General features: G+C 34.5%; 3 protein-coding genes across 4 annotated transcripts in view; 2 read left to right on the forward strand and 1 right to left on the reverse strand.

Moving 5' to 3' along the window:
• Window positions 1–1,633, forward strand: part of LOC113229636 (nucleolar protein 16) — a 2,493-nt gene extending 860 nt beyond the window's left edge. The window contains exons 3-4 of the mRNA XM_026463306.1: window positions 136–411; window positions 1,617–1,633. Of these exons, the coding sequence (XP_026319091.1) occupies window positions 136–385 (250 nt within the window). The 3' untranslated portion in view covers window positions 386–411; window positions 1,617–1,633. The remainder of the gene's footprint in view (window positions 1–135; window positions 412–1,616) is intronic.
• A 2,056-nt stretch (window positions 1,634–3,689) lies between these two features.
• On the reverse strand, window positions 3,690–9,061 carry LOC113229654 (protein DPCD). The gene is made up of 3 exons (XM_026463325.1): window positions 8,400–9,061; window positions 4,431–4,667; window positions 3,690–4,162 (listed from the first exon to the last, which is right to left on the reverse strand). Exons 1-3 carry the CDS (start codon window positions 8,775–8,777, stop codon window positions 4,058–4,060), a joined length of 720 nt encoding a protein of 239 aa, XP_026319110.1. The 5' UTR covers window positions 8,778–9,061; the 3' UTR covers window positions 3,690–4,057.
• Window positions 9,062–16,540: 7,479 nt separating this feature from the next.
• Window positions 16,541–47,192, forward strand: LOC113229522. Of its 2 annotated transcripts, none has more exons than XM_026463148.1 (6): window positions 16,541–16,891; window positions 33,048–33,289; window positions 35,942–36,030; window positions 41,107–41,312; window positions 42,784–42,926; window positions 44,547–47,192. In XM_026463148.1, the coding sequence occupies exons 1-6, from the start codon at window positions 16,821–16,823 to the stop codon at window positions 44,720–44,722; spliced, it is 927 nt and encodes a 308-aa protein (XP_026318933.1). In that variant the 5' UTR covers window positions 16,541–16,820; the 3' UTR covers window positions 44,723–47,192. The 2 variants fall into 2 exon arrangements, with proteins under 2 accessions (XP_026318933.1, XP_026318934.1); XM_026463149.1 differs by lacking the exon at window positions 16,541–16,891 and adding an exon at window positions 32,855–32,974.
• Window positions 47,193–72,089: the final 24,897 nt, after the last annotated feature.

Consider the following 72,089-nt stretch of genomic DNA (forward strand, 5'->3'; position numbering starts at 1 on the left):
GTATCTGCACTAAACCAAATTTTACAGGAGAGGGATTTAACATTATTACTGTGCTATTTTAATGGCTACTACATAATGACTTTTATGCTATATACAGCAAGATGTGTGACAATGTATATCAACGTTATTTTCCAGGTTACCAAAAGGTCAAGTTGAGTTCATAACCTATCTCCTAGATAAATACGGTAATGACTACAAAGCTATGGCTCGGGATAAAAAGAACTATTACCAAGAAACATGGAAACAGTTGCGAGCTAAAGTAAAGACGTTTATGGGCATTCCAAAACAGTATGGAGAATATTTGACAGCAAGAGGATTATTAGATAAGGAATTAGATGAAGAAGAAATCAAGAAAGCGGCTAAAGCACTTGTTGATGATGATTAGGTTTAGGAATTAGCACTATATTTTAGGTTATATATGATTTTATTAATATTTTTGAAATTAAATTTTTATTTACTTAATGATAAGTACTGTTTTTGTTTTAAGAGAGTTTTATTTTTATTATTTTATTTATTAGTTTAAAATATTTATTTTTAATTGTTTACTTAATGTTCGTCAAAGACCTCCTATGTATAACATAATTCAATTTCCAAGTTGATAGTAAAATCATGGTTCCTTAGGGCTCCTTGTATACTAACACAATAAATTGGTATTGAATTGTAGGAGAAATTTTATAATTATATTGTAAGTACCTCACTGGTTGTACATAATCATCAACATATGTATTATATAGCCTGACTTCACCCACTGCAAATTTTTATGTGCTACTAAAAAGCCAACGAACTCTTCTATGGCGGCCATATTTGAATATAGCGAACAACCAATTTTGACCACAAATTATAATCCGGCTTCTAGACCTACTAGACCTTCTAGACCGGCTTCTAGAAATACTTCTAGAGACTTCCCCATGCCAATTTTCAGCTGAATCAGAGCAAGTCTATTAACTTTGAATCCAAATTATGATTAAGAACACCTACACACCCCTGCATGCCAATTTTCAGCCGGAACGAAGCAAGGTTTTCTCTGAACGCCATTTTGAATTCGCCATCTTCATTTTTTTGACACGGGCAATTGACCACTATTATCCTCTATGACATTCCTTCCAGCACCTCCTACCTATCTCTAATAGTTTCCGTAATAGGAGGCTTTGAAATTTGTATGGCGGCCATCTTGTTTATTTGGATTTCGAACATTTTTTACTTCCAGCGGAAATTGACCAGAGTGTAGCTCATAAAAATGCACAAATATTCCCTGCATATATTATAGTATTTGCGGGCCGTTAATCGCTCTTTCATATTTTCCACATTCAGGTCTTCTCATATTTGATTCTTTGCTTTGGAACCTATCCGCGTAGGTACAACGGTATAAATATTTTTTTCACTTCTCATGCTCTTCTGTCCGTCTTTATGCTGGGTGTAGGCTGCATAAAATAGGATTTTATGCTCTAGTGCATAAAATAAAAAAAAATCATATCAAATATGTCTAATTGTTGTAATTTTACATTCAATTTTAATTAAATTATCGTTTATTTGTAATATTGTCAGTTCGTTCTTAAGAAAGAACTTATTTAGAGGCGGATCTATGATTATTATTAAACGCAACTTAAAATTTACAGAGCGTAAGGATATCACGGATCTTTCTACTGAACTAGGAGGTCAAAAAACAAAATACTGCAAAATTTAAAAATTTGTCATGAGAGTATCTCAAGAATGGTCTAGGGCTTAGAGGATGGAAAAAAAATAAAAGAAAGGAGCTGCCCTAACTACAGAACCAACGTGCATATAACCAAAATTTGAAAGTTACAAAATATGGCGGATTTCTTTAGTGTTGTACCATAATCTATCGATAACTCATTATCGACATGCAAATATATGGCTTGAATGTTGAAACTGTTTTTTTTTGTCTCTTTAGTTTACTGTAACCAAAGTATGCCTAAACAAACACAAGTCTAGTAATTTAATCTCGAGTGGTATATTATTATAAATGTCAACACACATTTTAAAAAGTTTAAAATAAATTTATTTTCAAGATTACAACTGGTAACTTATTTAGTGAAAGTCACCAAACTGCTGTGCAGTTTGTTGGCGACATGCGCATTCTTACTTAATTATACCTACTTTACTGGTATATAACATTACATAGTATTAATTGTACTTACTAAATGAAATATAAAAATTGTACTTTAAGAGGTACGCCTTTAACCTACATTTTAGTACATATTTACATAACGTCTTTTAACTAACTGTCAAGTACAAGTCTATTCAGGTTCCTGCGGATTCTAGTATTCACGTTACTGGCTTTCTTAAACAAATCAATCTATCAAGCAATTTTAACTGGTAACTTATTTAGTAATAGTTACCAAACTGTTGTGCAGTATGTTGGTGACATGCGCACTCTTACTTTTTTTAACGTACACACTCAACATTGCCCTACCTATACCTACTTAAAAGAAATGAACAAACATACACCCAAAAAACATAGCCCACTTTCTGACGCAGTCGGGTAAAAAATACTAAAATTATTCATGACGGAATAAAATAATTTTATTTGAATAATTTCGGAGTGACAAATTTTCAATATTTTTTTCCAAACACAATCCTGTGAACACTATTGGCCGAGCGCCTTTGATCTATGAAAACGTTTACTTTACACGTTGGCGCTCGCCCTCACTCGGCCAGGTAGGTGAGTGACACTGAACGATGGCAACGCAAGGCAAATAGGCTGTCTATACGTTGGTATTGGCCTGGCAACGTTGGACTAACATGTCATTGTATTGCAGGCTTTAAAAAATAGTAATTTTTAATAGTTAGAGTTGTCATTGGGAACAATCAGAAACGAGTGGATAATTTTGTTTTCAGGAACTGAGAATAACTAGCAAATGAGTCTTGTTTAATCTAAATTGAACATAACATTATTTACCCATAAACCTAATGATGGAATAGCATTGTCATGTAATCTAGTTACATTCAAAGTTGTTAAAATTTGACTCTTCAGAATGAAGCGAACAAATGAAGATGGTCTTTGATCCAACGCTTATATTCGGCAGTCCTATGATTTCCAACCATTCTTTCTTCCTCTTTTCGTTTGTAGGAAAACTTGAAATAATAAAAATAATAATAATAATAATAAAACAATAAAATCGTAGTGATTTCTTTTAATAACAGAATGTCGATAATATGTATGCTTGTAAGATCAACACTATCTCAAAATAATCGTTAACAACAATCATCAAAAATACAAACAAACATGCAATCCAAAGTAAGAAAAGCAAAATTTGAAAAAAGATTTATAAATAAACTACTTAAATAAGTCTAATTACATGAAATATTGGGGCTATTGTGTGATTCCTAGACAAAAAAATAACACATGCCTGTGCAATGTAACATTCGATTGATTTGCACTTTTTCTAAAGTCTACATCCCTTAATGCTGCAGCGTCGCATTTTTATTAATACCTAATTATTCCCAATGTCAATATTTTTGTCCAATTTAATTATAATACATGCGAATAATTCAATAGTACATTTGGAAAAACACTTGTTTTGACATTTGATGTACTCCCCTTTGAAATGGACACGGTTGGCATTTAAAATGACGTTACGTATTTTCGATCCCTGTGTTTGACACAGACCAATGTAATGCTATCTCTTTTGGCTTAAGACGGCACGTAATAGTTAAACATAGACGGTGTTGGGCAAAATTTAATTGTTCTTGCAACTAAAGATTGCCAATTAATTAAATTTTTATTGAATTGATTTTCAAATATTTTTTGTAAAATTACTCCGACCGGATCGAAGGAATTTTTTCTGAGTGGAGTGAGTGTCTGTTGGAGCACCCTGTATATATTTTATAAAACGAGTCGCTAGTTTGTTATGTAAAATTGGTCTTTGTTTGTTGGGAGAAAATATAATTTGTATTTGATGTTTATGAACTGAGCAAAAATGTTACATTATACAAGCAAAAAACATATCAAGGATTTTGGAATCTTTAATTAATATAGAATAAACAAAATGTGATATAATAGAAACATTGCAGTTGCACTTATAAAACACAATTTTCATTGTGCTTTACAATCATTGGGAATGTCCTTCACTGGTTTTACATCCTTCAGCTGTTCATACCAGTGCTTTTCCATTTCTAGCAGCTGTTGAGGTTTTTTATACTGAAAAAAAAAATTAACAATTTAGAAGTATGTTACTAGAAGATTAAGGAAAATATGGAAATTAAACATTCAATGTAGGTCTTCATAAAGTTTTTTTTTCTAACCATACACTCTATCTACCAATTAAAAATAAATTGCATTGTAAAATTAACCCAAAATGAGTACAAAGCTCATGCATCAACAATTCGACTAAGGAACTAGGCACTTATTGTGACTGAATGTGTTAACAAATACAAAAGAAAATTAATGTATGTAGATATGGACTTACTGTAATAATCAAAGTGTTATACTTATGAATACACTGTATATCAGCTTGTTCTATTGGTAAATTGAGTCTTGTCAACTCTGGTACTTGTAGCTTCTTAAAATACTTCTTATTGGTAGTACGGATTACAATACATTTTTCGTCATTATTGGCACTTATAGAGTAGGTTTCTATAGGGTATGGCAGGTTTCTAATCCGCCATTCTAGATTTATTCTTGTATTGCGTCTAACAAGTTGAGGCTGGAAAAAAATTATATAATCTTTGTATCTATTTCAGTAAAGTACTATCACTATACTGTAGCCAAATTCGACATAGAACAAATCGTACCCCTCATAGAAGAATGGCAAAGCGGAATTATGTCAAACATATTTATTGCTCCATAAGATACAAAAAAATATAACCCACATCCTCTCCAATTGGAGATTAGATACAGAAACATATAACCTACATCGTCTCCAAAGGAGGTTATATTTTTGTGTATCAATAATGAACCTATAAATATGGAGCAATAAACATGTTTGACATTTTCCACTTATGCTATTCTTCCATGAGGGGGCAATATGTTTACAAACAAAAACATATGATTTTGTTTTCACCTCTGACTGTTTTACGATTAACTGCTTCTGTGGCCGAATGGTTACCATGCTGGTCTGTCATGCAGAAGTCCCAGATTGTATTCCCAGGCCGGGGCTAGGAGAAATATTGGTACGGCCTACATTAATTTCTCTTGTGAGTTTGTGTGTAATTTGTGGTTGTTTGTGTGTGTCCATGGCACCCGCAACACAAAGTTTTCCTAGGGACTATGTTGAATGTGTGCGTTATTAATATATTTCTAATTACCACAATTTTAATATCTATCCTCAAAATTCAATAACGCCTTTACTAATACTAATCTTAATGTCATGTCTGTGTTAAATTTTGTTCAATAGAAATACCAGTTATTAATTATTTGTAAAATTGTGCCATCCATAATTTTGAAGGGAGATAATAGTAGTACATTATAGAAATTATAGTAACCCTATTTTTCCCAGGTATGATCTCCACAACAGCATTCCGTCGAAGAAACTCATCCAAAAATAAATACCTTGCTGCTACCGAAACGTTGACATTATTGAACAATATTAACTGACAACATTAATCGAAACTGACACTGGCCCAAGCCTAGTGGCCGCCATTAGGGAAATAGAATAGAATAGAACCCTAGTTTTAGAGTTATCTATTTGCTGCTTTTTGTCACAATTCTGTTTTGATACTTCAGTGTTTTTGTTTTACGTAGTAGTATTGGCAAGTCAAAGCAGAATGGTTTTTCAAATGTATTGGCTAAACCTCTTATTTCCTTCTACAATAATGTAATTTAGTTCAGTAAGAGAAACAGTATTTAAAAACTTTAATTTACAGATTGTTTTATTAAATAAACAACATTATAATATGCCTCAGACTGAACTATCAAGGAATGTACAACTGGTGCCTTCACTTAAGTATCTACTATATACAGGATGATTTTTTAATCATCGTCCAAATTTTTTCCAGCCGCTAGGTATCATTCAAAGACTCCATTTTGGAAAAAAAATTGATAGGTCCATTTTCAAAATGAAAATATTTATTCCGAAGTAATACTCGACATAAATTGGTTACCAATTTACGCTATTATTATTTACTACGACTATGCGTCTATGAATGAATGCCATACGCTAACCGCGCGGATTCTCCAATCATACGCCGCCAAAGCAAAATGCCGCTACCGCCGCCGCCCGCGCCGAACGCTATTGGCGGCTGTCACTTCATTCGTCACACGTCCGTGTAGCGCTTCGTACGTGTGTGCAACGCTAACTCGCTATTGAAAACGCATTCACGTGTCACTATGTATACAAACCGCGAGTACTTTGAAATGGTCAAGTGCTATTTTATAAGTGATGAAAGCCTAAACGGAGCCCAGAGACTACGAGTCAGAGAGCATTCCTCGCCTTCGCAATTATGGAATAGCAAGTCGTACAGTCCCCAACCGACGTTTGGCGGTTTGGTTCGGTTTGGTTTGGTTCTGCATGTCATACAGAGGCTTTTCGACCATGGCCAGTTTACGACGCCTTCACACGCCCAAGGACGTGGTAGGCCGCGACTGTCCGTGGAAATCGAAGACGAAATCTTCGATTTTTTCGAGAGAGATCCAAGACGAAGTACACGTGATGCGGCTCGACGGTTCAACGTTAGCCAATACGCTGTGTGGAAGCTGCTCAACACCTCTGGATTGCACCCATATCACTTTCAAAAAGTGCAAACGCTAAATGAAGCAGACGCGCTGCCTCGTCGAGTTTTCTGCGAGTGGCTGATCGCACACCCCGATGCGGTCATTTTATGGACTGATGATCCCCTATTCACACGTGTGGGGCTGTACAACCAACATAATGAACATTGGTGGTCGTATCGCAACCCGCACATGATAAAAGACAATTATCACCAAGTGCGTTTTAGTGCAGATGTGTGGGCCGGGATTGTCGGTGATAGAATTCTAGGACCGTATTTTATTGAGGGGCGGCTGACCGGAGGCACCTATCTAAATATGCTACAAAGCATAGTCTCTGATTTGATGGACGACGTACCGCTAGCCCTCATTAACCATCCTGCTTTTTATTATCAGCATGACGGTGCACCGCCACATTACGCTATCGACGTGAGGAATTATTTAAATATGGAATACGGGAATCGCTGGATCGGCCGCGGGGGTCCCGTTTCATGGCCACCCAGGTCACCAGACCTCACACCCTGAAACTTGGAAACTTTTTTTTGTGGGGCGAAATTAAACGCCGCGTGTATGTGGAGGAGGCCCAAAGTCTCGACGAATTGAAACTAAAAATTGAAAGTGCATTTGCACAAGTGAAAAGTGACACTACAGTGCTGAACAAAATACAAGACAATATTCAAAAACATGCAAGAATCTGCTTGGAGAGGAATGGTTTACATTTTGAGCAATTATTAAAATACTGTTAAAGTTGTTATGCTAAGGTAATTTTTATTTGATTTTAATTAAATGTACACAAGTTGATTAAAATTTTTTAAATACGCCTTATTGCAAAAGGCATGGCCTGCTTTTATTTTTATACTTCTGTGTACGATACGAGTGCGGACTACATTTGTCGTAAATCGATGTTTTGTTTAAATTTATTGATATTATTATAAAATGTTTCTAGTTCACTAAAAGAAAACACCACGTGCGTAGATAACAAAAGGCCTATGGGAAGATTCTTTTTTTTTATTACTTGCTAAATACTAATTCATTACAATTCTCTCGTTTTTATTTGTTTGTCTCACAAACAAAAGTAAAGATTATTTTCTTTTGTTCTCTACACATGGTAAAATTTTTAGTGACTTTGAAATTCAATAAGTAAATTCTTCGATGGCCTTCGGTAACACAACGCTTTAAATGGGTAGAAGTTAAGTTCGGGAAACGAACTTTTCTAATTAGGTGTGTTTATCAAGTGCATTATTTTTATCATTATTTTGTAATAATATCATTAAATTTTGTCAAACCTCTAAAACAATTTACTTATAAATAACTTCCGCTCTCGTTTTTCGTGCGTTAATGTAACAAAATTTTGACTTGAATTTGAATTAATTGTCTACATTCTAATATAACATCACAAAAGCCTTTTGTAACTTGACGGTCCTAAGCCCATGAAAGTATGAAGGGAAAATTTGCAACTTATGTATTTTATCAATGATGTGGGGGGTGGCCTAGCGTGCATATAGAGTAGGCTGTCCACACGCGCGCAATTTTTCAAAACAATTTTGCGATGGCATATCTTAATTTTAGTATTGATTTACACTAAAAGGAAAATTTGCGCATGTTATATTTTCACTAAAGATCATAATATGAAAGTTTGGACAATGACTAAAAATTCACCTGTATATAGCACTTAATACAAATTGCGGATACCTAAGTGAAGGCACTGACCCTGCACAAAATAAATGTTTACCTGATCCTGACATTCCATAATATCTGCAGCATCAGTATTCACAGTAGTGGCATTCGGGATTGAGTCCCCAACTTCGACCTCCCATTTCTCATCGACTCCAAACTTCCCTTTAAGCTTCCAAGCCCTTCGTAGTAAAACTTGGGTGTCTGTGTTATACTCCTCGACCATTTCCCGTTCATCTTGAAATTTGTAGTGAATCTTTTTAATTTTATCTTCCTTTAAACATGATTTTTCTGCCGCTTGGAGAGATTGATACCAAATCGTATTTTTATACATCGCTGTTGCTCTAGGAATACTCGCTAAAATACCATTAAATTTCTTTCCTAAGACTTCGAGATCGTCACTGTCAAAAACTTCGATCAAACATTTTCTTTTCATGGTTTTGCAAAAAGAGTATATTAATAACACTACGTTGTTTTGTTTCTATGGAAACGATTATCACCTTCAATTATACATTAAAAATGCAACAGCATGGTTTCTGAAGTATGTGTTGATTAAATCTCTTAATTATTATGCGATACTGCGTACAAAAAACAAAATCTTATTGTGATTTGACTGTGTTTTTGCAGTATTTTTGACATTTTTGAGGTTATTGTTATGACATCTATTAAAATTTTTCGTCACTCGTTCGGGATAAAACAAACCCATCAGAATGACGTTCAGAAAGACATAATAGTGGGTGAATATACAAAGACATTGTACGTTGTTCCAATCATTGACTTACAATTATATGGACGTCGGGTCCGCGCTAAAAAGTGTCCGAACTTATAGGGCGTTAAAATCGTATACAGAGCGTCATTCATGCTTTAGTCTTCGTTTGTTCGACTGACAGCGAAGCAAGCAAAATTAGACTGTACTGCGATGGCATTACAATTTAAATTCAACGTTTTAGCTTCTCATATTCCTTTACATGTCACTACGTTTAAATAGGTTGACTTGGGACATTTTTTTCGTGGTTTTTGTATTAGACCCCTCATCCATTTATTTGTAAGTCAATGGTTCCAATGAAATAAAGATTTAAAATAGACTATTAACTCAACTTAATTCTACTTGTTCAAGTGTTGCAACAACTAATTTCATGTTTTCACGAGAATTAAAAAAAATATCTGTAAAAAAACTACTTAAGAATTCATTAACGCTGAGAATTAATTACTGCAGCCTATTCTACTCTGTACAGTTTACAAAATTGTGATATTAAAAAGAAAATTACCTGTACAATGCCAAATAGTATTTAGTAACTAAATATTTTACTAATTTTTCATAAAATTTCAACGAAAAATTTAAATTTTGGCAATTAAGGTCTACATCTACATGGCGTTTAACTTTTGACTTAGTAAAAAAATCATTACCAGAACGTGAAATTTGCAACTTTCATGTGAGCGACAAACGCCTTTGGTCTTGCTGCAAATCATCGTAAACGCTTCTGTGAACTATAGTGTGTCGCTGAGATTCTTCGAGATAGATCTCACGACCACGTTGACTTTCTCACCGAAAATTGGAATCGAAGTCATCTCTACTCAATGCTCAAGTCAGGATTTGAGTAGACTTGAATATGATTTCAAGCACTGGAAATACGAACCTAATAGCAAGGACTTGAGTATGATTTCTAGTGCTTTGAATCATACTCAAGTCCTGACTTGAGCATTGAGTAGAGTTCTAGAATACAACCCTAAATGTAATGTATATATGTGCGTGCGCGTGTTCATGTACGTTTGTGTGTACGTGTATTTATAATGTGTAAATTCTATTACTAGTAATAATATAATAATTAACATTTTCTTTGCTAATAGCTATTTTTTAGTAAATAACCTTGTATTATTAATTAAATCAACAAAACAAAATAAATATTTTGTAAAACCCAAAATTATAATAAAAAAGTGGAAAAATAGCGTACTTAAAAGTTACACATTTTTTAAAGTTATACTCATCCAGTATTATTCAAACACTACTTTTAATAATCTATTTCCTTTTCTATCCATTTTCTTTTTAACCTTACCTATTCCTTTTATGTTACCCTTATTAGTATCGTCATGGTTTTCGTTTTCTTTTTTTGGTTAGCTTAGCTTCTACTTCTTACTACTCTAATGAAAGAATTTATAGCAACATTTCAAAATTACTGTCTCTTTTTTAGTGTTAAGCTGCCTTCCGATCTTTCTTCTATATTTTTTTCCAGCTATTTGATTTTCAGTCATCCTTGATACTTGTATATTATTTTTGGTATAACACCGCGTTTACACTATCGTCGATTGTTTCGACGAATGTTACGTCGAAACAATCAACGGAACATTCATTCGAGTGGTTGAAACGCGTTGACACATTCGTGCGATAGGCGATGCGACGCACGACATGCATGTGTAAACGGTCACTTCGCTATTCGCATCGTGCATCGCATCGCCACTCGTGCGATCGCGTCGTGAGCGGTATTTCGTTCGAGCACGAGTCAAAGGACAGGAGCTTTCTTTTAAAGGTGTGCTTTTTTTGAGAGAAAAGTATACAAACTACAATCAATGATAAATATAAACTCTTGGTATTTCATGGCATGTATCCATATTATTTTCGTAAATATTTATATGTATTTTAATTAAAATGTATACAAAAAAAGGTTATTGTAAATTCTCGGACAACACTCAAACGGGGTAATTATCACGGCCTTGTATATTAAACTGGACCGCGCACTAAGTTAATAAAACGAGCAGAGTGAGAGGCTTCAAAGTAGTCATGTGTCTCTTTCATTATTGTTTCAGCCAGCCATTTGTAATTTGTAAAAGGCTGGACGCCATAGTGCCAGGAAATAAGAAAAAAAATTAAGTTCGCGTCGCCACTCGTGTCTAACTTCGCGACGCTACTCGTGACTAACTTCGCGACAGCGTAGTAGTGCCGTTTACACATGCGTGTCGTGCATCGCATCACTATTCGCAGCGCCTATCGTACGAATTTGAGAACGCGGCATCATCACGTCAAAACAAAAAAGGTAAAAGTACTAAAAAATGTTATTACGAGTAATGCGCGGGTGTTGTATTTTATATAATATTACGAAAACAAGTACATATTTTGTGTTGTGTTCAAAAATATGTAGTAAGTAATCATGTCATGGATTTTTTTTAAGTTTACTTTTATTTCAGAAAACAACCAGTGATAAATATACACTTGGTGTTATAATTATTAATACAAAGAAAAAATTCCTTCGATCCGGCCGGATTCGAACCGGGTCCTTCTATCTTACCGTGCCAGACGCTATACTAACTAAGCCAAGGAACGAACCAGCGGAATTCACGAATTTTTCTATGTGCTTGCGTTGTGTCTTTGTATTTGGTTTTTCAACGACTTTTTAGTCGTAACGCCATCTATGAGAAATCTATGAAAGATTTGTCACCCAGTTAGTATCTATACAGCTACACGTCCTGGCGAGAGATGTCGCTATTCGCTGTATTTTATAAATTTTTATTGAATTGATATTTAATTATTTTTTGTGAAATTACTCCACTAGCTTGTTATAATTATAAATACAAAGATCGAAAACTCAGAAAAAATTCCTTCGATCCGGCCGGATTCGAACCGACGTCTTCTAGCTTACCGTGTCAGACGCTATACCAACTAAGCCACGGAACGAACCAGCGGACCTTACGAATTTTTCTATGTGCTTGCGTCGTGTCTTTGTATTTGGTTTTTCAACGACTTTTTAGTCGTAGCGCCATCTATGAGAAATTTATGAAAGATTTGTCACCAGTTAATACCTTTACAGCTACCAGTCCTGGCGAGAGATGTCGCTATTCGCTGTATTTTAAATTTTTATTAAATTGATATTCAATTATTTTTTTGTGAATTTACTCCACTAGTTTGTTATAATTATAAATACAAAGATCGAACACTCAGAAAAAATTGATTCGATCCGGCCGGATTCGAACCGGCGTCTTCTAGCTTACCGTGTCAGACGCTATACCAACTAATCCACGGAACGAACCAGCGGACCTCACGAATTTTTGTATGTGCTTGCGTCGTGTCTTTGTATTTGGTTTTTCAACGACTTTTTTAGTCGTAGCGTCTTGCAATTTCTAGAACTATATGTATGAAACCGAAGAGCTCATTTCAAACCCAAAACATCCGAACCACAAAATTAAACACAAAGTTCGCGATGCGTGGAACCGTATTTCTAATATTAGGGGTTAAAGTATGAAATTGCCGTTTCGCACTGACAAATTAAAACAATTTTTTTTAAGATTAAATATATTTGTTTAATCAAAGTTTTTGCCCTTGTTGTCTATACATTTCTGCCATGTAATCGGAAGGTCATTTAAACCTTTGCGATAGAAGTCTGGAGACCTGGACTCCACAGCTGTGTGAAGGGATTTTTGTACTGCTTCCTGGGAATTTTATTTCCATACAAAAAAAAATCAAATTGCGGGAAAAAATGGTAGTCGGTCGGGGCGAGGTCCGACGAATATGTAGGATGATGGATAATTTATATCTGCAGGTCTTGTAGTAGTAAAACTGTTTCTCAAGCAGTGTGAGGTGTTGCGTTATCATAGAGCAATAACGGTGAAGCTGTTTTGCTGCGAGTTCCGTCGTCATTATTCAAACGCCATATGTCATATTGTGGGTATGCTAACATTAAACCATGACGTTTCGTGGTAGTTTGATACGGATCGGCTTCCATCATTACCTTCAATTCAACGTTATTTACATTTGTGACTGGTCTTCCTCGTGGTTCATTCTTCAAGTCGTAATTTGCCGTATTGCCGGCGTTTGCCGTATTTGCGTATGCCGTATCCTCTCCAAATACAGCATTGACAGTTTCTGCTACGTTAACTCCATGTGGAAATTCGTATTCGAAAATTAGGTACTCAGATTTTCGCTGTATCCATCTTCACGTTAAAAGCTGAATGTAAAAACAATTGAAAGTCGAACAATCAAATATCATGTTTTTTAAGTTAAGCATGTTTTACTTTTCGTGTGAAAAACGTTTCACTCTGAAATCGGACACCATACAGGTTTAATTTTAATTTAAAGTGGCCAGTAAAATAAATCGGCAATTTCATATTTAAACCCCTATTATTATAAAATTACCAGTCAATTAGTTGAAAGCGAAGAAGAACTCGTTAATTTTTGAATATAATTATGTAAATATTAGATATTCCAAAAACAAGTACCTACTTTGTGTTGTGTTCAAAAATATGTAGTAAGTAATCATGTCATGGATTTTTTTTAAAAGTATACTTTTATTTTAGAGAAAAGTAAGCAACCAGTGATAAATATACATTCAGTGTTTTATATATTTATCCGTATCATTTTCGTACAAATTATTGCAAGGCATTTGCATTTTTTTAAATTAAGTTTGTGATTTTATGATTATTATGTAACTACCTTTAAAACTACGGAATTTATCACTAGTATCAGGTTTCTTACCACGGTATGACTTCTTTTTATTTTCCCGATATTTCAACCCGTGACCATGGAGCGTGCAACCGTTCCGAAATATCGGGAAAATAAAAAGAAGTCATACCGTGGTAAGAAACCTGATAATAGTGATAATCATTTAGTGAATAACCACGAAAGTCTTAAAATCTATACTACGGAATTTATTAGATTTTAGTCAGAATCTACTATTCAAATTGAAACCAATTATAAATAAATAAATAAATAAATAACCCACACACTCAACATAGCCCCGCACTAGGGAAACCCTGTGTCGCGGGTGCCATGGACACACATAGACAACCACAAATTACACCCAAACTCACGAGAGAAATAAATGTAAGCCATACAAACATTTCTCCCGGCCCGGGAATCGAACCTGGGACCTCTGCGTGGCAGTCCGGCATGGTAACCGTTCGGCCATGCAGTTAAAAAAATTTGAGGTGTTGTCCAAGAATTTTCAATAACCTTTTTTTTGTATACAGTTTAATGAAAGTGCATTGTATAAATATTTACGAAAATGATATGGATACATGCCATGAAATACCAAGAGTTTTTATTTTTAAGAGTTTTTATTTTACCATTGATTGTGGTTTGTATACTTTTCTCTCAAATAAAAGTACATCTTTTTTTTAAGCTCGTGCTCGAAAAATCGCTCATGCATGACGCGAATAGCGAGCTAGCCGTTTACATATGTGTGTCGTGTATCGCATCGCCACTCGCACGAATGTGAGAACGCGTTTCAGCCACTCTGTTCTGTGAGTTCTGGAATACGACCCTAGGGGTCGTATTCTAGAACTCGACTCAATGGTCAAGTCAGGATTTGAGTATGGTTTAAAGCACTCGAAATCATACTCAAGTCCCTGCCATTAGAGTCGTATTTCCAGTGCTTGTGTTTCCAGTGCAATCCTGACTTGAACTCTACTCAATGAGTTTTAGAATACGACCCTTATTAGGGGCGTATTCCAGAACTCTACTCAATACTCAAGTCAGGACTTGAGTATTGCAGTGAGCACTGAAAATCATACTCAAGTCCTTGCCATGAGAGTCGTATTTCCTGTGCTTGAAATCATACTCAAGTCTGTTCAAATCTTGACTATTGAGTACAGTTCTGGAATACGACCCTAAATGTTCAAGTCAGGACTTGAGTATGATTTCAAGCACAGAAAATACGACCCTAATGGCAAGGACTTGAGTATGATTTCTAGTGCTATTAATCATACTCAAGTCCTGATTTGAGCATTGAGCAGAGTTCTGGAATACGACCCTATAATTAAAATTTTTGGGTACCAGATTAGGCGATTTTTCGCCATATAAGCTATTCGCGCGTCTCGCGGCAAGACGACTTCCTTTTTTTTTTCCATCCTCTAAGCCGGCGATATTTAGGCTATCTTTGAAATGGGAAAAGGCGATTTTATGTTACTTTATAAAATGTCTGGGGAATTACAAATTTGATTGGGGATTTTGTGGGGAATGGAGTTGTGAAATTACTCATTTGGAGGTTTGAGTCTTTCTATGTGTGGGGAATTGGGGAAATAAGAGAGTTAATTTTCCTTAATGTCCGGCAGCAAGCAGAATTGTAGAATTATTATCCTTGATTTTTAGGGATTTTATGGCTTGGGCGAATATCGGCTACTTAAGACACATAAATTGGCGAATTAACTTCGCAAAAGTCTGGCAACACTGGAGGATTATACGTCATCGTGTGGCATAGTATAGTTTTCTATTGCGTGTTATTTCTATTGTTACTTCAGTTTTCGAGTAATAAAATGGTGTTAGTTATTGCTTTCAATTTCTTTTTTATAACCGTGAGTATATTATGCGTGAGACGTTATTAATATGTACACATAATGTTTAGAGACAATTTTTTTTTTGGTAAAAATTATCATCATATGTTGAGCTGTTTCTGTTATGAATGGCCCTCTTTTTGTTTTACTGAACGTGTTTATTTCGTATTGCCGATGGTGTCTGTAAATATTTGCGATGTACGCCTTTTGGGCACTAGCACAATAAAATTTCAATAATATGTACCTACCAGCCGGCCATATGTACCTTCCAATAATTTTATAAATTTCGTGACGTTTCTCACGTGGAATTAAGTGCCGATGTTTTTGTTAGAGCGTGCGTTTTATGAGTAGAAGCTCTTAATAATACTTATAAATACCAAATAAATAGAGAATTTGAAGTTACAAGAAAAAACTAAGACATATAGGTACACAGTATAATACAGAACAAAAGCTACATTGGTTGACAGATTTCAATATTAAAGATTTCCAAAAAACTAATTCTTCTTTTCAGTAGCCAGGAACACTATCCTTGACAATTTTCAAAAAATCTTTATGTATGCATTGCAGAAAAACCAACAGATTTTTTTGTACCTATTCTTGGGACGAACATTGCCCATTGTCCTAGTTCTTCTTCAATTGTGTTTTTGTATTTGTCACATGATGTAGTCATACAGTCTGTTTGTTTGTTAAACACATTTAGATTGTCTTTTGCATGTTGTTGCCAACTGCGATCTTCAATGCATTAGACCATCTCACTAGTGCTCTTTCTTTCGCTTTTCATTACCTGCCCTATTATATGCTTGTCCTTGGTATAAGACAACATTTAATATACCAAAGAAACTGCAAATATGCCTTAAAATTTACAAAATATTGGAACAATTTGAATGGACTGTGATATGAATTTGTTTTTTTTTTCAGATGGTTTCTTCAAGTATCCTGAAATCCAGTGAATCTCAAGTGTCTTGAACACTCCCCTGTAGCTTATTAATTTAAGTTAACAACATCTGTGTTTAAAAAAAATTCTCATCTCTTATTATTCTTATTATCAATGACAGTTGTCAGTTTGCTAAACTTCAGACAATCTTATCAACTCTGCTCAAGATAAACCTGTGACATTCAGTTACTAACATCCAAACAAATTGGGCGCTTTTATTTCTTTAAAACTCAGTAGTTTACATTATTGAGAGTTGGTTTTTATTTTTTTGTAATATTTCTTGAAAAGATGGCATCAAACGACCCTGAACTCAAAGATACTTTTGGACTTCCTACCTGGATGAAGACCAAACCTGTTAAGTAAGTACCTTCAATTCAATTGTTTTTGTTACAGTACTTAGTTTTATCAGGTAAGTGATGGGAATTTGTTTTATTTATTATTTCCTTAGACTTTTGATCACAAAAACAAAATCGTAAAGATTCAATCTTATTGTAATGTGTAGAAAAGGTTATTGCAATACAGTTTATATTATGTAATATGAAATAAATTGTATGTGTCTTTTACTTGCACCAATACATTTTCAAGTGAACAAAATTTAAAGTATTACAGAGTTGCATTAATGTTTTTCAGAAATGTATGAGGAAGTTTTAATTTTTGTATTTGTTTATTTTAGTTATAAATAAATTTTTCCTGAATATGTTGATAGCATTACCATTGATTCGTAAAACTGTGATATTGTTGAAGAAATCAAAAAGGTGAAAAATTCTACAATAGTCCTCTAAAATGTAAAAAAGTGTTAAAGTGCTATCATTAGATTTCTAAAATGCATTCTTGGCATGGTTTCTTGTACCAGCCGTCACTTCATTTCGCGCAACGCTACTAATACATACAATGTTCTTATATGTGTATTTAAAATAATACAAGAATTCACTACATAACTTCATGTAGGCAAGTTTGTATGTGGGTTATGCATATAAATTTTTTTCAAGTACACGCCAGCACGTCGAGCTACACATTGGCGATCTTGTTCCATTGCAAAGGAGGCGATTATTGAACAAAAAATTGTAGACTGATGTGCCGTTGTCCATACATCAACATTTCTCAAATGGATTCTGCACATTATTGTAATTTTGTTATAACTAAAACTAATGTTTATCCTATTACACCCTATTACATCCTATTGTACCTTAACATAGATATTATATAGTTATAGATAACATACTTTTTATTTAAAATGAGTAAACATTCCATGAATTTGAACCTTAAGGTATAATATAATAATTCATGGAATGTTTACTCATTTTAAATAAAAACTATGTTATCTATACTTCAATAAGACACTTATTAATTTATCTGGTATTGGTATAGTCTGAATATTATGGTATAATGTTTAGGTGTGTCTCAGTTTAGTAATTTTTTCGTGTAGTAAGATTTACGTAGTTCCATTAAGTAGATTTAGCAAGCATTCATCACACATCACATTGTTACTTATTTGTAATTTGGCCATCGTTTATTATTTCAGTTATGAAAACTTAGAAGATTTAAAGTGTGTTGTAATCAAATGTCCTTTATCTATCCACTCTCCGTCTAAGTATAGTGTGTCATCTTAATTATTTGTTCAAGTAACTTCAGGTACTTTCTAAGGGTAAGAGGGTATTTTTACCTCGACATTCCCATTCCCATGCTCAATGTAGTACTACAATTGAAATAATTTATAATTACAAAAGGAACACTCCTTTTCCGACTCCGATAATTAACGCGAGTATTGTAGGTACCAACAAAAATTGTTTTTGTACTTTTGCAGATAAGTATCAGTTTCCAAGCAGATAACTCTGTGACGTCACTTTTACTTTTAATGATTACGACATGTTTTTATATCTTCAAACAAGTCGATTATTTTCTTGATTGATAGTACCTTTTTTAAAACTTTATTCTTTCTTTTCTTTGTACGGTTACTTACGGCTGTTGGTTTTCTTTCTTAGACTTTAATTATTGCAACGGTATGTTATTAATTATTATCATTGTTTTGAGTTGAAAACCGGTGACCCCAAGACACAGTTTTTAAAATTATAATGATGTGCTTAACAAGCGCACCTATCGCTTGATCTCAAATTAAAGGTTTTCTTTATCATACTAACTTTTTATATTACATTTCTTAGTAAGCTATGAGTACCACAGTATCGAAAATAACTTCGGGGATACTACCCAGAAAACACAGACCAGAACCAATTTTTGAAAATTTCTCGAGAATCGAACCCGAAACCTTTTTAATTAAATAGTGACGTACGAAGATAGGGAAGACTTAGAATTTGAATAATTTTGTCTTAAATTTTCTTTATGTGCAAACTGCCAACAGTATGATATTTCATATTTGTAAATGATATCATTCTTCGGTCGCTTCGGTCATCAATTTGTCAATACCAAACAATACTTGGTCTTCCTTGAAGGCATTTATTGCTTATACAGTTTATTTCCCATAGTTTCATCCATTAAGAAGATTCAAAAGAAATTTCATCGCGTTTTGCAATGAAACGTTAAATGTACCTAAAAAATAGTCACATGGTATTTATGGTGGACGATTTCCTTTATATACATACGTTGTCATGTGTGTAATTCGATAACACAGCGTCACGCGCCGCGCGCCGCTTTGAAATGGATATTTCATCTCCGATTTATGTTTATAATAACGATGTATTTATTGTTTATTTCCGTCCGTAGACTACACGTATAGGTTATAATAAATAAAAAATAAATACACGAACCTAAGTACAGTACGCAAGGAACTATATCCGCATTAATTTCGCATGTCAATATATATATTATTTATTTATTTAGTAATAAAATTTATTTTGTAGGTAGGGACCAAAACAGAAAATATGCATACTAGGTTAGAATTTACGAATTACGAAAAAGGTTATCAGTACCGAACATCTTTTACAATGCAATGTAAATCCTATTATACCTACACATGTATGCACAAAAATTAAATGTTTTGTGTTCTTTCGATCCCGCTAAAAAAGAGCATACTAAAAATATGAAATATATAATGATATATGAACAAAATGTACGTAAAGCCACGCATACATTAGTTTCGTTAATTAAGTGGCTAATGGGGCCATCCGTTGTACATTCGCCTGGCAGTCAGAGGGACACATAGTTCCCTGATTGAGTCGTTGCTATATTGTTTAATCATCATCACCAAATATGCTACAAGTTGAATAAAATGAAACTATTATTTATACATAGTAAAGAAAAAACCACGTCAACCATCAGGCACGTAGGCAACAGCGTTAATTATATACAATTCTAATTTATTTTTTCCTATTTGAGTCTAATGATGACTTAATATTCATAACTTATTCGGCATTTTATCTGAATCGTGTTCATAAAATGATATCAGATGACTTTAAGATAATATGCAGCATACATATGTACCTACATCTAAGCCTTTTGATTTACCTATAAATTGACTAATTTAAAAACTCCACTATTTCTGTACGGCATAAGACTTGGTATTGTGTATTTAAAATATTTGAAAATATACACTTGGCTTTAAAATTGTCGGACGCAAGTTTGACGTCATTTGGAGAAGTCAGTCCTCCAAGACTTGTTAAATTATATTCTATACGTGGTTCACCTTCACACTAGAAAGGAAACCTCGTGATATTTGAGATCATTCCCACAAATTAATGAGTCTATTATAACAAAGTTTACACAAATAGTGGATATTTTGAGCGGTAGATATTTTGATTAGTGATTTTTATCCAATTTGGATTTATTGACGCTAGTTTGTCTTCAAGCTATTTATTTTTATCGTCGACTTCTTGATCATCTTCATCGATGTCCTCCGGAAGTTCTTTAAATTTGGGAAACTACAGAGGCCATCTTTCTAAGTACCTCTTCACAATCGAATATATTATTACTCCATTTCGGCCCGAACATTGTAAACATCTCCGAAAATAAATGTTTTGGCTTTTGTCCCTCACAACTGAATCCAACCTCCCAATTGTGTGTGGATTTTACCTTAAAAATACATAGTTTGAATGATATTCAAGACTTTCGTTGGAAAATATCCAATGTTCAATATTTGCCAATATGTCTGGCAAGCACTATAGCCATACGTTTTTCCGCATGAAATTGTATTTTTTAGGTAGTTGTATGTGTTTAAAAATTATGGTCATGCGCTTTTGGTATAGTAATGTACTAATTAAGATAACATGACAGTTTGTAATACACTGTGTCCATATATTGTGACGTAAATGTGCTGAACTGGCGAGTAAATTGTTTAGATTGACGCAATATTGAAATTACAAATTTGTTGACACGGGCTCTATTATAAGCATACAATGTTATTTGTGATTTGGAAATCTTTGGGGGCTTGTTTCTGATGTCATTTCACTATAAGATTACGACGTGGTGTACTCTTGTGTATTTTGTCGGCCTAAGTATTCTCTTCATATACAAGAAGTACATTAATAAGTCTTTTACACGAACAAAGTTGACCTCGGTAGATAGAATATTGCACTCTGAATCTGTTACGTGATTTGTATTTGGGGTGAGACGGTGATTTGTTTGATTGCATTTGTGACTATACCACACAATCAACAAACAATAATAAATAAATGAACAAAACAGCCTTTATAAGCGTTCATTAAATGTTTCCACACTGGTCAAACTTTGCCTATTCATTCTCCAACAAATTCGGTGATCTCAATTACGTCATATGTCGTATTGTTGTAGTACTTCTTACAAGTTAATAGCTAAAGCACGTTCTCATTGGTCTTGCTAAGTTACAGTTGCAGATTGCCAGCGAAATATTGCTCTCGGTGTCGCGCAATTATGGAAAACTACCGCGGCGTGAGCTATTAACAATTAAAACCCGTGTCGTACAACAATAGAACCACTTACTGTGAATTACAATCTATACATGTGTTCACTAGTGACACTTTGAAGTAGGTAATCAGTGTATTCAATACTATGCGTGCGATACTAAACACTAAATGTACACCTTCAAAATATTATGCTGTGTATGTAGACATAGAAACAGTAATACATGCAAAAGTCGACAAAACGTCTTTAATTTTTAACCGACTTCAGTTCGACTGTATTTATTTTTTATTATTCCGACATTTGTGAACCGATTTTGATGATTCTTTTTTTTTTGTTGGAAAGAGGGTACCTCAGTATTAGTATCATTTAAATTTGAAGAAAATATTCCACATCTAAGGGTGGCAAACTAAGGGATGAATCCGGTTTCGCGCACTTTCCGTTAACCGATTTCAATAAAACTTTGCAAATTGATGAAATTCCATTAACTTTTGAGATCGGATTTTTTAAATAAATAGTTATAATTATTTATTATTTTATTAATCTTTTCATACGAGTCAGAGATGGGAAAATGCAAATTTTGTAGTTTTTTATAACTCTTCATTTCAGAGCGCCTGTTAATGTTCTGTTTACCAACGATTTTCAACTGTTCTGCTTTCATTATTTGTCTCCTTTAGCATGAAAATTTTAAAATTTCACGGAATAAGTTATTAGTTATTATACAGTTTTGTTGGACTTTGTTTAGATGAAAAAAATACACCCTTTTTAAATTCTAAAAAAAATTTAATAAAAGTTTTCGTGAATTCGAATTTCATTTATGTTGTGATGTAATTAATTTATTATCGAATTCTTAAGTTTTCGCGACTGTAACACATTGGAAATGAAATTATTTTTTCGGATATAAATCGCGTATATTTGTATTTTCAAATAAATCAAATAAAATAAAGTTTCGAGCCCTTCACAGGTCCCATGGTCAGAGTCAGCTATGATCATGGCACCTGTGAATGACCCGAAATGTTGGTTTATTTGAAAAAACAAATATAAGCGATTTAGATCCGAAAAATTAGTTTCATTTCCAATTATTAACTATCGCCGAAAATGTGGGTAAGTTGCGTCGTCAAGAGACGATTTGACCATCAATCAAGTTTATTTATGAAATCGTAATGAAAGCATTTAGTTTTCCTTACTTGAGAAAGAACCATTACAAATATATACGTGAGGCGCACTATAAGTTTCCGGAATGGATAACAAAAAAATACTGTAAATGGTCTTAAATGAATTTATTGTTTCTCAGAATATTCTGCGTTAGCGTTAATGCACTTTTTCATACGAATGAACGAATTTTGAAAACATTTATCCACTCCTCCGTGACAATCTCTGAAACATATTTTTCATACTCTTCGACAGCCTGTTCAGGTGATGAAAGTCGTTGACCGCGTAATTGGTTCTTAATTTTTGGAAATAAATAAAATTCACAAGGTGCCAGGTCGGGACTGTAAGCGGGATAGCCCATAAGGTCAACGTTGCTCACCTTCAAAAATTAATTTGTCTGTCTGGCCGTGGGAGAACTGGCATTATCGTGGTGCAACGGCGTTTACGGTTATTTTTACGGAGTTTGTCAATAACTTCGGGCAAACAAATGGTCGTGTACCAATCACTATTCACGGTACAATGATTCTTCAAAGCAACATTAGCCACGTGTCCAGTTTTATTAAAAAAAAAAGAAGCAATCATCCGCTTAGAGGAACTACACGCGCGCCACTTTGGTTGGAGTAGGCTCATCTCGAAAGACCCATACGCTCGATTGCTGCTTTGTTTTGGGATCGTAACTATAAATCCATGTTTCGTCACCTGTTACTATGTCCCATACCAAATTTGACGTCCCTTCGTTGAATCAGGTAAGCATGGCATTGCATCAAGTGACGCGATCCGTTTTTTGAGCCTCAGTCAAATTGTGTGGGATCCATCGAGAGCACAGCTTTTTCACACCCAAATGTTTGTGTAGTATTGATTGTATTTGACAAATGCCTATGCATAAAGATACCTGAATCTCATGGTGTGTTACATGCTTGTCTGTTTTGATATGGTTTTGATCATACGGCGCACAGTATCGATGTTTTTGCTGTTCACAGCAGTGGACGGGCGACCATCACGAAATTCGTCACTGAGATTCACACGACCACGTTTGAATTCTGCAAACCAGCTATAAATAGTCGTCTTGCATGATACTTCATTGCCAAAGGCAGTTTGAAGCTGAGCTGTTAAATTACACTTAAATTGGTAGAAAATCATACTACGAAAATGTTCACGAGTAAAATCCATTGTGATGTAGGCAACCAATTTCTAAAATGACGCCACAATGTAAAAACACGTGACAGTCAGAAGAAACAAACTGTATTCTACAGCCAAAGAGTTCAATTTTCAAATGCTGTAATTACTTTTTAAATGTTGTTTATGGAAGTGGCCAGTTCCGGAAACTTATAGTAGCCCTATGTAGCAGTTTTTTCTTATCTTTTATCTATTTTACCAACATGTTCTTTACAACACGCAACATTTGTGTCATGTTTTTAGTAAATAAGGAGTTAGCAAAAGTAAACATGGGTATTTTGCTCGCGACGTAGGCTGTTCAACAACATCATAACATCGGTAATAGGTACGCGTACATAGATTATTATCACTAAGATAAGTCCTCAAAATAATAATATTTTGAATATACAATGACGTATTATACAGTGCTGTATTATCACTTCGAAGTTTATAAACCTTTGCATAGCTATTATGTTGCCAATGATGAATTCGTTCGTAATTCTTTGTTGGGAATTGCTCGTTTATTCTAACAAATCTATCTATTCTATTTGAAATATAATATTTTATCGTTTATTGTAATAAACGAAAAACAACAATCCTGATTTACAGTTTCTGATATAGTGAATATTTATGAAATTTATGACTTGTAACAAGGGTCAAAACACGAATAGTACTTTATGCAATCATTGCATAATGAGGGTCCTTAAGGGACCTGAGTAATAGGTACGAGCTTTTAAGACCTAATTATGTAATGATTGCATACAATACTTTTTTTACGGGTAAATTAATATAATGAAACGCAGCCAAAATTTAGTGTATATTTTGTTAACAATTCAAGACAACAAACGCTACATAACAAAAAAAAACCAAAGAAATAGAATAGAAGTGTCCGTGATTTTGATTTTGATTGGCCAAGTACCGCTTATATTTTTAACCAATCAGGAGGCAGTAGAGCGTTTTGAGTAGCATCATGTTTGATATTTATATTGTATTTAAAGAATAATTTTTGTCCAAATGGTCAGCCTTTGTACCGTTGTACATTTTGAGATATAACTTAATACAATAATTAGAATATTAATAATTTCACAAATACAGTGACGTTATTCTAATCAGAAACACTGACGCATTTAAGGAGACTCTTAACTAGCAAAAATACGACGTCCTATTTTCAGATTTTTAAAAAAAAATTCAGTTCAGTAGCGAATACCATAAACGACAGAATTTTGGTTCAAAACTAAAAAGAGCGCCTTTGTGATATGGTTTATGAAATTATAATTGACAGTGTAAAGTACAGTAGTAGAAAAAATAATATTGCACTAGGCAAGGCGACAGTACGACACGCAAGTAAAACAAATGTTGCAATACACCGTTAGGTTAACCAAGGTTTCATGGGACTAGAGAACGTTTTATCTATTAGTAATCTGTATGTTTACCGTGAGTTTATAATGTCGATAGTCTTAAGTTGCCGCGTAAAATGTTTATGATAGTGGTACAACGATTCTTATAATCGGCATTAGGCGGAATACAGAATATTCGGCCAGACCGCATTATTGCAAAGATCGCGCACCTCACGCTCTGGTTGGCCCGTTGTCATTATATGTACTTCGCCAATCGTGTTAATTCTTGACTAGATTTTGTTAACGCTTTCTGGAATTTACAATGTAGGTATGTGCAGCATGAATAAAAGTTACTTGATAATTGACTGTTTTTCCTTATTTTTAACTTCAAAAAAAGGAGGACGTTCTCAATACTATTGATTTTTTTTTATATGTTTGTTACGCGATAACTCCGATAATTTGTGAACCGATTTTGATGACTTTTTTGTTGGAATGAGGGTATGTACCTCGGTAATGGCCCCATTTATGTTTGAGAAAATATTCCACTTCTCAGGGTGGCAAACTAGGGGATGAACGACATTTGAGGTCGGTTTTTTTGCACCCTGTACTGAGATGATCCCCATTGTTTTTGTATATTGTTTCACTATTTAGCCGAATAGCAAACAATAGACCAAATGGGCCGAATACCGAATGGTAACCTAATATTTTTTGCAACTCTCTTTATTTAGAAAATTTAATTTTTTGTGTGACCGCTCGAAGCGTCAGACAATTTATCATACAAAAAAGCACGCGGTCGCTACCAACTACCAACACCGTAAACGTTCATGGTAGAGGTTACAGTAGTTTGCTTCGAAACTGACCTACCTATATTAAGTTATACACCGGGGAAGTTCCACTTGTAGGCTTAATTAAATTTGCGTGCTTTATATATTTTCTTGCTTTGTAATTTTGTTTCAATTATGATAAAACCCTCACTTATTACAAAAAAGCCAATATTTTAGTAAAATTGTTACTTCTTTAATAGTCCTAAATGTGAGTTTTAGTCTAGTGATTTCGCGAATATTCTGGAATTATCTCCTCGACGTTTTGAGCGAAGCGCAAGTCAAAAGAGATAGTAGTCGCTCGCCGCCGAAATCAGGAGACAATTTTATTGGAATTAATAAAAATTACATATACAAATACATATACATACAAAGCAGAAAAATGCTCAGTTTTCTCTCATACCTTTAATATCATTTCAATACATTGAAAAACATTGTCAGTTACACATACATCAAGGTTATTGTGTTGCCTTGTAAAATTTATAGTGAAGGAACTCAAGTGGCCTTTGAGATAAAGGAGATATCATAAGGTCCTTGCATCTGTTTGTATAAGGGAGACTACTGACTTTTTAAAGGTCGATCTGGTATAGCAACTGTGCTAATAAAAAACTACGATGTTGGTACATACTTTGCATTGTATACGTATATTGAATGATCTGTCTTATGAGCCGTTATTGGTTCTTTTGTTTAGTTCAAGTTATTGCTTTACTGTAGCTAGTTAATAGGTTGATAGTGAATAGCACATAACCAAGGTCCAAATTATCAACATATTTATTTTCTAATAAATATGTTGATAATTATAATGGTAATTATTTGATAACTGTCCGATATATACATATATATTCGGAAATTATCCCTGCTGATTTAGTTTTGTGTTTTAATTTTTGACTAAAATTCACAAACAGTGAGAAAACTAAACAAACACTAAGAAAAATCTTGGGGAAGACGATTTGGTTTGTGACTTTTTTGAAGTGATATTTGACACGTTGGGATATATCTGGGATACAAACACATGGCACGACGTTGCTAGCGGCAGCGTCGCGTTGTTCCAAATATTTTTGTAAATATTAGTTTAATTACATACACACATCAAAAAAAGTTTGCGATCACTTTTAAAACTTGAAATATTTTTTAATTTCTAAAAATATTTCAAAAACCTCTTTAGTGATACTATTATTTGTTTTTAATTTTAATTATTTATTTAATGTTGTACTTTTAACAAAAAAACTATTTATTACATATTTCTTAATAATATTTCCACATATTAAAAATATGTTAAGTTTTCAAACTGATCGCAAACTTTTTTTGATGTGTGTATATACATGTATTGATAATTATCATCATAATTATCAAAAAGCCCTACACATAACCCAGTCGCTTAGTAGGAGTCAGTAGAGCGATCCGTTTGAACATCTAGAATGTACCTAACGTGACCTGGGGGCCTACCATAACCTTTCCAAAAACCAATCTTATTTCAATGTAAGCTTCAAGTAAGCTTATTGTAATATTACTCATATACGTACCATGACGAACCTGTCAACCAAGTAATATATTGCTGCAAAAGTGATTGAAAGAACGAATAATTTCCCAATATTGTCTATTCCTTACTAAGAGTCGTATTCCAGAACTCTACTCACTACTCAAGTCAGGACTTGAGTATTGCAGTGAGCACTGAAAATCATACTCAAGTCCTTGCCATTAAGGTCGTATTTCCAGTGCTTGAAAACATACTCAAGTCTGCTCAAATCCTGACTTGAGCATTGAGTACAGTTCTGGAATACAACCCTAAAAATAGGAAAGAAATAACGCTATATGAACTATATAATGCCATCTCTTAATTTTTGATGTTCTGAAACGTCTTATCGTAGTATAATGTTTAAGTACTTAATGTTATTTACATTCAGAGAATTTTAACTGTTAAGAAAAGCATGTAATAATAAAATCTATTAAAAATACGTTGTTTTCAACAATTATTCCTCATTTTCATGAAGAAAAATAAATAAAACGTCAGCGAGTTCGGAACTATAGTCTAGTGTTAACTGTTAGTTTCGCCAAGGAGCATATAGATGGCGCTGTTATAATTTTACAAAATAAACATCGTGTATTTTTGTTTAACGAAAAATGATTTAGTATGTGCTAATAAATAATAAAAAAAAACAAAACATCGAAGAGATATATGTAAATAACTAAGTTCAACTTAACTTTTAATCATTACAAATCTGAAAATAATATTGTTTCCATTGCATCCGTTTTAAGATTGCTAAATTTGACATAAGAGCAATATTACTTTAATGTTAAAGTCGCGTCATAGTACGAACTGAGTAAATGAATAGTCACAAAACTGCCAATAAAACATCATAGTTTTAACATTACAATAAGCATACTTTAAGCGCGTTATGGTACGAAAAGTCAATGTAAGGTTAAAATAATATTGTTTTACGAGGTTGTGGTAGGCCCCCTGGAAAGAGTAATCAAAATGATTTGTGCACACTATGGTTCTATATTCTCATCTCTGTGTATGCAATGGAAAATATCAGATTTAATTGGTTGGTTCGTGTTTGCAAGAATTAACTTTAATGTTCCATATGATTCAAGTGTGATAATACACCATACTGCAAGCATAGCCGCCTACATGCACGTATAATGTGTATAAAAATAATAACATAATATTGTTATCGATTGAAGACGAATTTAGTTGGTTAACTAATTATGTAAGGATTTATATCACGTGATCAATTGTATGCAAATGTTGACTTGTAAGATAGAGATGCATCTACACAGGTGCTTTTTATTAGATAGGAAAGTATGTAGCAGCTAAGAGCATTACAGAATTGGAAGGTCGTTTCTCGGTAAAATCTGTCTCTATAAACACAAACAAATTGACATCAAATAAGAAGGAAAAAATCTGATTTTATAAGATACAAACTTTGCATATTTATAACATCTATTTAAAACCACTGTAAAAGCTAGATATAATAAAGGCAGACGACATCGAAGGTCGCGTGACGTCACATAGATCAATCAATATTTGGTGACGTTGTGACAGAGTTAACACGAGTTGTCGGGCAAAAATATGTTTATTCTTTATGCGTTCGGACATAATACTGATTCTATTTATATATTCTGAATTGATACTAATGTGTTAGTGTTTGACACTTCTTTTTTTTTTCATTTTGATTGGAACAAATAATTCACTGAAACTCTTTGTTAACTTTTCTACTAAACTAAACACACTTTTTGATAAACATCTTCTAATGCCACGGAAAAGCTTCAGGTTTTAAATAAAAAAACAGAACAAAAGAACACAATATATAATAGTTTTAGCGCACGTGCTCAAGCTCATGCCCTGAATGAGTCATTGGTGTGGAGGATACACAGGATCACAACAAAGACAGTAATACCAGTGCTGACAAATTAACAGGGAATGTTCTTGTATTTGTAATATAAATATTATGCAAAATCGTCTATATGTATGTGTTACATAGCAGCGGACTTCTAAGGTAATACGATGATGTAATATTGTTTAATAATAAAGATTAAGTCTCTTGATGCAGATGTGTGAGACAGGACATTGACGTGAAGATTTTACCATTGTTTCACAACATTTTCACAGAACTATTTACTTTCTTATAAGCCATTGTAACTTAGATTAGAACTGAACAATTCTGAAGTGCTTTGTTAACTTTTCTACTAAAGTAAACACACTTTATGATATACATGTAATGCCATGGAAAAGCTTCAGGGGGTAAATAAAAAACGACAAAAGAACAAAATAATACGTAATGGTTTTAGAGCACGTCCTCGTGCCCTGAATGAGTCAATGTAGTACGTGGAGGACAGAAACGAATAAAAGTACTAAAAAAATAACGTTTTCGAATATAATTTGATACATGTTTTTGTTATTTAGATTAGGTATGTTCAGACCAGGTCAATATCCTGATGTTTTTTTCTAGATGATAATTATAATTTGTATTAATTGTCTTTTATAAAGTTCATAGGTTTTTTTGCGATTGCCACACATTGGCAATGAAAGTATTTTTTCGGATCTTAATCGCTCATATTTGCTTTTTCAAACAAATCAACGCTTCGGGCTCTTTACAGGTCTCATGGTCGCGGCTGAAACCTATAAAGATTTAGATCCGATTTCATTTCCAATGTCTTTTATAAGTTTTTATTTCCATCGCAAAAGTATTGAAATTTAATAATAACCACTTTTTGTTTATCACTGCGAAAATGACTGAGTTGTTTGTCTTGATTTCAAGTCACACTGATAAGCGAGGTCGTCATGATTTTTGGTATCAGGTACTCAGGTGTTTTATATGAATCATTACATGTAAGAAGTATGTTTCCATCTGGTGGAAATTTATAGATTTTGAGGTTATGGAAAGTATGTCTATCCGATGTTGGTGAACCACTTGAAATTCTTTTCATGTTTGTCATAAAAACAACTTGAGATTCTTAAGAATTTCTAATTTTTTTGACATATCGAACTTTTTATCGCGTGTTATTTGTTAAATATAGGTTGTTAAAAAAAACAATTGTGTATTCCTTTGTAAAACCCGAAGGTGACGAGCAATTTTTTCTAAAACTGTTTGTACTCATCAGTACTATCACCAGTACGTTCGGAACTTTAATACATTGTTTATACGAAATTATTGCCTGTCAACTTTAACATAGATATGTGCTCAATGACACGCCTTTAGATTATTTTTTGTAGGTAAATATTTTTCAGTAAGTATAGGCATTTACTTGTGACCCTTGTCAACAGGTTTTTTTATGACTTGTTTGTCCCAAATCATTATCAGCTCGACACTTGGGGTAATGACACAGGATATCAGCGAAATCACTAATTGTACTTGTAATGATGTAATATTAATTGCTTATAACACTAATATTAATAGTAAAAACCCCTGAAAATTGTCACCCTAACAATCAGTGCTTGAAAAAAAAATGCAAACACCAGATTGTTATCATTCGGGATGCTTGGGATAATGACATAGGATATTAGGGAAATCACTTGTTTTTGTAATGACGTAATCTAATTGCTTATTACATTTTACACAATGCAAACCGCGAAAATGTAGTGCAGTAGAGTAACTACTAGTATTATTAGTACTAAATAAATAATGATGGACAATCACTTAGTCGTTATCAGTTCAGCACTTAAGGTAATGAGTACTAATGACATCGGCTATTAGCGAAATCGCTTATTAACTTGTAATGACGTAACCTTAGTTGCTTACTACACTATTTACCAAAATAAACCGTAAAAATGAATGATTATAATAATAATAAGTGCTAGAAAATTCCAGGTACCTTCGGGTATGCTGATGACACCTCAGTTGTAGGTAGATATTTGATCAAAGCAAGGCTCAGTGGAGAAGAAATCTAGTCTTGTGGAGAGTCCATGGCAAGTCTTTTGGATTTGAGACTTGAAGAAATCACTTATTAATTTTGTAATAACGTAATCTTATTTGATTACTACATTTCACACCAATATAAACTCTGAAAACTGCTAGAAAAAAATACTACAAAAAAGGACCTATGTAGTATGACTTTATTTGAACAAAATTATAGATGATACGGTTAGAAAAATATGTCATCATTGTATTTAAGTAAATTTGTTATGACAAACATTACAATTTATATACTTATTGTGTAAATCTACTAAATAAGTGAAGCCCAGCAACGTTGACGAATTTATTATTTTATTTATAATTATTGTTGCATGTGTATTGTGACTTTTCACATTGACTTAGATTTAGATTAGAGCTCAGTAAAAGATGTACCGCATTGCAGTAAAGGTACATTATGTACTTTGAAAGTTTTAAGTGTGTTGTTTTCAAGGCAAATTGCATTTTATGAGATAGACGTCCATGTTGATTTCCGATGTTGTATTTGAATACACCAAATCTTATGCGTAGCGTGTATACCAAATGCGTGCTTAAAAAATGTAACGGCGTGTATGATTAATCTAAATGTTTAATAATCCAAGGATAATCACATAATTTTCCATTCTTATCTTTCATAACATTGATTCTGCTGATGTTTATTTTACAAACAAGAAGATTTGTTTTTCACCAGCTTTTATTCATTTCGCCATTTACTTTATTGCTCTTGTGTCGTGAAAATTTTTTATCAGAAATTAAATATTTTATGTTTACAATTGACGGGAATTTTGTGAAAGAATAGGTTGACTTGTAATAGATTAGGTAAATTTAATGCTTCCGGTGTTTTACACATGAAATAAACAGTAAAGTTTCATTCCACTTCTTTTTACTATTTCCTTTCTAGGCATCATCTATTAACAATTCTCAAGTTTTTGCTCAATATTTTTTCCTATCGTACTTTATGTATATCCATAGCTTTAATAATGCATTTGTTATTTGTAAAATTAATTGTGGTTTGATTAATTGTAAAGTCACACATTCTTTTTTGCATATAGATGGCAAATCAAAATGTGTTTGTCCCAAATGTATGTGCGATAAGTGTGTGTGTTCCCATTGCATACTGTATTTTCTTTAAGGTTAGGGTTCATAGAGTGGTATGTTAGAACAGTTGCATCGAATTCTAAAGTTTTAATGCCGGCAATTGTTTACCCGGATTCTGCCAATCCACATGACATAACAATCTAATTTTGACAGCGTAATTTTTTTAACAGTATTCTCATAATGTGCTAAATTGCGTTTGTAATGAATTCTCTACGTCGCTATTCCGAGCTTCTGTCTTTGACCTCTAGACATTCAGTCATGTGGTTTGAAACCGGGGGAGTGCGTCAACGGCACTCGCTCATTGGCCGAATAATCGTGACGTTATAATGTGGTGTGAGTTGTTTTTCAACTGTGTTTTCGTTCATTCTGTAATGTTATCGCGATAAGATTATACTTAAACAAACTGTTATACAAAATATAGTTACATGTTCTGTATAAAAAAGAAAAGTGCAGCTCAATAGGTTTCAGTACGCGTTACAGTGTGTAACAAGCGCCATCTTTTGTAAAGAATCTGAAATTCGTGCTGCCATTTCTCGAGTGCGTTATAAATAAATCACCGCAGATAATCCGTGGCTTTGTGATTTACTATTGTTTGTTTAAAACATAAAAATGTTTCGGAAAGGGAATTTGATGACGCAAGTTAACGCTTTATTGGTTTCGTGAGTGTTTTACATAACGTCTCTTGTTAACTTTTGTGAAGAAAATTTGTCATCGAACTATTTTTTTTTGCAGAGAGTTTGAACCGTTTGCCAGTTCGCCTCCAGCACCAGAAGACTCATTCTTCTACATCCGCTATCCAAAGCCAGAAAATTTATTTGACAATACGAAAGTGGAGCAAGATATACCTAGGATTCTACCAGACTCCAAGAATTTGCTTGCCGCTGCACAATTCAACGTAAAAGAAAAGGACTGGTCGAAACACACCAAGCCTTGCCAAGACGTGCTTCATGGGATTTCTAATATTAATACGGCAGGTACGTATCGGTTCAGATCTTTGCATAAACTTTTTCACCGAAGCTCCTGACTTGGGTGCCAAGATTTTTAAGCCAAGTTCTATTTTTAATCTCAATCTTATATCTTTAGAGAGTTTCTGTTTAAATATTAATATACATATATTTTTTAAATACATAATCTTTATTCTTATCTTTTACTTTAATATACAAAGATGGTATTGTTACGTCCTTGAAGTATTCTAAAATTTCATAACATCAAACAATGACATCAATACTCCTCTAAGTAGCATTCCAATAAAATCTTATAAGGAAAATTAGAAATAATTAATATATTACATAACTTCTAAGAACTTGGGAGTTCCCAGTGCAAGTAGATTTAGAGAGAGAGAGAGAGAATTAGAACTAAATACAGAATAGTGACGTATGTATTATGAAGTAATGTATTGTTTACAAACAGTCAAGCCCATAGCGTTAGCGAAGTAACTTTATGATTACACAGAATACAATGACAATTTTGTGCAACAGTATCGAAGATTGTAATAACAACAAACAAATGCACGCAATGCATACATCGTATTAGTAATTGAAATTCCCACGTTTACGGGAAGTTTTGAATATTTATATTATAATAACTACTAGTATATGTCATTTTTAATTTTATTATTTATTTAAATTTAATTTCATTTTCGTAAATGTATTTCAATTATTATGTTAAAAAATTATAAATATTTATAGTTTTTATAACTTTCTAAGTCAGCATTTGGTTGAGTATTGAGCTGTAACCGGAATACATATAAGAACAATGCAGAATGTAACCTCTAGTATAAGCATTATATGTAATTCTGTCGGTTTGCCAATTAAATAAATAAATTTTTTGTATAGTTATATGGTATCAACACAGCGACTATACTAAAAATATTGTTATCGTATTTATCCATTATATCAAAGACATCATAACGATTAACCCTTTTTATCGGATGGGATTGTTTAATATTTTATAATGTTATAAACAAACAAACGCCTTGTTATAAACAACGCATGTCTATTTTAGCACCAAAATTTTTTTTCTTTGAAGATGTCCATTTCGTTGATTTTGCAAGCAATAAAACTGAAACTAAATAAAATATAAAAAATCCCCGTTTATAGGTGATGCAGATCTCGTGTCGCTGTTTCCAGATATGTTAATAACACAATTTAGCTCAAAACGTCGATTACGTTGTTTATGATAAAGACGGCAGATATGATGATGATGATTTGAGCGTTACCGTACGGCTTTTTTGCGGTACACTCAGCTACTGTTTAATCTACCACTTTTTTAAACTGTAACTATTGATTGCTATAGCATTGAATAATATCATCATCAATTTTAGCCCTGTGTTACCAACTGTTGGGTATAGGGCTTCTTTCGCTCCTGCCCGACATTCCGGTCCTGTGCGCCACTGGGGGCCTACCATAACTTTTCCAAAAACAATCTTATTTCAATGTAAGCTTCAAGTATATATATAATGTAAGCATGACGAACCTGTCAACCAAGTAATTGTACTATTGCAAAAGTGATAGTGATTGAAAGAACTAATGATTTTCCAATATTGTCTATTCCTTACTAAAAATAGGAAAGGGGTAACGCTATGTGAACTATATAATGCCATCTTTTTCTTTTTTGATGTTCCGAATCGTGTTATCGTAGTATAATGTTTAAGTACTTAATGTTATTTACATTCAGAGAATTTTGACTGTTAAAAAAAGAAAAGTATGTAATAATAAAATCGATTAAAATTACGTTTTTTTTCAATAATTATTCTGCATTTTCATGAAGAAAAATAAATAAAACAAGCTGAGTCTTGATAGTCACGTTGCGAGTTCGGAACTGTAGTCTAGTGTCAACGGTTAGTTTCGCCAAGAAGCATATAGCTGTCATAATTTTACGAAATAAACATCGCGTATTTTAATTTACTGAGAAATTATTTCCTATGTGCTATTAAATACAAAATATTGAAGAGATATATGTAAATAAATAAGTTCAACTTAACTTTTAATCTTTACAAATCAATATTAGGACAATAAAACTGAAAATAATATTGTTTCCATTGCATCCGTATAACTATTATAAGATTGCTAAATCTGACATAAGAACAATATTACTTTGATGTTAAACTCACGTCATAGTGACTGAATAGTCACAAAGCTGCCCATAAAACATAATAGTTTTAACATTACAATAAGCTTACTTTAAGCCCGTTATGGTGCGAAAAGTCAATGTAATGTTAAAGTAACATTGTTATAAGAGGTTGTGGTAGGCGCCCTGGTCCATATTTTCCTCGCGACTTTTACTATGTCGATTAAAGTGTGAAACACACAGAAAGCGGGTGCGGGTCGGACGTACGCACCCGCACTCTGTATGTTTCCCGCATAATAGAAGAATTATTTTTATTATTAAAGAAGAATTTGACCTATTGTGTAGTTTTGCAAATGTAGCCTTCACACTTACGAAGCGAGGCGGTCGTGAGTAAGTCGAACGATAGGTATAGTTTCTATAGCATTCAAAACTTAGACTTTTACTTTGGTTTTTGTCGTTCCCACGGTTGTTGTTTCTGTTGCTTTCATCGCAAGTGATATTGATTTTTCTAACTTTGTTACTTATATATTTGATGGTGGTGTAATGTTTTATTACAGCAAGTTCCGTAACATCGAAGTCTAAATCTGCGGGTACCGACGACGGATTCAAAGGCGAGGGTGCGGCATGCGGCACTTCTGTCGTTAAGGTCAGTTGGTTAAACATTTTCGTCGGTACATTTTTTTACCTCGTGTGCTAGAAATTCTAAATTCAAAAACCATGTGATTAGCTAGTTTGAATTCCCGTAGTTAACGGTGTTAAAAGTGTATAGTTAAACTAAATTATGTGCTGTTTACTGTACAATTGTAACAGTCAATCTTTCTTTATCTGCAGTACACACTTGTATTTTCTCGCGAGCGGTAGCCAATGTGTGTTTGTTACTTTTAATAATTTATAGGCGAATTATTCGTTAGTTGAACCTAAGAGTGTACATTCTGTGTGATATTAAGTGCCAAAGCGGTTAAATAATGCATTCCTGTAGAAGCTTCTGGAATACCAGGTAAAAACTGGGCAGTGTCGTATGCTGTGTTAAACACAGCATTTTAATTTTTTCCGCAATCATTCAAGTCATAATAATATTTATTCAGAAGGCAGAATGAGCAATTGAGTTTAAAAATAAATTACAAAAAGGTGTTATTATTATAATATTTTCTTCATGGCGGCCACAAGATTTGAGCCAGTACAGTTTCGATGTATGTTGCCGGTTAATCCTGATCGAGGACGCCAACGGTTAGGCAGGAGCAAGATATTTATTTTTGGAAAAACCTGCCAGTTATTTTCATAGCACGAATGACAATGACACTAACAGGAACGGCGTTGATACTGACTTAGTAAACTAACGCATCATTCACGTATTTAAGTCGATTTTTTGCTCGATATGTTACGAATAAGTTCGTGGTTTTTAACCGACTTTAAAGGAGGAGGTTCTCAATTCGTCTGTATGTTTTTTTGTGTGTGTATGTATACGTGATAACTCCGCCATTTGTCAACCAATTTTGACGATTCTTTTATTCCACCTCTAAGGGTGGCAAACTAGGGGATGAATGACTTTTGAGGTCGGTTTTTTTAACCGGAGGTTAGGTTAGTCATTTGTATTAATCATGGAAACTGTGCGCCAAAGCCCTGACAGAAATTCGACTTAAAACGTGAGTTATCCGTTAGTTTAATTAAAAAAAAAACACTTTTTCGAAATTTAAAATATACACACTTTGATATTTTAAGATATCTATACATGTAGCGTATATTTGCTACCGCGATTTCGTTTTTACTTTTTGTTTTTATATAATATCAAGTGACGGGATGAACAAGTCGTGCGCCTGACGGTAGTTACACGCCTGTCACTAACAGTTACAGTGCCACCAGAGCTTTAAATCGTAAATATCTGAGGGGCACTGCCACTGCGCTAGACATCCTGAGACAAATTGACAAGTCCCTTACCCTTCAAAACCGGAACACAGATACTTTTAGTAGCAGTAGAGCTCCTTGTAAAAGAGTTCGTCCAGGGAAGTACTGCCACCTTACTTATTTCTGCCGACTAGCAGTAATGTGAGCATTACTGCGTTTCGGTTTAGAAGGGTAATGGTGCTTGTGAAATTTTAGGCACATGGGACTTGTTAACTTATGTCTCAAGGTGACGGGCACGGTGGCAGTGTCCATAAGACCTTTCCGACTTAAAGCTCTAAGTGACACATTGTGTGCTTGTGGGCGTGTCGCTTACTATCAGGCGCACTTGTTCGTCCCATCAATTGGTATTATAAAAAAATACTATGTTTGATATTTTGTTACATAATTATTATGTTACAAAGACCAGTCATGAAATGTAACGACTATTTGTTTACATACTCGTGTAACGATACAAAGCAGTGCATTAAATTCAAATTATACTATCCTTTTATTTTCTTAAATTTATATTAAGTTATATAAACTTTATGATAAGTCCAGGTCCCCTTCGGAAAGGTTATCTTACAATAGGTTAAAAATATAAAGATTATAGTTTTTAATTGTCCATTTGAAATGTTATTATTTTGTTTCATCAGCAAATAAACAACCTGATTTGATTCACAATATTGGAGTGATAAAAATTATTCCATAATAGATAAGTAATACAAGGTTAATGGTGTAGTTCCATTTAAAGACATCTTTATACAGTCAGTTCCTAGTTCTTGCTTTGGCCTTCCAAAGCATTGTAAAAAATAATTTGATTACTAATTGTAATAATAATGTGCCAATCAACCACATCAATTACTTGATCTCAAATTTGGGAATTCTCTGAACTATGAGCACCAGAGCAACATAATTCCGCGGCACTACCGAGAACAGCCAGACCAGAAATAATTTTAAAAAGTTCATTTCCAAAATTGGTCCTGTCGAGAGTAGAACCCGGAACGTCCTCTTCCAGCGCCCACAGTGCAAACCGCCATCGGGCCATCGAGGTCGTCCAATAACTAATTCCTGTTTGTTTTACCTACTTTATATTTCATATACTTTACTTCCAACTGCAATGAAAACGACGTTTGTATTTTATTACACTATACATGTTGTACTATTACGGAATTTGACGATAGCATTGTTATGTAATTATTTCGTTGTAAAGTATTAAGTATTTGACTTTTATGTTCTCGTTCAAGTTCAAGTTCACTACTTTAATAAAATATTAATTAATACACAGTGACATCAATATTTGAATTATCGGATGTTTTCATTTTCAATAATGTATACATGTTTGTCATCAGAATATCGTAATTGTACCTAACTATCGAGTTCTTAGGTTTTCACGATTGTTACACTTTGAAAATGAAAATACTATCTAAATCGTGTATGGTTCCATAGTCGCGGCTAATTCAGCTGATGTAAAGCCACCGAAATGTTGGTTTGTTTGAAAAAAAAAAAAACATACGCGATTTAGATCCAAAAAATAAAAAATTGTTTTTTTCCAACGTGTCTAACTAATCAATTAAAAAGTTACCATAGTAAAAACATAAATAAAAATAAAGTAAAAATTTAAATGACTTACAGGATTGAAGAGTTTCTTAATAATATCGTCACTCTCTTGCTGTGTATCTGACATTTCTGGCGTAACTAGTGTTGGGTCATGGAAAAATATCCACATAAAAAAAATAAGTACAAATGTTTTTCTCCTGTAATATTTATTTCTTTTTTGAAAAACATTTGAATTTTTCCTTAATTAGAAATTTTTCGGACAGTTAATTACTCAACACTAGTCTGATAAGTCATAAGCGAATATTCTCCTATAAATCGTCGGTATGTTTATTTTTTTTATTTATCGCACGTTTAAATCTATAATGTTTCTAAACAAAAACTAAAGTTTTGGGAAATGTCCGTTAAAGTTTGTGAAATTAGGTTTGAGTTTGAGAAAGCGAGAGTTTCGTTTAGTGTCGGTAGTGGTTTGATATAATTATATGATATATAATTTCTGCCGTCCACTAACTAAAACAGGGCTAAGTGACAATTATGATCAAATAACCGTTTTAAATAGCAAAAAACAATGAAAATTTGTTAACGTGTTCGACTTATTGGAACTTACCCTAACGATGCAAGCTGAAATATCATTAAACAAATACAGTATTCTGAAAACGGGATTTTTATGATATCTCAAAAAAATATTTGTCACTTTTTGCCGCGCGATAGTTAGCGGATGGCAGATTTGTCGTCCACATGAATATAACTCATTAATAGACGAGATAGATACGGGCTAGAGAACCAAAATTACTTTGCCCTCTACAATTTCCTGGACATCTGTCACACAAGTTTATTCTTAGCATGGGCTCCAGTCTCTTACAAAGGTATTATTAATACTTATTTAAGTAACTAACTTAGTAGTAGTTAAGTAATTTGGTTAGCATTTAATGTAAATCACTTTATAACACTTTGTAACCTTTGTAAGGAGAAAAAAAAACAACTCTCCAATGCGGTGACCGTGGGAGAAACAATTAATCAAGTTTAATTAATTTTACAGGAAAAAGAAAAGTGTTGAAATCAAGTGTTAGTAGGATTAGTTTTTTTTTCTATTTCCATTGTGGGTTGGGTGAATGTCTGTGTGTGTTCAATTTATTTATTTAAAAATTAAATATCTACGTGTAACTAAAGTGGAGCAGTCAGTAACCTTTCAGTCTCATCATAACCTAGCTCTTGCAACCACTCTGTTACTTACTGTCAAGAGAGAACGGTATATTATTTGCTCGTTTCCGTAAAACGCGACCGAATGCAAAGTGCGGACTTAAATAAATAGTAATGAGTTGTCAGTGAATACAGCTGGGTCACAACAACACTGTAATATGTTAAATTATAATACTAACAAAGGCAATTCAAAACGTTTTTAGTTTGGTAGTAGTGACGTTGGAATTAACAGTGATAATTTAAGAAGCGATTAAAAATTGAATACGTTCTAATAAAAATTGAGGTGACACAAATTTCTTTAAACTGTGTTACATGTACTAATTGGTCATTACACTTTTTGTTGTATCAGATTAAGGTTTTATGTTTAATTAACCCACATTTTTATATTTATAAATTTTTCAATTAAAGAGTAAATAAAGTAAGTAACTATAGTAATGTTATTTAATAAAAATAACGTAAATATTTATTAGTTTATTGGTTTTGTTAAATAATGATGGCCATTTAGAGGCCGTGTCCCACAGATCTTTGCAACTTGTTCATACCGTCGCTTAGTATAATAATAAAAAAGTTCTGCGAGCAAAAAAGGTCGCTTAATATTATCGCGTGTTATTTTCTATCATTCTTTTCTTTCTATTTCTATTATATTCTAAAATTAACCAAAATGACATCAGCCTTGAAAATTGAGTAAATAATAAACGTTAAAGTAAATCAAATAATTAAAAAACAAATATATTGAATTTCATTACAACTTTATGTTATTAATAAAAAGTATTTTTGACTGGAAACTATTTTTTCGGATCCTAATCGTGCACTTTTGTGTTTTTTCAAACGAACCAACATTTCAAACCTTTTACAGATCCTCTGGCCACAGCTGACCACGGAGTCGAGAAATCTGAAACGTTGGTTTATTTTTGAAAATACAGATATGTGCGATTATTTTTTTAAAAAGCATGAATTCTAAAGTGGAATAATCGCGAAAACTTAAGAACTCAACGTTAAATAAATATGAATTTTAGTAGGTTATTTAAAAAGTCAGTGACTTTGTTGATTGATGTCGGACAACATTAATAGTATTATATATTTCCAGGTCGCACATCAAATGATATCCACCCGCGTTACTCCTCAATCCCGTGGTTACACAGTGGCGGCCCCAGCAGACGACGCGGAAAGTATCAGTGCCGAAGCTCAGCATTACAATTTGATGGCTCGTCGAGGCAGCAAGAGTTTGCCTACCACTCCCTTGCAATCCCCTCACTCGAGTCCAACCAGTCGGAGACGAAAAAATGGTAACCGGTAAGTGAAAAATTTGTTGCCACCTAAAATAAAAATAAAACGGAAAGTATTTGTTCAATTGTCAAAATGACGCACCGTGATTAACGTCACAATCAGTACATATGTATAATGTGAACATTATTGTCTTCCATTTAAGACCGTTGCTCTTGTCAGTGTAACAATTTCTATGTTTCACTTTTGTTTTCCTTTGTTAATTATTAATTGATTGTAGCAAATTGAGACATGTCAATAAGGAATAAATAATAAATCTTATATTGCATTATGGAAAGGAAATTTACCGTATAATGTTTACAAAGGTACTTTTACATTCGTAGTCTGTCAACATCAACTGTTTTTGCCTTATTTGTTGTTCTATAATCACATTCATATTTATCAATAGGAAGTTTCCTATGAATACATTTGATTAACATGTTTTATTGATAGCGATACCCTATATAAGAACGGAAAAATTTCAATGTTGGCCTTGGAATTAATCACGCCGTCCTAAACCATTTATATGACTCAATAATATTTCTATGACCTTTATTTTTAAAGGCGATTACGATCACTGTTACAATTCAAGACGATAATTGATAAACATGAAAAGCCTTACAGTGATGAAACCTTTAGAGATAGATTTAAATATTGACATGTGTCAATTTTAGTTCTTCTCGGGACGTCTCAGCACACTGTACAAATATGGCGAATAGAACAACGCCTTTGGCGATTATAACGAGAATTAAAATTACTCATATGAATATTTTACGCTGTTGGTAGCGACTTTAACAGTACATTGAAAAAGACTTGCGTAATACATGAAATGAATTTTTATGGAAATGTCTCAAATAACTTTTTTCCTTATTTTTTTTTTCGTTAAGTTCTACTCTTTTGTAGAGAGTCACCACTATGCTTCTAGATTCTGTTTGTATAGTATATTATAACCGTAACTCGTCGAATTAAATGGCTAATAGTGTACTGTTTTGTTCAATAATAATTCCAATATTAGTTGTGGTTTCTCGAATACGGTGAATCGTTATTCATTACTTGACATTCAGAACCAGTTTGCAATGTGTCCTTGTTGCTTCATATGTATTTATACATTCATATAGCTTTTGATATATTATTTCCATTGTGTTGTACATTCGTTAGTACGTGAAAACACACCTATAGATTGGACGAATAGCATGATTTTAAATGGCCGCGGTAGGTGGAGTACTTTTCCTTATCGTATCAATATTACTTTTAACCTGACGTGTGATAAGAAAGTTTATGGATATGATAAGCGTTGCACCATTTTAGTTCACAGTCTGTTCTATAGTACTGGGTTACTCGATATCGTCTAACAGTTGTTTTTCATCATCCTCACCAGTTAAAAGTTTTTATCGCAAAATCAGATATGGTGATAAAGAAACGACAAAAGTGAGATTGACTAAAATACGAACGAATAGAAGTTCGTAGTAAGATATTTTAATCAATGAACAATCTTTTTTAGCTACTTCACGTCTCCGTTCGAGCCAGTCGGGGACGGCAGCAACCGCTCCTGGCTCACCATGGCCCTTCTCGGTTTCAAGAAGGATCTCGCCGCTTCCACTTCAACACTCGCAGAGGAAGACGCTATTGAGGCCAGGTTACACGGTCAGTTACTTTCATATGACTATTGTTTTTGGTGACAACTTTGATCCACAGTGCCTTTTAGAAAACTCAGTGTGTCCAAGTACCACCTTCCTGTCATGCCAGTTTAACTTCAATTGCGTGTCTGCTTTACATGCAGAAATAGGTGTTCATAGGTCTTGTAGTCGCTGCGTGTCTTGTGCTGTCAAGAGTTACTAACACCTTTAAAACTAATGGTAACTGTGCGAACTTAGTCAGAAGTTTGTTATTTTACTGGTAACTGATAAAGTAATTTTTTACTGATAAACTTCCTTAATTAGAACGAGTGGTTTGTACGTGGGCTTAGTGTACATAGTAGAACAGATAAACAAAACAAATTTCGTTAGTACAATGTAGTTAGTAGATGTGATTTGTAAAAGCGCTTTAAGAATAATGTTTCATGCCATAAACACCTACATGCATTAAAAATCCCCATATTTAACTGTAAAGCAGTGTACGGATCTTTGCATAGATGGCGCCAAATGGTGGTACAAGTGTTTCTAGAAACTCATTACATAGATACTTTTCAAGTAATAGTGGTCGAAACCAAAATGCGTATTTCATTTGTTGACTTATTATTTTATTGGGAATAAGCATTAAAGGTCAATGGGAATAAGATACCGAGTTTTGAGTTTGGAGTTTTTGAGATAAGCCGCTATTCTAGAATGCAATCTACAGGGTAACATAATGCTATTCGCCGGCTTTGCATGTCAAATACGACTCTGTTAGTTTTTTAAACCATCTTCCTGAAGAATTTGGTGTTTTTGAGATAGGTCACTATTCTCGAAAACCATCGAATTGTTGCACTGTTTGAAAAGCAAACGGAATAAAATCAGCGGAAAAAGCTTTAACATAATATATACATATTTGTATATTTTCACACATCTAAATTGCTTATAGTTTTATTTTATTCTGTTGACTTCAAACGTGAACTTTATTTTCTATGTTTTGACTCCTGGCAAAACGTGAATCTTATTACCAACTATGCATTAAAAAAAACAATAGCAATTGTAAAGACAATCGTTTATTGTTTTGAATTGAATACTAACCTCTATCGGGTCATTTCATTAAAAACTATAATACAACAATAGTTGATCTCATACAGAAGGTTCACTCGAGGAGGCCCCAAGTTAAACTCCCGGTTGGTCCAGTTGGGATGTTTTCGAGTGTCTTTTCGGTTTTAGTTTAGTTGCTTTTGTATTTGAAGTGTACAAAGTAATTCCCTTGCTTAGGACCAGTTACTGTGAATTGCTGGCATAATATATATATAGTAGCAGTAGAGCTCCTTGTGAAAGAGTTCGTGCAGGGAAGTACCGCCACCTTACCTATTTCTGCCGCCAAGCAGTCAAGTCAGCATTACTGTGTTCTGATTTTGAAGGTTAAGGGTGCTGGTGACATTACAGGCACATGGTACTTGTCAACTTATGTCTCAGGGTGACGGGCGCAGTGGTAGTACCCCTCATATCTTTGCGATTTAAAATAATGAGTGGTACTGCAACTGTTATGGACAGGCGTGTAGCTCAGGCGCACGACTTGTTCGTCCCGCCGCTTGATATTATAAAAAAAACAAAGAGTGTTTATTTTTATCCATTTATTATTTTCCAGGTGGTTCTCTAGCGGAATCTGTGGAAAACCTCGGTCCAGCACCAAAAGGCAAAGAGCCAAATGTCCTTTCAAGCGAAGTTACACAACAGCCTAAGCTCTCGAAACCAGCTCACGCGTTCCGCCCAAAGCCATCGGAGTTGCGAGAGATGAACTTCTGGTCACCCACTTCTATGTAAACAGATAGGGAGGGTTATTTTTATTTATATTCCATTTTTATTTAATACTCTCAAGCACGTGTGAGTTTTATTTGTAATGCGAATGAGTGATTTGATCTATACATAAATAATAGTATTTTTTTTGGTAAGTTACTTATTTTAGGATTGGCATAACGGACTATCTTGCTCAAGTTTACGTAATGTATTTATTTTGATAGTAAAATTATTTTGTACCCAAATTGCAAAGTGCATTGTCGTGTTCAGCAAATAGGAACTAAGCAAGAAATATTAGTCTTGCTTTCGTACAAAAAAGAACAGTATGTATTATTATACTTTGATAACCGTACTCTATGATACAATACATTTAAAGATCTATTATGTATTTTTTCTTGTGTGGTATATGATATGGTAAATGATACTAAAATGTCACACTCAGAATAAATGCATTAGATAAAGTTGAGTTTACAGTCCTGAGCCCTTGATAAGAACAGTCCGAAGTGTCAATGATTTCGTGCTCTTATTGTTTGTAGTTTTTTAATATTACTTTGCACAAAAGACATTTTTTAATAAAATTATTTTGGCCTAATGTATGTCTGCCTGAACAAGTGTAGTTCCAAGTCCACATTCGTATTATAAAGAAGAATTCTTACAATTCCTAAGTAGAGTACTATCATTGTTTTTCAAGTGGCTAACCAATGTCAATACTCTACATGAAATACGTGTTTTACCTTAAGAAAGTATTGCATGACTGATAGCATGAGGTAAAAAGCATACATGCTTCCTTATTCAAGATTCTATTGTTCTAAGATTCTAGGGTTGCTATATGTATACAACTGTGTTTTAAACTTGTGAAATTCGCGAACTTCGATTTTTTTAGTTAATAATATGAATAAATATTGAATTTACTTTATTCATTTTGTATAACAGTTGAGTCAATCAGTAGAGTTTGGCGCCGGCGCCACAGCTGCTGCACTTTTCTTGTCTGCCACCTCTGATGTCGTTCGACTTATCACTTTATCGATTATGTTAAAACAAAATCAGTACTTAGATTACGTGACAACGCTCTATGGCGGTATTACACATAATGGAATAATAGTTTGTCCAGAAATAAAAAAATATGTAATCTAAAATTCTCGTATCGCTGGCAACCTTGAATTACGCTTGAGGGAAAATTGGCTTGAGGTAGCTTCAAATAAACGCCAAGTTTGTAATACATTTCTATTCAGAAATATGCTCTCTAGATATATAATATGGGGTGAAAAAAAAACTTTTTAACTTAAAGTTTATACTTCAGCTACACTTTTTTAATATTGTTTAATATTGTGATCATGTCGAGAGCGTATCTTTTACTGGTGTATTGCATTATTTAGTTAGAGAACATTGAATTTGACCTGCCTTGCATTCGTCATGGCAGATTCACTTCTTTGTTATCTATTATTCAAACCAACCATTGTATGTGCTCTCGCATATCCATTTGATTCAAATTTAGAAACGAACGACGATGGTTAAGTTAATGTTCTGTTCTGAATTAATGATTCCATTAACTATAAGCCATTTCAATGCGCTGAATGTACGTAAAAGTATTTAGATGAAGGTAGATGCAGTTCGTAATTTTATTGGAATATATTTTGCCCTTATATATCTATTTGCATATCTTTGTGATTTATCAACTTATGATTAGTGATTATAACATACATATGTATAAGTACAGTACAATAGATACTATATTATTATTTTTAATGGAAATTAATGCGTAAAATCTACTTAACGTTCAATTGCATGAATTATTATATATTAAGTATTTAGTGACGTTTGTGTGAGAAATTATATTTTTTGGTGGTTTTTTTTGTATGGATGGTTGATTCAGTAAGTTTTTTTGACGATGGCCAGATTGTTGTAGAAAAATAGATACGTATATAATTACGTTCGTATACAATTTACGTGTATAAGATCGTTGGTTGGAATCTATTTTCGAACCGTTCGATTTTATTTCACCCGTACATAGTTTTGCCAGATGTTTTGATATGATGGTGGATATTTCGATGAACTCAACAAATGAACATCTTTTGAATATTGACTTTGACAATATTTCTTTACGATGTTATTATAAGAGTATTGTTCTAATGTAAGTATGTATATCATGTTCTGTTTTTTACACTATTTTTATTTATTACGCGTTCGTATCATAATAGATCTTTTGAAATCTGCCTGGAAGTGTCTTACTGTCTGAAGTATTATTTCTTATTAATTTAAGTTGTTACTTTCAATGAATTTCTCTTTATTAGTTCACAAGTTGGAAACCGAATTTAAATTTACATAGCGTTAATTAAAAAGTTCACTTTTAGTAGAAGTTTTAAAATTATTCTCATAGCATTGTCATTTATTATGCTCGTAACATAAGTGATGGTGTTAAGATTTTAAACACAGAATTAAGTATAAGAATGATTAATTATTAATTATTAAATAAACGTTTCCGTTATATGTGGTAACTCCGAAAAAGTTGTTTAATTTTAAAACCCTATATAATATGACGTAAAATTACTTGGTAGCTGAGCGTGGTTTGACCACTGTGTTACCTTAAAACGCCTTTTCAAGACACGATTTCAAGGGACACTAATCCCCCATTCAAACGGCATTGTACTGCACGTTTTTTTGCAATATAAAACAGTGGCACATACATTAGAAATAGAACCGTTCGACACGGTGTTTGTCTTGCCAAAAAACGCACACAGCTCTATACGTTTATCGAAGACGTAACGGTCAAGCAAACCGAATGAACTTTAACGTATTCGGTATGCAGTGGCGCACAGCATTAATGCATCTCTTTCACACACGCGAAGTAAGTTTTTTATCGAATAGTCACCGAACAAACGGCAGTTAGTATTGAAGTACCTATTCGTATTTATTTTTGGTAAACCTCGAATTCTCCATAAGTTTTAATAAATTGTCAAAAGTGTATTGACCTAATCTACTGACATTCGAAAGTAATAAAAAAATATTTTTCATCATTTCTGAAAATATATCATGTGAACACCCCGCTGTACAGATAGCGGATTATAAACGGATAGCCGTTTATAATCGAATACGTTAAAAAACGTACAGGGCAATACCGTGTGTACCAAGGCTAATTCTAACTTAGGGAGGTGTAATAAGAAATTAGAGCGACTTATATTTATGTTAATAAGTACGGCGCCCTATTATAGGGCCCACCTTAATTTTTTTTATAAACCAGTGACAGGATGTACAAGTCGTGCGCCTGGTGGTCAGCGACACGCCTATCCATAACAGTTGCAGTGCCATTCAGTGTTTCTTAAAGATGTTATGGGAACTGCCACTGCGCCCGCCACTGAGATGTAAGTTGACAAGTCCCAAGTTATATAGCTCGCCTGCCGCGCTAGTACAAACGTTTTACCTGGAAGACTAATTGAATAGACATATAGAAAAGCGTATGTGTCAATAATATCAAACACGCATATTTAAAAATATTTTCATTGAAAAAGATCTTTAAAAGTTTCGCTAAATATTGACCAAATTGTTGACAAATGGTTATCACTAATTAAGGTTTCTTACCACGGTATGATGAAAAAGACATTCCCGTTTTCCCGATATTTCGGAATGGTTACACGCTCCATGGTCATGGGTTGACTGGCCAGCGGCAGATGACAGCTTTGAGAACATCTACATATGTGTCTACTCTCTTTCGTTCTCGACGACTACCATCATCTCGATTACTGGTGGTGTTACCATTGTATTTTTTTTTCCAACAAACCACACACATCATATCATCGACTTCGACATATGTAGTTATGATACTAGTGAAACTGAAATCGAGCCATTCTCATTAAAAAAAAAAGTTTGTAAGGATTGAGTACCGGATTAATTGCACTGGATAGTTTAAATCCGTCTTCATGGTTGAACGTGAGGCACATTGTGATCTCAATTGCTTCTCGTACCAAGTGTGCCACGTAGTGACGATGACGTTCCGTGTGTACAGTATTTGGGGGCTATACAGCTCGATCCATTGGTTAATGCCATTTTGAGTAAGATGTTATTCTGTAGTTGACTTCTGCGCGTCATTGTTTATTACAGCTCGAAAGAGCGTAAACATGTCTGCTCTTAAAGCTGTCATCTGCCGCCGTCCAGTCATCCCGTGATCATGGAGCGTGTAACCGTTCCGGAACACCGGAAAAGCAAAAAAACAATCATATCGTTTGTTTAAATGTAAAACCACATAAAAGTGACATTTACTACAAAAAGTCTTTAATTTGTATAGCTATGGTAAGAAAATCGCTATCTTTCTGCACGTGAAGCTCAATAACAAAAAAGCTATAAACTTAATAAAAGTTTTATTTACAGAAAGGTGGTGAATTTTTTACAACTGATACATAATTTGGAGATTTTTGTGAAAAATGTCACTATATGGTTTTACATTTAAACAGACGATATTTACTATTTATATTTAACTGCCTCCGTAGCCGAACAGACCATGCGGGACTGCCACGCAGATGTCCCGGGTTCGATTCACGGGCTGGGACAAATATTTGTAAGGCCTACATTTATATCTCTCGTGAGTTTGGGTGTAATTTGCGGTTGTCTATGTGTGTGTCCATGGTACCCGCTATACAGGGTTTCCCTAGTGCGGGGCTATGAGTATGTACGCGTTATTATTATTATTATTATATAATTATGAGTCTTAATCTATGTAGATAAATATTTGACAGATAATTTAAAGAGATAAAATAAGCTCAGTAACAGCAAACTTACTATTTGGGATGAAAGTAGGTACCACGGCACAACAAGTATCTAGTCTGAAGCCCTGAGCCGGACTCCCAAAGATGTTAGGGAAATCCACCCACACCGCCAGGTTAGACCACGTCTAACCTATCGGTTATCTATACTAGCCGGTGATTTTCGGCAGACGTTGAAAGTGATTTAGAGACAAACGCGTGCAGATGAGGTGGAGACTTGCATAAAATATTAATATTTATGGGCAGTTGCGCAAAAATTGTGGTCAAAAAAACACTAGCGTTTTCAAAATTTTCTGGGTTCTTGTTGAAATTGGTGACGGAGAGTTGTAAGAAACTCCTTGAGGACGAAGTTATTATACCATCTTCCTTAGGTACAGTTGTAATTGGTAAAACAAAGCTAACTTTGAAAGTTTATTGTGAAATACACAAAAGAAATCAAGCATACACTGAGTTAGTGATCCCTTTGTTACCGCTCTTGGCATCATACAAGGTATCTTTATACTTAGAGCAGTTTATGTAAATAATCGGCGCATTTTATTTTTTGTTTTGTAACTAATTATTTGTCTCTTACAAATAGGTACTAAAAACATAATGAAAACATTCAAATGTTTTCATTAGGTGTGTTCCTTTTTCTGTTTAGTATTTTTTTTGTGTGGTGTCGTTTGTAGTAGTCAAATGAATGTATTTTCTTTGTTTCCTTTATCTTCTTCTCACCAAAAGTCAATGACGTTAAAGGGTGCTATTTTAACCAAAATAATAAATTCGTTGACGCAATTAAAAAAAAAAACTTGATTCCTATGAAGGTGAACAAATGGGACTCGGTGATCCAGAGCGATGAAGACTACCTACGACTACCTACGACTACCTACGACCTACTTAGAAAGAGTTCGTCCAGGGAAGTACTGCCACCTTACCTATTCTGTATCCAAGCAGTAATAACAGTATTGCTGTGTTCCGGTTTTGAAGGGTAAGTCTTCGTACACACGGCACGTTTTTTAACGTATTCGATTATAAACGGATAGACAGCGGCAGTGGTGTGTTCACAGGATATATCCTGTTGAAAATATATTTTCAAATAGTCACACAGCAATGTGATGGATCCACGCTTTGTTGCACTTTTATATCGACATAGAAGACGCCGACGGCGTATTGCGTTCAGCCAATGAGTCAATAAGCAGTGCGTACAAACACATTTGAAATATTGTACGAAAATCTGAGAAATGATGAAAAAAAACAGGCCTTTGTTACACTAAAGATATCAATAAATCGTTATCTACGGAAGATTCGCCGGTCATTTTGTATTAATAAAATTATGCGTGCCCTCCTTCCGAAAGATACTTCAATACTAGGTGCCGCTTGTACGGTGACTATTCGATAAAAAAACGTGTGACGTCGCGCCGTGTGGATGAGATGCATTAATACTGTGCGCCACTGCACACCGAATACGTTAAAGTTTATTCAATGGGCTTGACAAGTCCGTTGCGTATTCGATAAACATACAGAGCTGTGTGCGGTTCTTTGCAGGACAAACACCGTGTGAACGATTCTATACTTATGTATGCGCCACTGTTTATTCGGTAAGATTTATACTGGAAAAAACGTGGGACTTACAGACACATGGAAGTTATCAAGTTGTCTCAAGGTGACGGGCGCAGTGGCAGTGCCTCCACACCTTTGCGATTTACAGCTCTAATTGGCACTGCAACTGTTATGGACAGGCTTGTAACGTGTGTTACCATCAGGCGCACGACTTGTTCGTTCCGTTAAATACAATTAGATTCTCCTAGTCTCCCCGAACATATAAGTACACTTTGTCTTTAATCCACCCAACCTAATTCGTGGGGTACACGAATCGTACCATTATATTCTTGTTCGAATGGAATGGCGTATCCTGGGCAACAATCGGCGAGCTCCTTAGGCTGATTGGCAAATCCTTCACCACGAGATGGCAAGCATTACCTATAGTGTATACCTACTATCGGTAAAGAAGACGGTCAATCAGGCTGCCAATCCAGATACTCCACTGGGCCGCCACTGAAGCTTTAGTGCTACCTAACTGGTACTGCTAATGATGAATCTGTGTTCATACCACGAATACCACTTATTCCATTGGAATCTGTTTTACGTTGATAAATAACTACAAATATCTGGGCAAACGTTAACACTGGCAAGAATAGAATTACGAGAGAATTGTTTTTCGCATAGATAATTATGGAAAAGTCAGATCGGTAATTTTATCACGAAAGCTATGGTCTATATTATAGACTCTTTATAATTATGTATGAGTTGTTAGATAGGGTGAGAGTCTGGTGAGCTGTAATACAGGTCTAGTACCTAGTACGGACTCCAGTCTCCCTAAAATGGTATTATTTTTAACTTTGGGCCCCCTTAAGTAAGGTTTGTGCTTGTGTTTGAGAAAGAAATAATTTTTTTTTAATTTTTAAACGGTATAGGCGGTATTCCCCTGTACTATTATTGTTATAGTCTTTTGATTTCAATTAAACGTTCTGGTATAATGTGGCCAGTAGTTGATATGAACGGTGTCATCATTCAACCTTTTTTTGGGGTTCCTCTAGATACGTCCATGAGTTACAATTATGTACCTATAGTGATTCACAAACATTTAAGTAGGTATTGCATAACTTTCATTATGACTTCTTAAAAAGGATTTCAAATTCAATAAAAAAACATCTATACTCAGACATGCATCCAAAAGTGTTTACATTTTCATTGTGTTTTAGCAATATATTTATTACCTATGCAAAAATTAGTGCTGGTGAAATCGCGGGCAACAGTTTAAAGAATACCGTTAATGGAGGTTGTATAATAATAATATAACAAGAACATGCTAGGCAATCACACCACTACCAGGTATGGTCTCAAATTTGGGAATCCCTGTAGGGAATTTTGTACTATGAATACGAGAGTAATACTATTTACTCCGGGGCACTAATCAGAAATAATTTAGAAAAGTTCATTTTCAAATTGGTCCCACCGCGAATCAAAACCATGGCAGAACTACGTAGCGAAATTATAACCCCGTGGAAACATTAATGCATGTGTCTGGTACCCCTGGAGTTACTTTTTTGTCCTCTGCCTTGGATATTGCCACTGCTGGTGGAACAGACTGACTGGGTATTCTTTTTCTTCACATGGCATAGGATAGAATAGGTCGCAGAAATCGCTTATAAAAATTGCTGCACCGATTTGGTGTCAATGACCTCGATCAAAATGATGACTCTTAGACTGATAACTATCGGTATATTAACAGGTTTTTTTAATTATCGGTTTTCACTAGTTTCGCTTGCTGTGACAATATACATTTGTGTACCTCTCGTCATTTCCATTTTATATCTCGATTATGTATAACCGTAGAAAACGTATAACCAATAGACTAAAAAAATAGCTTGAGTAGCCGTCGGCGTCGTCAGTACTTTGTGGTATTGTAATCATAGAGCGAGAGCTCTAAAAACTTTAAGTTATGTAAGTTTATGTGTTAAGTGTAAACCGTTTATAAACCTAAAGAGATAAATATATCACAACTGTCAAGGCCTTTTTCACAGGTTGAGCTTTCAATTTTCAATCTTTCAATTCCAAATAGCTCGAGTAGCCGTCGTCAGTACTTTGTGGTATTGCAATCATATGCGATAGTCATACTTTTTAGCTGAAATATTATTGGGTTCGTACAAAAAGCCTACGCGCAGCAGCCCATGTTTGGTGGCGAGGGCGGGAGGGCGGCGAAGCGGCAAGCAGTACTGACGTAATGTTCATGGTGGAAAGTATTACATGATATGACAGACGTGACATGAGCACTTCTGGTGAAAGTCCGCAATGTTAACAATAGTCGATGACATTAGATGCAGCAGAATATTACAAAAAGCACTCTAAAAATTACGATAAAGAATTAAAAAAATATATATAATAGACACACGCTTGGTCACAATCTCAAATGATGTTAAGCGACGATGTGATCGACGATGGGACGCGTTTGTCTGAAAATAATGTATCCATTATGCCGCAGAGGAGATAAAAAAAATGAAGTCCCCCCCATTTTCTTAACTTACAACTTAAACTACACTTACAAAGGCGCGGCCACGCGCTCACGCGTCGATGTAAATTAGAGTTTAGACATACCGCACGAAATAACTCTAGAAGTAGGTATTAATTTTATAAGTAACTAATTACAGTAGTTGCTAAGCGCCGTAAGACTTCTTTTGCCTTCTATTTTTTTTTTTCAATTTTTCACTTCTTGCTTCAATCTTTCTCTCTCAATCAAGCATAAGCGATTGTTAGTGAGAAAAAAATGACACCGGCGGTGGCTGCCGCCCATGTTAAACCGGTTTACTTGGGTTCAATATTGATGGTCTTTTTAAAACGTTCATTAATTTAACCGGTAAATCAATTAACGAAACACAGTTTTTTAAACTAGTTCATCGATTTTCGGTGTCGTCCACCAATATTTATTGTATGTCCTGTACTTTCATCACAATATTGCACGTCCATAAGTAGCTGACACAATACTAGGTAATAAACAAAACAATTACTTTCAAGTACTGGTACGAGCTCTAAAAACTTTAAGTTATGTAGGTTTATGTGTTTAGTGTAAACCGTTTATAAACCTAAAGAGACAAATGTATCACAACTGTCAAGGCCTTTTTCACAGGTTGAGCTTTCACGCAACGACTGAATTGACCCGTATATGTTTTGCCTACCTATATTACTTAAGCGTTGGACATATACTTGTGCTTAAAGGCGCAAAATGTTCCACTGGTGCTTTTGACAACAATTTCTCGTTATTCGTACCTGCCTCTTGATTTCTTGGAACCCAACCGCATTAACGTTATCATATTTATCAACTAAAAACACCTGCATTACCTAGCGTAACGTTTCGTGCTATGAAATTCCATTTAACTATAAAAATACGAAGTCAGTTATTATCGGACCAATTTTATTCCATTTGCCCTACAGAATAAAGCACTATAAGCGTTGCGTGACACCAGTCAGTGTACATTTTATGATTACCTTATCCAAGCATTTGGGCAGTTTTTGTTATCGTACCTCTGACTTATAAACCTGCTACTTCGATTTGGTTCACATTCTGGACATGAGACTATTTTTTCGGATCTAAATCGAGTTTATTTGTTTTTTCAAACAAAACAACGTTTCTAAAACTAAGTAAACTACTACTACCTAAACTATGGTGACTGCTGACTGATTTTCCTGGCGATTTAAATCCGAAAAAAGTTAGTTTGCAGTAGAGCTCCTCGTGGAAGAGTTCTTGCAGGGAAGTATTCCACCTAACCTATTTCTGCCGCCAAGTAGAAATATGAGCATTACTGTGTTTTGGTTTGAAGAGTAAGGGTGCTGGTGAAATTACCGGCATATGAATAGAATAGAATAGATTAGAATCATTTATTTCATTTTATCAATTTCATAATATTACAATTCGAAATATAATGTCAAGGGATAACATGATCATAGTTAATGTAAACAATAATTTTATTTTTGATTTGATTTTAAATAATTAAAAGAAAATAAAGGAAAATACGAACTACATAAATACAAATAAAAATTAAATAGTTTCAAAATACAAACGTCCAAAATTAAAATATAATTACAATTTCTTTAAAAGAAATTCCTCTACACTGTAGAATTCATTATCCAATAAAAGGTCCTTCAGTCGGGAATAAAGCACTTCATCATTTGTAACACTTTTTAGACTTGTACCCACAAGTCTAAAAAGTGTTACAAATGATGTTTACAAAAGGTGTTCGTCGGGGCCCAATGAAGGGACATGAGACTTGTCAACTTATGTGTCAGGGTGACAAGCGTATTGGCAGTGTCACTCAGATCGTAGCGATTGCAAGTTTTGAGTGGTACTGCAACTGCTATGGACAGACGTGTCGCATAACCAAAGGCGCACGATTTGTTAGTAAAACAAGTTTAATTAGTTAGGATAGTTTCATTTCCAAAGTGTAACAATCGTGAAAACGTATGAACTCGGTTGGTTCACATTCGTTTACATTTTTCTAGGGATCAGAAGGAGAATTAGACTTACTGGGTAAATTGAATGAATGAAGGGCATCGAACTTATCTCAATGTATTTCCCTATATATGTATACTCGTCTGAGAACTGCTGTTGGGTACAAACTTCAGTATTCTGTTTCAACTGTAGTTGTGGTTTTTCAAAATATCGATTAGATAAAGTGAAAAAAGGGCTACAGATACATAGGCAATATAATTTTTAATATTCTATCTAAGTACTTAAGTGTTTATATCTGTCTATCTCATAGAGCATTTAAGACATAGTAGTGATGCATCGGAAGTGTCATAACGGAAACAGAAACGGATGTCAAAAGTTAACCTTAGAGGAAACGGAAGCGAATAAAAAAAGCGAAAAGCGAAGAGGAAACCGACGCAGAAGTACAAATACTATACAGGGTGGAAATTTGTAATGCCACCTGGAGGGAAAGTACCCTAAATACTGGTGATAGAATTTTTTATAATTATTTAATTATTAATAAAAGAATGTTTCATTTAAGTAAAAATTTCTATCTCCAGTATTTAGAGTACTTTCCCTCCAGGTGGCATTACAAATTTCCACCCGGTATATTTCAAGGAAAAAAATCCAACAGGACTTGTTTGTCGTTCCATAATTTTACTTAACGTAAAATAAAACTGCTAAGAACGTTTGTCCCACCGCCGGTCACTCGGCGGCAACTTACAATTTTCGCGACGGATGAAAGTTGTGAACTTCCAATTACAGATCCGAAAGAGATGTGAAAAAGCATGCGGAACTTCAGCAGTTGCGAAAGCAGAAGCAGAGGTCAGTTGCATCACTTATACAAAGCATGTTGAATCTGAAGTGAACGCGTAACACTCTATAATATCTACGTATCGCAGTTAGTTAGGTTTTTCCTAAAAAGGCAAAACTGGCACGCGATTCCGACGCACGCAGGTTTCACGTTGAACCCATTTATTATTATTTATCGATAGTTTACGCTTTGTTTCGAATATGCCATGATTTACGTAAAAGCTGCTCTTTTAACACCCTGAGGCATGTTCTAAATATTATAAAAGAGTTGTACTACTTTTTCATTACGTCTACGTTAGTTAAAAATATCATTACGAATCATATTGTGCCATCATCGACCCATTTATACTCCTCTCCTCTCAGGCTTAGGGACTTCGCACACTGTCCGAGTGTTGTAGATCTGCTTCGATATGTAGGTTTTATCACGAAGTTTCCCTTCACTGAAAAGCTCATGGCAAATTTCAAACTCATTTTCGTACATAAATTCCGAGAAACACAGAGATGCAAGCCCAGATTCGAACCTATCATATCTCTGCTTGAGAGGCGGTAAGTCATTACTACATTATGTGTAAAAAAATAATAACATCAATTGAAATTAATTTTGTGAACATTTCTTTTAACAGACAGAGCTACAAAATCCTTTTACATTTTTAGATTACGCCTTAATAAGAAACGCCCAGAAGAAATTGATTTAATTTTTTTCCTTGTTCGTACTCCCTATTAATTATTTTATAAGCAGTACTTGGTTAGATAGTAATATCTAAAATTGGTTTCATGAAAAAATCAATTTTATGGAGTTTTTTAAGTTAACATTTTTATCAATCTTTTGTTTATCAATTTGATAAAGTTAGTTACTTAGTTACTTATTAATACCTTAAAGTCTTGACTGTGTTGTCCGACAATTTCTCTTCCGACGTTTTAATTAGTCCTGTTTCATTACTCAAATCGGATTTAAATTCGCGCCCGTGGCTCTTTAAGAAGAGCCTAATTTCGGACGGCAAAAAAATAACTTTATAAAACGTCCAGCGTAACTTGGCCTCTGACACATGGGTGTTTTTCGGTGCCTATTGGTACTTTTTTAGAAAAATTTGAAAAGGTTTGGACATCTTTTTCCTTATTCCTTATAATTTCCTTATATTTAGTCGAGAACTATGTTTATATGAATATTTGAATGTATCACGAACCTCTTAAAGAATAACTGGTTACATTTATACTTATTCACTTGAAATACTGATTCACTTTTTTTTATAACGCTTTTGCGCTCATACTTCCGATTGCTCTTTGAAAGTTTTCGTACATATTAAGCATGTAAATTACATTTTTCTTTAAATACAAATCAACTAACAAAAGCTCTCTGCATGAGAAATACTTACAGCTTAAAGGCTGTAGTTTAAGAAATTTGTTTGAAAAAATGTACTGTAGGTAGGTGTGCCTAGTAGAGCGCTCTATTGATAGGTTTGTTTTGATTTTAAAAACTAAATATATTTACTATTACATTAAGTAGTTTTGTTTTAACGCACACACACTCATAGCCCCGCACTATGGAAACCCTGTATCGCGGATGCCATGAACACACCCAAAGACAACCGCAAATTACATCCAATCTCACGAGAGAAATAAAGATAGGCCATACACATATTTCACATATTGGACCTTAGTTGTCTTAATAAAGAAGATTTATTATTATTATTATTTATTATTTCTCTCGGCCTGGGAATCGAACCCAAGACCTCTGCGTCCAGTTCAGCATGGTTACCATTCGACCGTGGAGGTAGTTTAGATAGGCGAGCCACATGCAAAAGAGTGTGTTCCTGTTAGCTTTTTAAGAAGTAAGGGGACAGTCATTTCTTATACGAATACTTCAAATATGTAGTATTTTTATTTTAAGCAATATTTTTTTTTCATTATTGGCCAAAGGTTTTTTCTTTATCTTACATTTGCCCAATTGTCAGAGACATTTTTATAGGGAACGTTGTCCTGGAAAAAGTTTAAGATTTTTCGCCCATAAACTCGAATGAGACGTCACTTTTAATTTTGGACGATTTTAAGTTAATTAAGAAACGTGGGTTGGCCAAAATTTTAAGAAACCGTAAGACGTTGTTGTGCATTTATAAGTATAATGTGGATGGCTTTATTTCAGAATGAAGCATGCCTTAGGAAGGATAACCAATAAAAATGACGATAGACACGTCAAGATTGTCCGCCAGTCTCGTTTAACATTGCTATTATAACAATTGAAAATTTAATAAAATGTTATTAATTTTGTTAAAAACATATAATTAATTTAGATCAACTTCTGCTGTTTTGTTTTTTTCTTCCCATATAATAGCATAAAATGAAATGATCCGTACATGAAACTGAGTCGATTAGCATTAAAAATTATTAATCAATTATATTCATTTTTATGGACAAATCACGCTTGACCAAAAAATTGACTATGCCAAAATAGTTTTCACAAAGAAAAGATTTTATGGTTCCTGAGACAGTTTCCTGTATCTTCTATGGTTACCTATTTCCCCATACTACCCCAGTTTATGTTTCAAATGAGTATATATACGTCTACATATAAATTTATGGAGTAACGTAGAGTGGTTAAAGCCACCAAATATTAACCCGGCGTCATTGTGGTAGCAAATTGTTACACGTACTTTGAGGTGGGTCAATATTACCCTCATATTTAACGTACGAGATTTCCAATGTTTTTGTTTAGATCCGTAATCTTTGTTATTTAATAGCATAATTATACTGTGAGTTTAGAAATAAAGGAAAGAAATATTTATTCAGTAACTTTTCATTAAGTGAGTTTATGAAATTTACATAAACTCACAAAAATCAGCGACATAATTGAGCATTGTTATATATTTTTTACACTAATAAGTCAATCTTTTTAATTATTTATGGCACTTTTATAAACTACGGACTTGCCTACGGACTGGACTACGGACGGCCCCCCAACCGGCCCGCTCAACCGGCCCCCCAACCGGCCCGCCAACCGGCTCCCCAACCGAACCCCCAACCGGCCACCCAATTGGCCCCCCAAACGGCCCCCGAACCAAACTAAAAAAATTAAGTGCAATTAAAATCAATTCGATTGAAATCAATTGCAATTAAAATCAATTGCAATTAAAATTAATTGCAATTGATTTCAGTTGAATTGATTTTTTAATCTGTTTGAATTTCTGATTGAAATTTAATTGATTAACGCCCAACACTGCCCGTAGGCTACCTACTCACATGCTGTCTTCCTGAGTGGATTAGGCCAGTAATGTATAAAAGGCCACAAAGGTTAATGTGGATTTGTAGAAGTTTCTGGATCCGATACAGGTTGCTAAATTACATATAGTATATAGTTTTTTCTAACTATCTTTCGACAACATCAAAAATCACAATAAAATTATCAAATACTTAACTATAATACAAAGAACACAATTAAATACTAATCACCAATAAAAACCGTGAAATGGCGCAAAATTAATAAATACGTAGGCAGTGAGGATGGTTCATATTTATCTTTTTCATAATAATTGCCCACGTGTAGTCAAAAATATTCAAAACACAAAGTTGGCTCCAGCTACTGAGAAGAACAACAACGTCGCGTCGTACTTACAAAAATATTCAAAATTATTAATGTTAGGTCATTATGATCCAAGCCTAATGATGTCGGGTTAATTAATTACTTTTTCGAATTCCAGGAATGTGGCAATAGTTTTACTGCGTCACAGGATAAATATATTAACCTTGAAAGCGCAAACTGGATTTTTAAGTAATTATATTGGCGCCATGTAACAAAAAATGTTGTTGCTAAGCAACCTTTGATCAAAGTTTTTTTTATAACGTACTAACAGTAGCTTGTTTTAACTAATGCGGATATTGCGGAGTGTTCCACACCCTATTCCGACCATTAGTTAATAGACAGATAATCCCTAAAAACCATTTGACATATTTATTAAAGGGAGGAAGAGATCTTCAATTCAATTAACTATTGAGCTTTTAGTTTCATTGCAGCAACCCAGACTGGATAGAGACATGACATTAGCCAACCCATCATTGGTGTCCGTCTCTGGCAACGCTGCCTTTAATAAATGTACCCTTTCCACTTTACAACGGAACACATCAGTTTAGCTGTCACTTGGCGCTACTTCTGACTCGAAACAATTGCAGAAATGTAATATTTTTAAGGCCATTTGCTAGAAAGCCTTCCGTCTGGGTAGTTTTAAGTGTTCTTTTTTATTTATCCCTAAAGTAAAACAGAAATGGAATCATAACATTTTTATTTGGTACACTATTGCTGTGGTATTTTTTAGATGACGTATTGTTTTTTTTTCATAGGGTGAATGTTGATGGCTTTCTAGAATAGCGGTTTATCGCACAAACACCAAATTTATTTGGAATATGGCTTAAAATAGCTAAGCTAATCTGGCGCTCTATATTTTGTTTTTAATTAAAGTAGGAGGCAAGCAAGCGGACGAGTCTCTTGATGGGAGGTGGTTATAGTCGCCCATAGACATCTGCAACATCAGATGAGCTGCCTATGCGTTGTCGACCTTTGGGAGCTCTGTTGACACGCAAAGGAAATATTTCAATATTTCACTTAACCTAAAAATATAGAATCCTATGAATATGAACCGATTCTGATGGTTGTTTTTTGTTGAAATATATTCTATTTTAAGGGTGGCAAATTAAGGGATGAATCTGGTTTATTGAATTTTACCCATTTTCCGTGAACCAATTTCAATAAAACTTTGTACATAGATGTAACTCCAATGCAAATAAAATATTATGTTAATCAAGAGCATATCTGATGATGGAAATGGCAAACAACAGTGTAAAGCAGCTACTTTGTGCTTGGGTTCATATCATTCGTTTTGAAGAGGACTTCCATATGCGTTTCGATTATCATTGAGGAGACCGGCAGTGACGAACGCAGGGAAAGCGCATAAGCTAACTTTTGAGGTAGGTTTTTTATCGATGATTAGTCTTATTAACCGACTTCAAAAAAGGAGAAGGTTATCAATTCGACTGTATGTTTTTTTATATGTATGTTACGCTATAACTCGGGAACATGTAAAGTAGATAATAAATTTAAGAACAGGAAACAAGCAAAGGTAACTGAGTCATCGTTTGTTTGTTTGAAAAAACAAATGTACGCGATTTTGATCCGATAAAAATAATTTCCTATAAAAATTACACAACAAAAATATTAAATTGTTTCAAATAATACAATATAATGAAACGTAATAAAATGAAAATAAATCAGTTTTACTAAAATAATAAATTAAATAAATACGGATCAATATTATTACCACTAATGTTCCGCATATGTTTTGGACTGTGGACCGTTTCTATCGCAAGCTAGAGGTATAGAGTTGAATTTAAATCTTAAGTATTAAGCTAGGCGTGCTCTTGACCCTGTACAGTCGATGTTCTAAGATATCCCTAGCCGACTTCTGAGAGCCTTTTTACGCAACAGAAAAGTGTAAACGAATTCCTACTTTTTGATTGAAATTTGTATTTATGCAATGTAATTGAAGTTAATTAGCTTAAAAAGTTTATTTCACTAATGATGCATTAAGGAATTCATACGAAAATGAATTTTATAGATTACGGGTTAAAGGTTAAGTTTGCTTAACACTTTTATTCACATTTATCTTCTCAGAACCAAGTAGTCGGTTAAGGGGTCAGATATATAAGGGCATCGACTGTATTTATTATATAAGTGTGTATATAACAGTTACAGACAATGGAACCTATTATAGTCTCGTGTTTCGTATAACATACATCTACATTATAGTGCTTTTGAAATTAGGAACATAAAAGTAATTTGTAGCAGAGTGTTAATGCGAGTGGTTTGTTGGTCTCACTAGTCCACATGAAGGGCTTTCATTAGCGTTATTGAATCACAAATAAAGGCGCGTGCACACTCGCGCAGTGGCCTGTGACAACCAACAGATGAGGTGCGGCGTTGTGTCGCCATAGGTATGCAGGGTCGGATTAGGTTTTTTTATAACATCAAGTGACGGGACGAACAAGTCGTGCCCCTGATGGTAAGCTACGCGCCTGTCCATAACAGTTGCAGTGCCACTCAGAGCTTTAAATCGCAAAGATTTGAGGGGCACTGTCACTGCGCCCGTCACCCTGAAGTACAAGTTGACAAGCCTCATGTGCCTGTAATTTCACCAGCAGCACCCTTACCCTTCAAAACCATTTAACATTACTGCTTGGCGGCAGAAGTAGGTAAGGTGGCAGTACTTCTCTGGACGAACTCGTTCACAAGGAGCTCTACTGCTACTTAAAATTACGAATGCAGATCCACAAACACGATGGAAAATAAACATGCAAAAACCAACCATTTTGTGTTGTAGCTTTGTATTAATTTATTGTATTATTGATTAAAATAATAACTTTATTTCATTGTTCTTCTTCTTATTGTATCGATGGCATACACTATAACGCTTGTCATCGTGGTGAAAGGATCTACTAATCGGCGTAGGTACTCGTCGATTGTTCCCCAGGCTGCGTTAGACGTACAGGAAAGGAATGATATGGCATGTCGTGCGAGAAGGCTCCTTTCGTATTTTTCATTGTGGTTTTCGGTAATCACTTAGGCTTTTCTTTTTTTTTATAATATCAGGTGACGGGACGAACAAGTCGTGTGCTTGATGGTAAGCTACGTGCCTGTCCTTAACAGTTACAGTGCCACTCAGAGCTTTAAATTGCAAAGATATGAAGGGCACTGCCACTGCGCCCGTCACCCTGAGACATAAGTTGACAAGTCCCATGTGCCTGTCGTTTCACCAGCATCCTTACCCTTCAAAACTGGAACACAGTAATGCTGGCAGTACCGCTTGGCGGTAGAAATAGGTAAGATGGCAGTACTACCCTGGACGAACTCTTTCACGAGGTGCTCTACTGCTACTAAAACTTTGTATATGAATATACAAAAAAGTTAGATTACATTAATAAACCGAGATCGACACAAACACAGCCCAAGATGTGAATCAAAACCTAAACCGAAAATAAGTTATCGTGAAAAGTGTTCCTAATTCTAGTTACGACAGGAGAGTGACGATGTGTTGGCTACAAACAGGGCTGGGCAAAATACATGCTACATCTTAATTGAAATACAAATTACAAAATACTTCCTTAAATGTATTTAAAATACAAAATACCAAATACTTTCTTGAGGTGTATTTGAAATACAAAATACAAAATACTTTCATGGGGTGTATTTAAAATACAAAATACAAATACAAATTACAAAATACTTTATTAGTATACTTATCGCGACATGTGGAAACCAACAATTTCCTTCAAAGCATTTCCTTCCACAATACATATCTTGAAAAAGAAGTTTTAAATATTCAGTTTTACCAGAAAAAAACTGTTAAACCAATACAACCATACTTCAGAGCACGAAGTACGTATAATTATTATTAATATTCCTATACATGTCAAATACTGTATATACGTGTAAATGCCATTCATAACACGTTCACAACACAAATTAGCCGCTCACGCAATACGTTATCCCTATCTACTCGGCCTATAAAGGATGCAAATGTGCAATTTAAACCAACCGCAAAATGGCGGCTATAACCCTAGAACCCTGCTACTCTAAGTTATAACCGCGAAAAGATGACTTTGACGTCTTTGACAATACCATGCACTGTTGCCACCTGCAAATGTGCTTCTACTGCATTGAATACGAGTATTTAAGATGTCGTGAGTGTTGTGTGTCGGTGTAGTGAGAACCCTAGTGCACAAATAAGTAATGAAGATAAAGTGCGGGTAGTTAGAAAAACTCGCCCAACTAGAAGATGCTGACACCCGCCTCTTCAGTCCCTGCGAGACCATGGACGTTGCAATATGTCCGAAACGTCGAGGTAAATAAAATATGTTTATACGTGATTAAGTCCCGAATTAAAAATCAAATAATTTCATACTTCATTTTTTGAACGTTCCGCTTTACACAAACGGACGCACGCACGCACGCACGCAGGCACGCACGCACGCAGGCACGCACGCAGGCACGCACGTACGCACGCACGCATGCACGCACGCACGCACGTACGCACGCACGCACGCACGCACACACACGCACTCACACACACACATATACACATACATACATATAATAGATGCTCTTTGCAAAAAAGAAATTGATCACTTGCATTTACTTCGTCATTTACAACGACTTCAATCTAATTACATATATTTTTTGTATGTAGTTCTTCACACATAATACCACCACGAAGGTTGGGGGGTCAGTTGGGGGGTCGGTTAGTGTGCCGGTTGGGGGGTCAGTTAGGGGCTCAGATAGGGGCTCGATTAGGGGGTCCGGTTGGAGGTCGATTAAGGTGTCGGTTTGGGGGTCGGTTAGGTGTCGGTAGGGGGTTGGTTAGGGTACGGTTGGGGGGTCGGTTGGGGACCGGTTAAGTGGTCGGTTGGGACTCCCTAACCGACCCCTTAACTAACCTGCTAACCGACCCCCAACTGACCCCTAACCGACCCTCAACCGGCCCCCTAACCGACCCCCTAACCCACCCCAAACCCATCCCCTAACCCATATTCGTAATGACACTTTTACTTGATAGTTTCGGCTTTAATTGTTAGTTTCAATTGTTTCTTAGAACAACTAATAAAATTAATCTAATTGCAATTAAAATCAATTCAATCGAAATCAATTGCGATTGAATAGATTTTTTAATCTGATTGAAATTTAATTGATTAATGCCCAACACTGATATAAATCTATGCACGTCACACAATAGGCTGTACATTGAAAAGAAAAAAGTATTTTGTTGAAATGTATTTTACAACGAAAGTATTTGAAATACAAATTACAAAATACATTACGGTCAGGTATTTGAAATACCAATTACAAAATACATTTTTAGGGAGTAATTGAAATACAAATACAAAATACGTATTTGTATTTTAAATACGTATTTCAAATACAAGTAATTCAAATACTGCCCAGCCCTGGCTACAAATATCTACAAAACTTTACCTCCAGAACCATCCCTGTCACCCGGTCAATATGGCGGGATTACCCGGCTTTGTACGACTGATGAATAATTGTGTCCAGCTTCCGACCCGGATTAAACCGGTTTCTGCTGATTTAATTGACAATCCGGGTATAAATGGTTAGCTATTGATAGCTTGAACTGAACACCAGTAATCCTATGGATCGCCAATTTGGGCTGGATAATTAAATACCTAACAGATTAGTAATCATTAATGGTGACGATAAAGTCCTAAGTAAGAAAATAATTACGGTTTCGACCTAGGTATATAAAACATATACCTACCGTATAGGGATGCCGAAGACGTCTGCCTCTATATCCGAATATTTTTAAAATATTTGCTTCCACAACATCAGAATCAATCGATGCAGAATATTTACGGACATTAATGTTGTGCAGGTCACGATAAGATTGAGTACTAGTGCTAATTAGTCAATCAGGTTTCAAGAATTTGGCAGCGTGGAGTGTAGGCAACGACGTTGTGCCTCGTAGGTTGACGATGAAAAATTTGCATCCGCGTCCGCATGTCCAGATGTCGTCATAACCCACAAATGAACATTATTGTTAAAAATAAATAATAAAACTTTTTGCAGTAAATAACCAGTATTTAATAACGCACACTCTCCACCAGGGAAACCCTGTATCGCGGGTGCCATGGACACACACATAGACAACCACAAATTACATCCAAACTCACAAGAGAAATAAATGTAGGCCATATAAATATTTCTCCCGGCCCGGGAATCGAACCTGGGACCCCTGCGTGACAGGCATGGCAACCGTTCGGTCACAGAGGCAGTATTAGTGTCAAGCAATTATAGTGTTTACGAGCCCTGTACCCCATCTACGGTGGGGTTGGGCTCGGCCAGCGGCGCGTGGTTGAGTTCCGATTACGGAATATGCTTATGCTTTACGGTGGCACAGCGGTTAGTACTATGGGCGTTTGATGAGGAGGTTCCGGGTTCGATTCCCGATTTGGGCCAATTTAAGAAACGAACATTTCTAAGTTGATTCTGGTCTGGGTACTGAGTTATTCCGGTATTCATTGTACAGGGAATTCCGTAATTTGAGACCAGAAGTTTGGCATTTTTTTCTCTAAATACTTCTCTTTGGCATAGCTTCAAAGAAAAAGGAATTTAACAGAGAGACGTTGAGATACAAGAACGTTATAAGTGTACCATTTCCACTACATCGGGAAGTATGCCTTACATTTTTAAGAATTGTGAGGTTTTGTACTACTACTTTACTTTTGTACGACTACATACGGTGGCGTGCGGGCGCTTCGGGCTTCGCCCTCCGCTGGACCTCGGCTGCGGCCTCGGCACTTATGACTTTAATTTAAAAAAATAAAGTTTATATGCTAGTAGCCTTAAGGTATATTTTAAAGTTATGTAAACAACTAAATGCTCCTTATACAGATTTCACTTTTATTTGCATACTGTCATCTTGTAAGGTGATGAAGGAAATAAAGAAAAAAATGTATAAGTAAGTTGTCTTCATTTCGATTCTTTGATGTAAATCGCTCTATAACGTACTGGCAGGTAGGGTGTCTATAATTAAAGGTAGGTATTAGACTATATTATGTGATTATTGGAGATCTATTAGGAATATTTAGCTAAATTTCAAGGAATACTCAAAGTGTATAACACCAGTTCTGGAATCTAGACATGTTAAAAAATAAAAGGTAAAAAATAAAATTAATATGACTATTATTAACTATTTATTTTTACGAAAAAATAAGTGCACTTTTGACTTCCATCTCACCTGATGGAAAATGACGATGTTTATGAGATATTATTTATTCTCGCCTTGAAAAGGCTCAAGTTATAGCGTTCGTCGAACGAGTCTGTAGGCAGTAAATACAATCGCAAAACTTTTCTTTTAAGTACAACCACCATTGCAAAGTGATTGTTAAACAGCAACAATATGAACAAAATACAATACAATAATTCTGGAATTTCAGAGTATACATCTTCAAAATTTAGACAAAAACGGTCTGCCTTTTTTAAGTACTAACCTAATTATAAGTTTCATTGTTGCTAACACTTATGGATCCTAGTTATCTGAATAAATGAATTTCAATTTGAATTTTGAAGTTTTGAATTTTCCGAACTTTATTATATATGTACAGTACATGTAGCGAAATTACAATCGAACAATCACCAGAAATTCATGTTTAATTTTTAAGTACCATTTTATGAAAATATTTTACATTTTAATTTAATAAGGCCAAAATTTAATGTAATAAGGCTACGTCCGCAAATTGATAACTTTTCAGGAGAGAGATTTAAAGTTCTATGAACGAAATTTGTCGATATTTTTTTTATGCACAAACCTCCTCTGACTATGAGAGGGCTTGGGATGCATCACACATCATTAGATTACTTTGCAGGTGTGTGCATGTTTTCTCACGACGTTTTCTGTTTTTTCACCGAAAAGCTCATGGTAAATTATCAATTAAATGTCGCACATAAATCCGAAAACTTTAGAAACGACACTAGATATCGATATTAGGTACGGACCCACGATACTCTGCTTTGTAGGTGGTAGGTCACACCATTAGGCAACCACGGCTACTTTTTATACTTACATAGTAGAGTTGTAAAATATTGTGTACAATACAAATAAATTGTGTAAATGTATATAAAATGTTCATGTACATAATTTATTTCTTGTAGTTCGTATAATTTTTTTCATTTTTGACGTATCACTGATCAAACGTGGCTTTATGTCCAAAGGTACGAATTTAAAATGTGATATAATCGAACTTTAATGAATGTGAAAATGTAGGCTTGAATTTTTAAAAATAATATCAAGTGACGGGACGAAGAAGTCGTGCGCCTGATGGTAAGTTACATGCCTGTCCATAACAGTTGTAGTGCCACTCAGAGCTTTAAATTGCAAAACTGGAGCGCAGTAACGCTCACATTACCGCTTGGCAGTAGAAATAGGCAAGGTGACAGTACTTTACTGGACGAACTCTTTCACAATAATCTCTACTGCTACTAATAGGTACTCAGGGGTAATAAGCACACGCGTAAACTTAATAGGTTGGTAGGTACGCTTTGAAAAAAAAAAAAAGTTCGCTGTGAGAAGTAAGGGGGCCATACATCTAGGGCTGTCAATTTTTATTTATTTCTTTACGCGACATAAAGCGCGAAATACAGCTATTCTGGCATAGAGATATCACCCTCTTGCGCAAGTCGCGCCCTGTCATGCTATCTCTACTGAACGCTTACCACAATTTGTTTTATAATTACTTAACTACGAAAACTTTGAGCACTGCATTTGCAAATGCACAATGTGGCCACTCAGTTCACACACATACCATAGTAGACAAACGCAAATATACCTATTCGTTAAGATAGCTTTGTTGTCCCATGGCATTTGTGTTTCTTTAAAGATTCACTGTCACACGTTTTACGGGCACCTCTCAAAAGCCTAACAGTACCACTTGAAAGCTAGTGTGAAATTTCGCTATGTTAAACCCGGTACATTTTTGAACCTCGCCACTTTAAGTTTCAGTTTTCAGAAACCCATCATTCTAAGTTTCAATTATGCAATTGGTTTTGGAAAATGTATAGGATTGGAATTTCACTGTGAATTTTGGGTTGTGTTTTGCGTTAGATGGTTATAGGGTAGCACTGAAACTTAAAGGACTTTGAGTAGTTTTAAATATTTTTTGGTGGCCTGATATCCTTGTAGGATAGCATAACGCAAATTATATTATAGGATAGGTAACAACAGTTGTCAAAGTTTATTACAATTAAAAATATAAAAATAGTCTTAGCAGTTAATAAAATTTGGCAATCACTGTCAAGAACTTAATACTTGACTTTGGGTATGGATCGATAACTCAAGACGGCTGCTAATTGCTGTCAAGACAGCATAGTCGGGTATTTAGTGCCTATTGGTACCATAAGATCTCGCGACGAGTACCAAATATCTTTATAAATAATATCTTTGTAAATAATTTGTTTTTTTTTTTTGGTATTAATGGCTTTGCCTTCGCGTTTAGCCAATGAAAGGGTTGAGAAAGCAGAATTACCGATTACGGAAGAGGTACGAAATTTGGATGAAAAGGGACATGGTAGGGTGGTTAGATGGGTAGCAATTATAAATCGGCATACATATTAAAGCTTGATATTATTATTTTCGATAAATGAAGCCAGAACATTATAAACATCTTATAATTTGTTTTACATTGACATGTTGCAATTACATTGACAGGTGCAATTTGTAAAAGTCTTAACAAACACATCAACTAGATGCGCTTATTGCACACATTTTTATGTATGTAACGGATATTCTTTTATTTTATTTAGGATTAGCACCATCTACCCATATTAGGAAGCGTTAATTTATAAATTAATTTGTAACATACAACGCCATCTATTGATATACATATTTGTCAAAGTTTAGAAAATAATTTTAGGAATTGAAATTATTTTTCCGGATTAAAATCGCGAAAATTAGTTTTTTCAAAAAGCTTTGTTTGAAAAAACAAATATACGCGATTTAAATCCCGAAAAATAGTTTCATTTCCTATGTGTAACAATCGCGAAAACCTAAGAACTATAATAAAAAAAGAATATTTACAAGGAAAAAAACTGACTTCTTATATTTAGTAGCAGTAGAGCTCCTTGTGAAAGAGTTCGTCCAGGGAAGTACTGCCACCTTACCTATTTCTGCCGCCAAGCAGTATTGTCAGCATTATTGTGTTCCGGTTTTGAAGGGTATATGAGTATTCAATACAAATTTAAGCAAGAAAAGTTATTTAATATTTTTTGACTTTCAGTACTATAAACGCTAAAAAAGGTGATTGCTCCCTTATCAGGCACAAAACAAATGAGTCGATAGTCTGTAGTATTAGGGGTTAAAGTATGAAATTGCCGTTTTATTGCAATAGGTTCTTTGAATTTTCATAGAATCTTCATGGTTTGAGGTTTTCGAATGAAACTTTTTTCAAATGGTTTCTGTGATTTTTTTTTTTAAATTTGAAACATTTGAATATCGACTTTCAATTGTTTTTGTTATTCAATTTAGACAAGAAAGATGGATATTGCGAAAATTCGAGTGATTTTTGAATACGAGTTCCGACGCGGAACTAACGCGGCAGAAACAGCCCGCAATATCAATGCTGCGTTTGGAGAGAGGTCTACTAATGAACGCACCGTGCGATTTTGGTTTAAACGCTTTCGTGATGGAAATTTCGACTTAAAGAACGAGTCACGAGGAAGACCGCCCACACAGGTGAATAACGATGAATTAAGAGAGATAGTGGAAGCCGATCCTAGTCAAACTACCCAGGAATTAGCGGCATGGTTTAACGTTACCTTACCCACAATATTGACTCACTTGCGTCAAATCAATAAAATAAAAAAATACGAAAAATGGGTGCCTCATGATTTGACTGATCTGCAGAAAGAAACGCGTGTTGAAACTTGTGTTGCCTTGTTGAACCGGTACAGAAATGAAGGAATATTGGATCGAATTGTAACATGTGATGAAAAGTGGATTCTTTATGATAACCGGAAAAGAAAAAATGCAATGGCTGACCCCAGGTCAAATGCCACAACAGTGTCCTAAAGCAAAACTTACCAATAAAAAGGTAATGGTAACTGTTTGGTGGTCTCAGCATGGTGTTATTCACTATAGTTTTCTCCGATCTGGTCAAGCAATAACGGCAGATGTCTATTGTGCCGAACTCCGAACCATGTTGACAAAACTAGCAGTAAAACAGCCCCGACTCATGAATCGATCTTCACCATTATTGCTCCACGACAACGCGAGACCTCACACAGCACGAGAAACCATTTTGACCCTTCAGGAACTGCAGTTAGAAACCATTCGTCATCCTCCGTATTCACCAGACCTTGCTCCAACGGACTACCATTTTTTTCGTGATTTGGACAATTATCTACGTGACAAGAAGTTTTCTTCCCAGGAGGCAGTACAAAATGCATCCACACAGTTTGTGCAGTCTAGATCGTCGGAGTTCTATCGCAAAGGCATTAATAACCTTCCCATTAGATGGCAGCAATGTATAGATAATAATGGCAATTATTTTGATTAAATAAATTTGTTAAAAATTTAAAAAATAAACAATTTAGATTTTCAGTACAAATCGGCAATTTCATACTTTAACCCCTATTATTAAGTATATTAATGGTAATAAATTCTGCCGCAGTACAAGTAGGCAGTCTCAGTCGGTCGCCGTGGTCAGCGCAATCGTCGTGTTAATTACCCGGGCCTTTTCCCAGTCTACTGATGACTAAAAGGGTCCTAACAGCGGGTTCGACCCTGTCCTGTGGCAAGAAGACCGCCGTTCCCTTTGATATACAAGCGAACGATTTTTGTTTCGCTCGAACTTAGGTAGATATCTTACTCATTATTGGCTGAATCACAGTACATTACAAACAAGCTTATGACATAGGTACAATGTTAATCAAAAAGAAAAAGGCTAGTCTAGGTTTGCAGGTATGGTCTGGAGTATTATATTGTATCAGGTGTAGAGTTGAGTGTACTGTGTCAGCAAATAGGGCCTGACTCAACAATATGCCGCAGTTCAGTCAAACTACGACGCTGATGATTATGCCAGGTCCTAAGGTGAGGTAAAAAAGGAAGTAACTCAGAATAGGGAATCAATATGGAGTTAGAAAGTAAGGTATATAGTTATAATATTAATTGTATAGGTGAATAAGTTATTATATAAGCTATAAAACGTGGTCAAGGTAACTGGAAAGAAAATAAAAAAGAGGAAAGCTGTAAATGTGTGAGTAAGTTGTGTAGTTGTATAA

This window comes from Hyposmocoma kahamanoa, unplaced genomic scaffold, assembly GCF_003589595.1.
Source record: "Hyposmocoma kahamanoa isolate Upper Pololo Valley unplaced genomic scaffold, ASM358959v1 62, whole genome shotgun sequence".
Taxonomy (NCBI): Eukaryota; Metazoa; Arthropoda; class Insecta; order Lepidoptera; family Cosmopterigidae; genus Hyposmocoma; species Hyposmocoma kahamanoa.

Bases quoted from the DNA above. Each gene is read 5' to 3' on its own strand.
- LOC113229654 (XM_026463325.1), bottom strand. From the start codon at position 8,777: ATGAAAAGAAAATGTTTGATCGAAGTTTTTGACAGTGACGATCTCGAA. The intron at 4,668-8,399 runs GTAAACATTTAT...ATTTTTTTCCAG, and splicing joins TTATGGAATGTCAGGATCAG to CCTCAACTTGTTAGACGCAA. The intron at 4,163-4,430 runs GTAAGTCCATAT...TTTTTTTTTCAG, and splicing joins ATAACACTTTGATTATTACA to TATAAAAAACCTCAACAGCT.
- LOC113229522 (XM_026463148.1), top strand. From the start codon at position 16,821: ATGGCATCAAACGACCCTGAACTCAAAGATACTTTTGGACTTCCTACC. The intron at 41,313-42,783 runs GTAAGTGAAAAA...AATCTTTTTTAG, and splicing joins AGACGAAAAAATGGTAACCG to CTACTTCACGTCTCCGTTCG. The intron at 42,927-44,546 runs GTCAGTTACTTT...ATTATTTTCCAG, and splicing joins TATTGAGGCCAGGTTACACG to GTGGTTCTCTAGCGGAATCT.